This window comes from Papaver somniferum, chromosome 7, assembly GCF_003573695.1.
Source record: "Papaver somniferum cultivar HN1 chromosome 7, ASM357369v1, whole genome shotgun sequence".
NCBI lineage: Eukaryota > Viridiplantae > Streptophyta > Magnoliopsida > Ranunculales > Papaveraceae > Papaver > Papaver somniferum.
Genome location: NC_039364.1, coordinates 231962746 through 232034834, shown reverse-complemented (window position 1 = coordinate 232034834; position 72089 = coordinate 231962746). Strand labels below are relative to the sequence as shown.

The 72089-nt window shown below is 37.3% G+C and overlaps 1 protein-coding gene across 2 annotated transcripts; it reads left to right on the top strand.

The window, feature by feature from the left end:
• The first annotated feature begins 39208 nt into the window (after positions 1-39208).
• On the top strand, positions 39209-50396 carry LOC113299824 (putative wall-associated receptor kinase-like 16). Of its 2 annotated transcripts, XR_003335201.1 has the most exons (5): positions 39209-40126; positions 41170-41190; positions 43850-44005; positions 44103-45523; positions 50283-50396. XR_003335201.1 is itself a non-coding variant. In XM_026548915.1 (4 exons), the coding sequence occupies exons 1-4, from the start codon at positions 39220-39222 to the stop codon at positions 45386-45388; spliced, it is 2370 nt and encodes a 789-aa protein (XP_026404700.1). In that variant the 5' UTR covers positions 39209-39219; the 3' UTR covers positions 45389-45626. The 2 variants fall into 2 exon arrangements, 1 of the variants encoding a protein (XP_026404700.1); XM_026548915.1 differs by lacking the exon at positions 50283-50396 and having other exon boundaries at positions 44103-45626.
• The last annotated feature ends 21693 nt before the right edge of the window (positions 50397-72089 follow it).

Below are 72089 nucleotides of genomic sequence, written 5' to 3'. Positions count from 1 at the left end.
TATAACTGTTACAAAGGCCCTGTTTTATACCTTTTCTCCTTGTAAAAACCATTTTTTAGCAATAATAATGAATTTCGAGCGTGTTTCCAACAACATGATGAGCTAAACCCCAACACTGGGTAGACGGAGGAAGCCGTACTTCATACTTCGGTGAATTTGTTTTATTTTCTATTTGAATTTTGTACTTAATTAAAATAGAATTATGATTTGAAAAAATTAGTTATTATTTTATTAGATGGGTCATGCTTGCTTCGATGTTTGATGTCCCATGCTTACGATTTATAATTAATGTTTGGAGAAACTACCTTGGTAAGAATAAGAGTCGATGTTGTTTTATTTGTCGAGCGATAATTGTTTGAGAATGAATAATTGAACCTACTGATATGAGTTTGGCCGAATCCTAGACCCAGTAACTCTCTATTTTATTCCTTTAAAATTAATCTTAACAAGTCTTAGAGTTCGAATCCTATTTACTAAAAAACGAAAAACGACAATCAAAAAACATAATCAATTGGTCTGGCGGTTTACAGCGTGCGGCGTGCAATACACCCGTTACAGGTAAGTGTCATAAAGAGGGGTGGTTAGTAATGGCAAGAATTAATGGTGTAAACGTATCCTTCATTATGGAAACATAAATTCCAGGCGTTACCCTTTACTCCTTTATTCCACCACTCAATCGTTTCCACTTTCTACGAGACCAAAGTACATTTTTTTGCGACTTGTATAAATAGGTCTCACCTATTTTCCACCAAAGAACAAGTTTTGGTCAGGAGAACAATAACACATCTAAAAATCATCTGACAGCTTTCTTTCAGCTAGCCAGTTCAACTTTCTGATACAAGTCACAAAATACCCACACTTCCAGAATCAACTATTCTGGTCTCAACACTTTCTTCGCTTCCCTCCCTAAGACAAACCCTTGTCCTTCACTTTGTGACCGAAGCAAGCTTGGAACGGCCATTTCTTGGTTCAGGCCAGGATTGTACAGATTGATCTCTCGAATCAAAAGTACTCCCGTGCAGTACATAGTTTAGGGTTTAGACTCGTTTCTCACCCACACACACGAAATTATCGAAAACAACAGAAACCGTTTTCACCCATAAATACAAGTATAATAAACTTGGATGGTTCCAAAGACCAATATCCAAGGATCAATCAATTTCCAATCAACAACCAAAGGTTGGATTTCACAATTGATCGATACAAACGCACAACCCGTGATATTTCAATTATATAACAAAATATAATGCGGAATAGAAATAACACAGACACCAGAAATTTTGTTAACGAGGAAACCGCAAATGCAGAAAAACCCCGGGACCTAGTCCAGATTGAACACCATACTGTATTAAGACGCTACAGACACTAGCCTACTACAAACTAACTTCGGTCTGGACTGTAGTTGAACCCTAATCAATCTCACACTGATTCAAGGTACAGTTGCGCTCCTTACGTCTCTGATCCCAGTAGGATACTACGCACTTGATTCCCTTAACTGATCTCACCCACAACCAAGAGTTGCTACGACCCAAAGTCGAAGAGTTTAGTAAACAAATCTGTATCACACAGAAAAGTCTACAAGGATAGATAAATATGTCTCCCACAGATAAACCTAAAAGTTTTGTTCTGTCTTTTGATAAAAATCAAGGTGAACAAAAACCAATTGATAAACCGGACTTATATTCCCGAAGAACAGCCTAGTATAATCAATCACCTCAGAATAATCTAAATCGTATGGTAGCGAAACTAGATATTGCGGAATCACAAATGATGAGACGAAGATGTTTGTGATTTCTTTTTATCTTGCCCTATCAGAGATATAATCTCAAGTCAATTATTCAATTGAACTCGTACGATAGAAAATGGCAAGATCAGATCGCTCAACTACAAGAGAAGTAGTTTTGTCTGGCTTCACAATCACAATGAAGTCTTTCAGTCGTTAATCGACAGGTTCTCGAGAAGAAACCTATGACTAAAGGAGAATCGACTCTAGCATACCAACTAGTATCACACAGGAGGTGTGGGGATTAGTTTTGCACAGTTGTTAGACGTCTCCTTATATAGTTTTCAAATAATGGTTTGCAGTCTAGGTTACCTTGGTAACAAAGCATTCAATAATCACCATTAGATGAAAAACATGATTTATTCAAGCTAATATCTTTCAACCGTTAGATCGAAACTTAGCTTGTCACACACAAATGAAATGTATTCATTTAGGTTTGAGTAACCGTACCTAAACGTGTACATTGGTTGGTTCACAAACGGTTGACCAATGGTTAGACATATGAGTGCTTTCATATTAATTGTATTCATCTTTCTCATAACTAGTTCAAATGACTCATAAGAACTAGTTCAAGAGTTGTTCAATTGCTTAGGTCTTTATACATAGGCACAATTGAAACAAAATCGGTTTGATTCATTTGAATCAAGTCATGAACAATATACCCACGGTTTGCAGAGATTGCATTCCTTATAATTTATTGTTTTAAGTCCATAAACTATCCATTTGAGAAATAACTATCTTGGGTACGCGTACGGGTATGCGTATCTTAGCTACCGGATTTTGAGTTGGTTTTAGTTTCCAAACTCAGCAGACTTTTTCCGGTGAAAAAGTTCTGCCAGTACGTGTACCTAAGGTGACTGGTTTATGAGTTCGTAAACTTCAAACTCAGCAGAATTTCACGGACGTGAATTTCCGCCAGTACGCGTACCCAACCTGTCTCCTTCACTAATACCGCATGCACACATATGCACACACTTGGTTTCCGGCATATGGATTTATACACTAATGTGCGAACACACTATATGCTTACATCCATTGGTTGTTACATATTCTCAACTCTACATTTTAATCATTGAAACGTTCTTCTATAATGTTATAACAGTCGTTAGACATAAAGAATCGACTATCGTCATCAAAGCTATTTTTCAAGATTGAAACGTCATCATGAATTTCTACACGGGTAAAGATGAAGATGGTTAAAGCAAAAGCTTACCAAAACGTATTTCGAGAAAAAGATAGGAGAGTAAACTCGGCTCGAAATAGCAAATGTGTATGTATGAAAACTATCATACTTATACGACTTTTGTCTCAAGAGTAAGAGATAGAGTAGATATACTTTTGAGTGACAAGACGAGTTCAAGTCTCCACATACCTTTTGGTCGGATGAAGTTCCACTGGTTCCATGAGTAGTTCTTCGTCTTTGCAAGATAATCGCCATGGAGTCTGGTGCTCAACTATTCCTAACTATCCTATACCGAGACTTAGTCATAACTCATAAGTATACTCGAAATTAAGACATATAATTTTGATCACTAATATTGACAAACATGCTTGAGATAGCAATGCATGCGAGTTCGACTGAGCAATGCTCTAACAACTTCCATCATCCTTCTTCTTCTGGCCTTTCTTATCCTTTCCCTTGCTATTAACATCAGTTGAGGTATTGACTGACCTAAAATCAGCAAGGTTGTCTATGATTTCAATGGCCTAAGGTAGGTCTTTGGCACCCTTCCTTCTCACTTCGGCCTGAGCTCATTGTTGCAAACCAGTTGTAAAATTAAACAACTTATCTTCCTCAGACATGTTTCTAATATCTAGCATCAGAGAAGAAAACTCTTTCACGTATTCCCGCGGTATACCGGTATGCCAAAGCTTACGCAAGTTCTTTCTGGCTAGCCAAGCCGCATTGCTTGGTAAGAATTGACCCTTCAATTCTTCTTTCATGACATCCCATGTCATGATGCATGCATGACCAGCAGTAAGGTCATCATCAGTTCTAGTTCTCCACCATAATTTCGCATCACCCTAAAGTTACATGCTAACGGGAGTAACATTTTGTTCTTCCGGGGTTCTGGAGGCATTGAAGTATTGGTCTATGTCCCACTTGAAATTCTCCAATGCCTTCGCATCTCTTGCGCCAGAAAAAGCCTTAGGTTATGGGACTTTAATATTTGTAAAGTTACTGCCACTACCACCCGCAGTAGCTTGATCCGAACTAATCATACTTACCATTCTCCTTAATACACTTAACCCATCAATTAGCTATTTCAAGGCACCTGTGTACATGGTATTATCAGCATCCATTTGGCCTTCCAAATCAGCATGCTTCTTAGTTGCATTCTGGCTTTCCACACGCATATCAGCAGCATGTGTGTCTAATGCTTGAATGCGAGACATTATCGTAGCATCATAATTAGCATCATTAGGATGGCGCACCTCATCACCAATCCTGTATTCCTAGTCCGTTACCCTATCAGTTAAGGCATCCGTCGAACTCTTCTTACCAGCCATTACGATCTAACAATTTCAACAACTAAACTCGAGCAAAAAAAATAAAATCTTCAAAAACAAAGCCAAAACAGAGCAATTTGTGCTCTGATACCCGTACTGTGACACCTTCAAAATCTCCAAGAATTTTTTCGTGAACGTATAACCCGGCAATACAATGGTTTAGTGATCTCTTATCACCCACTCGTGTTTCAGCCTTATAAGTTTGCACCTATGCAAATAGCCAACTTCACTGAGTTATGCAACGGAAGACTTAACTTAGATTTTCTCTACAAGAAATGTAGCCCATACTACAAAGAGGTTTCTTCCATGTTTATGCTTCACAGAATTTAGGGAGTATTATGGAATCAACAGTATACCAAGACCAAACGTATTAGCCAACAAACTCACTTTTATTAGCTTAAGTGGAAGAAACAAAACTCGTCCAACCAATGGACTTACAAGCTTATTTTCTAAGCCTAACATAGAATTTACTCTCTACTGCAAAGTGGTTCCTCAACACTTGAACTATTGAACAACTCTCATCTGCAAGGGTTCTCTGTTGTGGATGGGGAAAAACGGTTTGCTGGGTTTTTAGGAAAGTGAAGAATCGAGCGTGTGGACAAGACTCCTCAACCGAGCAAACTGCTGAACCTCACACAGATGAACTGCAAAGGGAATGCTTAGATTTGAGAGATCATTCTGTAGGACTCCGGCCTAAACCAAGTCAATGGTCGTTCCAGAGTCAATTCGGTCATAAAGAGGGATGGGTTGATCTGTAGGAGGGAAGATGACAATTGTGTGGGATCAATGATGATCAAAGATTGTGGATGTGTTGAAGGTTTCTGGAAATTGATGAACTGCTGAAGTTGAGTTCTGTGAATAAGTTCTAATCGAGTTGTTGACGAATGATGATAATCATCGGTTGTCCTCGATTTGGACTTATTTATATTGCAAAAATGATCAAAACCCTGATCCATGTAAGTGTGACGGTTTCTTGAGTGAAAGAGTGGGAAAGTGGAAGATCGTGGTGAAACCAGTTCCAGGTCGTGCGGAACTTGGTTAACCGTCCACCCACTACTTTGCTAATTCCTTAAACCGTTGCACGACTTACTCACATTTTTATCGTGGATGAATCCACGTTCCGTAGACCGCCATACCAAAACCCTAATTAATATCCCCCATGTGACGTGATTGATGTCTCACGAATCATGGAGTCTGCATGACAAACATGTATTTGATTAGTCACGTTGACTGATTAGACAATGAGTCTAGGTTTTGTTGAATTGAGCATGAATGACGAATTGCTCAGTAGAACATTCGAGTAATTTGCTCGACGAATTACTGGATATCGTTGGTTGGATCAATATTCGAGTAATTGAGCAAGTATTGCGAATTAATTAATATTGATAGGGCGATTGAGAAAGTATTGCTCAATTCGACGAATTACTGAATATTGATAGTTGGATCAATATTCGAGCAATTGACCAAGTATTGCTCGATTCGACGAATTACTGAATATTGATAGTTGGGAGATTGAGCAAGTATTGCTCAATTTGACGAATTACTGAATATTGATAGTTGGATCAATATTCGAGCAATTGAGCAAGTATTGCTCGATTCGACGAATTACTGATAAATTACTGAATATTGATAGTGAATCAATATTCAAGTAACTGAGCAAGTATTGCTCAATTCGACGAATTATTTATTTATTGGTGATGTGACCCAATAAAATATTAATATTATATAATTAATCGGCGTGTTGCTTAACGGATCAACATAAATTTATTTAGTGTTTGAACTTGCTCAGAATAATGATTTATTGAGCGTTTGTTCGAAAACCCTAATTTTTGATCAATTGCTCATTAGTCGACGAATTGCTGAAAATAGGTCATGAGCGAATGAGGGACCGACCACATGAGACTATGGACGTCCATGTGATGCCCAATTGCTCGAGTGAGCGTACACCAGGGTCCTGAGTTGGCCAGTTGGTGAAGGAATGACGATTAAATGTCGGTTTCATCATTTATTGAAATAGTGCTGGATTGAGCATTAGGTGATAAAACCTAATTATAGAAAAGTGAGGGATCGACCAAGGTGGCATGAGACCGGCCCTTGGTGGTCATGGGACCGCTGATGGGAATTTGCACAAACTCTGACTTAGTTGTGAAGAGTTTGGACCCAATATGAGTGATTGCACAAATTAGGTCAAAAGTGTGAAAACGTGTGGGACCGGCTTTGTGCAATCCCTAGGGATGACCTTGGTCGGTCAAGAATCCATGCACGTGTTACCATGATGTCCTTGTTTCCGTACTGAGAGTTTCAGTATTTTCTGATGTGCGTTCGAGTAATATTTTGGGTTTTCAGAAGAGTTCGATCTTTGACTGAAATCCTCGATTTTGCTCGAATGAGCAAGTATGCTCGTTTGATCAATATTTTGTGAATATTAAAATAATAATATATTTTCGTGAGTGACCTAGTCGGTCATGTGACCATGTTGACTTTTGGCTTTTTCATGGTTTGAGCAATATTTGAGAAAACATGGAGAAACCATGATTTTTGCTGAAACCGGGAAGTTTCGCAAGATGAGAGAAATAACAATTTATGAAAGATTAAGGATTTCAAGGTGTGGGACCGGCCACGGCTAGGGCATGGCCGGCCGGCTAAGTTGCCCGGTCCCACAACACCTTTCCCTATTTTATATTATTATTTTTGATGAAACCACGAAAATATGGAGAAACCATGAGTTTTGCTCAAACAAGGAAAGTTGTTAGAATGGAGGAGTCTTCATTAGTTCATGAAAATAAAAAAAATAAGAAAAAATAATGGAGGAAACATGGGACCGGCCACGGCTAAGGCACGGCCGGCCGGCCGGTGGGCCCGGCCCATGGGCGCTTCTCCATTATTTTAATGTTATTATTTTCTCTCTCCTATTTTATGCAGGATTCCTCATTTGTCCATATTTTCGCATGCTCGTTCGTGCATTTGGGTGCTCGTTCGTGCATCATTGTCGAGTACACTTGCACCATTTTATGGGGCTTACTCAGTGGTAGTTCAGATGCCCGATTGTTGAGTATTTATTACTATTTTATCAAATTCAGTGGAGAATGATTCATGAAACTGAGTAATAAAAGTGAGTAGTTGTTTATTATCAATCCACAGGATCAGCCGTGGATTCGACCATGCATTCAGAATAACAAAACAAGCATTACCATTCCATAGGATCGTGGATTCGACCACATAGTCAGAGTAATAAAAGTAGTTATTACCATTTCATGAGATCAGCCGTGGATTCGATCATGAAATCGGAGTAATGAGATTATCTATTACCATTCCATGAGATCAGCTGTGGATTCAATCAGGAAATCGGAGTAATGAGATAAAATAGATTATCTTCTAAGAATTCAGTGGTGAATGTCACTGTAGAATTAATCTATTACAGAACGGATATTAGCTAGTTAAAGTGTCATACCCATTCTGAAGGGTGCATAGTCAGGAGACATCGAGTGTTGCCGAAGTCCTGAAGGCGTTATTGCTCTCAATCTTACGGAGAACCGCCTGGATCTATACACGGTCTCTCTACATAGTCAGGGAACAGTGAGTTTCACCGATGTCCTGAAGGCGTTATTGCTCTCAATCTTACGGAGAACCGCCCAATCGTTCTTCTATGTAGAGGCAGGTCTCTCTATGTAGTCAGGGAACAGTGGGTATCACCGAAGTCCTGAAGGCGTTAAGTTCTCAATCATACGGAAGACCGCCCAATTATGTTATTCTACATAGAGGCTCATGATGAAATGCGCAGCATCGAACGCTCAGCTAGTGGGAGACCTTTCGAGAATCATATTCATCATGGCTCTGAGAGGAACTCGATCAGAGCTCGTGAAACGGTTCACGGATCGTAAAACATGAATCGTCACATGCATTCCTGAAGCGGGTCAGAAACATGCAGTATCATGATTTTACGATTTCGACCTTTGTCGAAAATCCACCATCAACATTAAGTCCCCTGCTTAGTGAGGGACAGTCATGTTCCGCAGTAAGCATTAGATGGTGATTTTCAGTTGACGAGATCAGTGGTTGAACTCGATCGTACAAAGGTATTTTCAGAATCCTCGATTTACTCCAATGATGTCATGTACGAGCAAATGTTCGGGTGAGGACCCTGATAGTATGATAGAGTGTCATCTCGTGAGCACGGATAGATGAAGCACCGCTGATTTGGTTGGTCGAACGTTCAGTTTTGGTCGGTTTTAGCGTTTGCAGGCCAGGCCCAAAAGATAAATCCTTGTGTTTATGAACAGACGTTCATTTATTAGTTTAAGAAATAAACAAAATAGACATGAGTCTAATGATAAATTTTGTCTATGAGATTTCACGAAAACTAATTTTTTTTTTAAATATGTGAGATTTCACAAAATAGAATAAACTCTCGTTTCAAAGGTGGATGCTCGTATGAGAGAAAAAAGTTTTTTTTTTAATAGATGTGCGTCTGTTAGTAGTTCATGAGCTTTCATGAAATTTTTTATTTTCGATATGTGAGCTTTCATAAATTTTCGAAAATATGCTCTCGTTTCAAAGACGGATGCTCGCACGAGGGAGCAAAATATATATTTTCAAATTTACGTGAGTTTCACGTTAAAAATATTTTTTGTAAAATCAATGTTTTGATTTTGAACAAACGTTGAAAGTAGACAATCATACATGGCGAAATAATGTTTGTATGTGAGTTTTCATAATTGTAGAATGGACGTCAGTCCAATTTTTGAAAAACCAGTGAATGTTCACACAGTGAACATTCATGTGAAATCAAATTTTGATTTTCAACAATTGCTAGAAGTAAACAATTTTTGATGAAATATTGTTTGTATGGATTTTCCGACCTGATAGGGAATGCACAAAAACCAATGAGTGTTCACTCGATGGGAGTCGCTCACACGGTGAAAATTATGTGAATTGTTCACATGATGGAATTTTCGTGAATTGTTCACAGTTTTATGAAAATTACGTTATGGTTTTGAATAACGAATTTTGTTTGTCTCTGCAGGTTTGAAGGAACGAGCAAGTTTTCGAAATTCTGACGTTATAATCACTACAGCTAGTGAAATTGTAAATAGGTAAGAGTTGAATGGTTAACATTTTTGTTGCGTGTTTGTTATTGGTATATCCATGACTCCATGTCTTTCTCCTCAGATAATGGTGACTTTCAGTTACAACCACCCTTCTAGTTCTTCCGGGGAACGCTCCAGAAATATCAAGTCAAAGATGAAGACTTCTGCATGTTCATGCCGAGGTGAATCAACCTTTCAGAGACGCTAGAAATTTGATACATTGTATGTTCTTGATTATCTGGGGTTCTTTCGTGCTAAGAAAGCAGAGACGTGATGGAATGTCACATAAGAAAAGAGCTAAAGATGAAAAGCTCATATCTCATCAGCAGAAACACCATCGACTCCATCAAATGAGTATCATCTGAAGATGAAGTACGGCCTTCCATTGACGGTGTAGTTCCTGACGTTGATGAATGAAGAATTTCGTCATAATTTGTAATCAAAAATTCAGAACTCAGCCCTTTAGCAAAAACACCATAAAATCTTCATCCGGTGTCGGATTTTCGAGATCTACCCATGTATCCTCATTTCCAGGAAATTTCCAAGCTTTATCAAAGAAGATATTTGAGTTTTGAGCACATTTAGGAGGTGAAATCAGCGAAACAGTAAACTTTCAGGAGATCTTCATAACTTTTTCAGCTGTCATGTAGTCCAAAGTTTTAGCCACATCTTTTTGCTTGTTTCTCCAATTGATGTGAATTTTGGATATGTTGTAGAGGACATCCATACGAAGAGAATGGTATATGACCCATCCCTATATTCTTCACCAATTATTTCCAGCTTGCTTCTTTGTGCGGGAAAGTGTAAAATCATCTCATACGAGCGTGTTGTAAAACACTCCCATTGTGTGTTTAGACCATTCGCTTGTATCTTGAACAGTTGGTGAAGGATTTTAATGTCATCGATTCATTTGAGATAAGGACCCTTTGATTGATACATGAGCATGGTGCTTGCAGTGCCATCTTGTTTCCGTTAGTCGTAGAAACATCACTTCTGAAACCCTGGTCATGGGACCATGACTGAGGTTACTCTCAAGAAGGGGCGATGTAATGACCATGGTTGCATGTCCCGGTGATATAATTTATTTTACGATGAATGATTAGCACTGGAGAGCCTGGCGCCACGAGTCTTGGACTTGTGAAATTGATCGTCATGATCAGCGGACCATCAGTCCCCAGTATTTTGTCAAATCTCTCCCTTTCGTTTTCCCTTTTTCTGGCAAGACCTAGATAGATGACCGGGTAGAAAAATTGATGTAAAGACCTAGGTGGTCGAAGTTGGAGATACCTTGATGAAGGACTCAGTGGAAAGACCTGGTGGACACCGACCGACTGTGGAAGTTATGAATCCCGTCTGAGAATTGCTGCTTGCATGTTGTATGCTCTGGAAGTTGTAGGAACCTCATACGACGTCGGAATTCGATGCTTGATCCCAACTTTTGAAGCTAAGAGACTGAGTTATCACATGAGTAAAGAATCACTCAATTTGGAGTTGCATAGGTCAGCCGACGAAGCATGCACATTTGTAATTTGTAATCCCGTACAAAATTTCAGATTTCGTAGACCTGACGGTAAAGGCCATATCTTTCAGCTCGTATGTCCGATTGATGCGCCCTTTTGGTATGTTGTAGGAGAGACATAGATGAACATCTTTTTTTGAGGAAGAATTGTCCCATTCCTCACCCATTGGTACGTTTTTGTAAACCGATGACCAGAAATGTGTTGTATCTCCTTTGTAGAGGCGATGAGAACATCTTGTAGAAGACTTTGGCTTGTCTCCGTCCGTCATGCAATCTTTGGGAAGACTTTCAAAGTTAACATGGTTTCATGTCTACACATTTTTATATGAATCAATAGTGCTTGGAGAAGTATGATCCATCGAGTAACACTTACAGACTTAGGATATAGAGAACGAACAATTGACGAAGCGGGATGATACTCATAACACCGTTGTAGATGTTGATATCACGACTGATTGCGCTCCAGGAATCCTTGTTGATGCTGAGGTCATGGATGGTGTTCCTCTATAGATTATTTTTGATGTTGATACCGTGGTTGAAGTTGCTCCAAAGGTTATAACCATGATTATCGACATAATCTTTGCCCCTTCATCCAGTGAACCTTTGCATGCACGAACTAGTTGGTGAATTTAGCATTCCTAAGATGAAGGTGTACTAAGTATTCAACCCAAATTCTCCTGAATATGACTTTACTTTGAATGGCTTCAGGAATTGATGTTGTTGCGGAAGATAGCAGCAGCAGTATCCATTCGGGGTGTGATCAGTGTGGAGAAAAAGTTCCTTAATCGTGCAGGGGCTTGTGATATAGAAAAGTTCCGTTGATGAAGTTTCACGGAATCACCTCAGGTTGCCCAGTGTATGTTGAAGGAGTGCCATCCATTGATGAATGATGTTGCATCTGCTTCAGAAGTCTTATCATGGGATAGTGAAGACTTATCGATTGTAGTTCAGTTACACTTTGATCGTCTTGATGTTGAATCATCTTCGAGATATTTTTGTTGAAGCCAGATGCGCCATTACCGAAGGTGTACTCTTTGATTGGGAGTATAATTTGAAGGCTTCTTAGATGCTTGAGCGTTGAAGCGTCATGTCCCTTGAGTGTTGAATGTATTAGGCTTGATCTTCTCGACTCCGAGTATCTTCTTTTAATCCAGCATTCCTTTTGCGGTGGGATTCCACACTTGTGCAAACATTAAAGCTTTCTGATTTTGTGGCACACATGGACACTCCTACAAGGCTATGGTAAATGCCCAAAGTGTTCCTTGCCATGATTGGATATCATCTCAGTAATGAATGTCTCAGTGAGATGATCGATTCGGAGAGGTGGTGGAGCTATCCATTCATAACGTCTTGTAATAGCAGAGTTGCCAGTAGAATTGAGTCCCCATGCTAGGATAACATGTGAGGAAATAAATGACATAGACACGTGAGGAGTGATACTTGCCTGAGTGTAGAACCTCTTGATGAATGTCAATGCATGCAGGTTCTTTATTTCAACCTCGTCTAAGTTCAAAGTTCTTCCAAGTGCTCTGACGATGGAACGTCCACCAAATCTTCTGGATCAGAAATTTCTTCGTGGAGAGATGTGCAACCAAAAGTGCTCTGTCAGTACTATATTTTCAATGTGGATCCATGCTCGTCTAAAGAAAAAGTCATATCCTGGATCTTCCTGATTATGTGAAACTTGGTTTCTGTCGAGGTTGAACTTATGTTCACTTTGAGAGTGATGTAGCCATAAGTATTTCCGAGCGTTCCTTCAAGGTCCTTGATTGAGATGGGATCACGTGTAGCTTTTTGTCGAGTGATGCCTGCGGCTTTGAGGGTTTTCAGTAGAATGATGTTGATAGAGGTGTCAGCATCGATCAACATTCTTCCAAATTCATTTCCTCTAAGATGGGACTGTGGTAAGCAGTCCCCAGTCGTGCATCTCCTTGTTTGTGGATGAAGGTTCGAGGAGTATATCCGGGATGAACAGACTCTGACACAATGTAATTTGGTCTTGTGAACGTATGTTTCCTTTGTGCCTTAGACAGATAGAGCAATTTCACAGATATGCTCGATCAACGATTGAACTTCTTCTTTGACTGGTTGTTCAGAGAGTGTAAAGGTTCTGATTGGGAGATGATTCTTGTGTACTCCTTCAGTCCCCAGTTGAAGTTATTGTGGATCAACCTTATTTTGAAGATGTGCTTCAAAATATTACAGTTACTTGTTGGATGATCGGTGAACCTATGAAGGCGACAGTACCCGGGATTCTCCATTTTTTCTTCAGTTGGCTCTCTCTGATGAACATCAATTTGATTGCATCATCTTGAACCCAGACTTCCAGTAACTCGATGAAAGTTTCAATGATTGAAATAAAGAGCTTAGAATCATGTAACCATGTTTGGATACAAACATAGTGTGTTACCACATTTGTGTATAAGTCCAAAACCGGGAACCTGAAGTATGCATACCCGTACGCGTACTGGCGGTTGTTGGATGTATGGAAAAGTATGCGTACCCGTACGCATACTGGCGGAAGTCTCACGTCCGTGAATTTCTGCTGGAATTTGGAAGTGTGAATTAGTATGCGCACCCGTACGCGTACTAGCCTAACCAAACTCGGTCCGGCTACTTAAGTATGCGTACCCATTTGCATACTTGAGTTGGTTACTTTGTAAAATCGGTTGTGTACATGAACTTAAACATTTATAAAATAATGAATGCAATCTTTGAAAACCGTGGCTATAATGTTCATGTATTGATTCAAGTGAATCAAATCGATTTTGTTTCAATTGTGTTCGTGTAAACTTTTATGAGAATATAACAATTGAACGGCTCTTTAACTAGTTTTATTTGAGTCATTTGAACTAGTTATGGTTAATATGAATAAGGTTGATATGAGAGTAATCATATGGCTAACTTCGGTTAACTATTTGTGAGCCGACATGGTGTACACGTTTGGTATGGTTACATAAACCTAAATGAGGGTACATTTCATTTGTGTGCAACAAGCTAAGTTCGATCTAACGGTTGAAAGATATTAGCTTGGTTGAATCAGGTTTCTCATCTAACGGTGAATATTGAATGCTTTTTACCAAGGTAACTTGGATTGCAAACCCTGTTTTGAAAACTTTACAAAGGAGAACTCTAGCAACTGGGAAACCTAACCCCGCACCTCATGTGTGTTACTAGTTGCATAACTAGAGTCGATTCTCCTTTAACCTTAGGTTTCTTAGAGACCCTGTAGGTTAACGACTTCAAAGACTTCATTGGAATTGTGAAGCCAGACCCAACTATTTTCTTTGTAGTTGCGTGTTCTGATCTTGCCAGATTCTATCGTATTGAGTACAATTGAAATAATTGACTCGAGATTAATGTCTCTGATAGGCAAGATAAAAGTAATCAAAAACATCTTCGTCTCATCGTTTGTGATTCCACAATATCTATTTTCGCTAGTCGATTAAGATTATTGTGAGGTGATTGGTAATACTAGGTTGTTCTTCGGGAATATAAGTCCGGGTCATCAATTGGTTCCTGTTCACCTTGATTATCAAAAGACGGAACAAAAACTCTTGGGTATTTCTGTGGAAGACAGATTTATTCAATCTATAGACTTTTCTGTGTGAGACAGATTTGTTTATCAAGTCTTCGACTTTGGGTCGTAGAAACTCTTGGTTGTGGGTGAGATCAACTAAGAGAATCAATTGCGTAGTATCCTGCTGGGATCAAAGACGTAAGGAACACAACTGTACCTTGAATCATTGTAAGATTGCTTAGGGTTCAACTACAGTCCAGTCCAAAGTTAATTGGTAGTAGGCTAGAGTGTGTGGCGGCTTAATACAATGTGGTGTTCAAACTGGACTAGGTCCCGGGGTTTTTCTGCATTTGCGGTTTTCCTCGTTAACAAAATTCGGGTGTCTGTGTTATTTATTTTTCGCATTATATTTTGTTATATAATTGAAATATCACATGTTATGCGTTAAGATCAATCAATTAGAATATCCAACATTTAATTGTTGATTTAAATTGATTGACACTTGAACATTGGTCTTTGGTACCGTTCAAGTTACTCCTCTTATATTCAATCAGGCTCGCAGATTTCTATTTGCTGATTGCAAATTGAATTAAGAGTTATAGATATTAAACTCTTTGATATACTTCACTCTAGATTGAGTCTGACTGTCTAGTTGATTCTCTAGAAAGTATATTGGAGTAAGTCCTCTCAGATTGCCAAACGAATTTTTGGGTGTGGTTGTTAGACCCCCACATTTTCAAGTGGTATCAGAGCAGGAAAACACATTAAAGACCTCATAAGTATGTGTTTGTAGTGATCTGATGATGGACAATATTGTTTCTGAAAACGCTTTACCATAAATGGATAAACTCAACATCGAGAGTGTTCTAGAAACCATAGACAAGGTTGAGAATCCTGATTTAAAAAAACTCATCAATTTTTTGTGTCTCGAAAAACATCGATTGATAAGGAAAATTGATGGTTCTCATTGCGAAGTTTATATCAAAAAATCTGAACTTCGAGAACGTTCTGAAGAGGTAGTTGACCTCCTGAAGAAGTTAGATGAACAAATCCAGATCAATTCTGATCTTGCTGCAGAAATTGCAAAAATTCAGGATTTGAAGTCTGTAAAGTCTTTTTCAAAGGTTTTAAATAACGCCTCTAATTCTTCTTTGAAGAATTATCGTAAGTCAGGTGATAAGCGAGGTCTAGGCTTTGTGAAACCTGACAGTGCTTAGAACTCTTCGAAAAAGGTTTATGATGTTGGTACATGTTTGTTTTGTGGTTCTCTTAATCACTTTCAGCATGGTTGTTTGTCTTTCAAGAAAAGACTAAAGGTTGTTGGTGATCTTCATAAGAAAGTCGTACAACTTTTGTCGTCTCTTAAAAGACATTCAATACTAACAAGAAAGCCTAATGTGGTTAGTAGTGCTAGTATGGGAACTTTTTCTCTAAATTCAACATCACATTTTCAATGGTTCCTTGATAATGGGTGTAGCAGGCACATGAATGGAGATCTCTCATGGTTTATCAACTTAAGCGATTTTGATGGTGGACCAGTAACTTTTGGAGATGGAAGCTGCTGCTACATAAGCAAGAAGGGGACGATCAAATCACCTGGCGTTCCTGAAATTCATGATATCGTATATGTTAAAGGTATGACTACTAATCTTCTTTCTATTAGTTAAATATGTGACAAAGGCCGTAAAGTTGCCTTCAATGATAAAGGATGTGACATTGTCGACAAATCTAGAAAAGTGATTTTTCAAGGATCACGTGGCAAAAATAATTGTTATCTTCTAGATACTCAGTTCAGTAATTGTTGCAATTTGACTAAGGTAGAATCTACACACCTTTGGCATGAGCGTTTTGGTCACATCATTATCGTCTTCTAACTAAGATTATTAACAAAGAACTTGTTAGAGGCGTTCCCAAAATCAATGCCAAGGTTGAAGGCGTATGTGGTTCCTGTCAAAAGGGTAAACAAACGAAAGTTCCACACAAATCATCTCGATATATTCTCACCAAAGCTCCACTTGATTTAATTCATATGGATCTTTTTGTCCCAATTCAACAATTTACAGTGGCTGGGAAGAAGTACGTTTTGGTTATGGTAGATGATTACACCAGATTCACCTGGGTGGCGTTTTTGGCTCACAAGAATGAAACGCTCAGTGAGTTCAAGATTATTGTTAATACGTTCTGAAGAGATTGTTTATCTCCAAAAGAAGTTGGATGAAAAAATCCGGATCAACTCTGATCTTGTTGCAGAAATCGCAAAACTTAAGGATTTGAAATCCGTAAAGCCATCTTCAATGGATTTGAGTAACTCCTCTAATTCTTCATTACAGAATTGTCATATGTCAGGTGATAAGCGAGGTTTCGGCTTTGTGAAAACTGAAGGTGCTCAGAATTCTTCGAATAAGAATAAAGATGTTGGTACATGCTTATTTTTTGGTTCTCATGATCATTTTCAACATGTATGTTTGTCTTTTAGAAAAAGATTAAATGTTGCACGTAATTTTTACAAGAATGTTGTACAACTTTTGTCTGCTCTTAAAAGACATTCAATACTAACAAGAAATCCTAATATGGTTAGTAGTGCTAATATGGGAGCTTTTGCTCTGAAATCAACATCACCCTTTCAATGGTTTCTTGATAGGGGATGTAGCAGGCATATGACTGGAGATCTCTCGTGGTTTGTCAACACAAGCGACTTTGATGGTGGTCCAGTAAAATTCGGTGATGGGAACTGATGCTACATAAGCAAGAAGGACACGATCAAATTACCTGGCATTCCTGAAATTCATGATGTAGTATACGTTAAAGTTATGACCGCTAATCTTCTTTATGTTAGTCAAATATGTGACAAAGGCCATAAAGTTATCTTCAATGCTAATGCATGTAACATTGTAGAAAAATCTGGAAAAATGATTTTTCAAGGATCACGTGGTAAAAATAATTGTTATCTGTTGGATACTCAGTTCAGTAATTGTCTAATGTGGAATCTATACATCTTTGGCATGAGCGTTTTGGTCACATCAATTATCGTCTTCTAACTAAGATCATTAACAAAGAACTTGTTAGGGGTGTTCCCAAAATCAATGCTAAGATTGAAGGTATATGTGGTGCCTGTCAAAAGGGTAAACAAACGAAAGTTCCACATAAATCATCTCGAGATATTCTCACTAAATCTCCACTTGATTTAATTCATATGGATTTCTTCGTCCCAATTCAACAACCTACTGTGGATGGAAAGAAGTATGCTTTGGTTATGGTAGATGATTACACCAGATTCACTTGGGAGACTTTTTTGGTTCACAAGAATGAAACCTTTAGTGAATTCAAGATTATTGTTAATAGGATCCAGAATGAACAAGGTCGCAAACTAAAGAAAATTAGAAGCGATTGTGGCACGGAATTCAATGACACCAAAGTGTTTGAATACTGTGATTCTCTGGGGATTATTCAACAATAATCTCCACCCATTACTCCACAAGCTAATGGAGTTGCAGAAAGGAAGAATAGGAACATTCAGGAAATGGCAGGGGTAATGCTCCATAACAAAAACTTACCGTTAAGGTTTTGGGGTGAGGCTGTTTTTACGGCTTGCTATTTGATCAATCGTGTTTATTTACGGTCAAAGACCTTAAACACTCCCTATGAGTTGTGGTACGGTAAGAAACCCAATTTACACTATCTCAGAGTGTTCGGCAGTAAGTGCTACATTCTAAAGGATCGTGAACAGAAAGGGAAATTTGATTCCAAAATCTATGAAGGCATTTTTCTTGGATATGCATCTGACGGTCGTGGTTTCCGAGTCTTTAATCTAACCTAAGTTATGATGGAATCAACAAATGTTATTGATGATATAAGTAATTTTTATCATGATGACTCTCCTGCTGAATTGCCTCCAACCGAGACAATTGAGAAAATCAAAGAAACTTCAGAATCAGAAGAAGTTGTTCCAACGGTTGCTGATCCTGATGTTTCTAGTGATGAGGAGAAAAGATCTAGTCAGGCTATTCCTGTTGAACAAGAACGTGTCCTTCCACGACATCTTTGGGTTCATAGAAATCATGATACTAACAATATCATTTGAGGTAGGGAATCTACTGCTAAGACTAGAAGTCAACTTCAAAATATTTGCAATTTTGGGTGTTATCTATCGCAAGTAGAACCAAGGAATATTGATGAATCTCTTAGTGATCCCTTTTGGGTGAATGCAATGCATGAAGAGTTAAATCAATTCCAAACACAAGATGTATGGAAACTCGTACCCTGTCCCCCTAATATCAATATTGTTGGTACCAAATGGATATTTAAGAACAAGTCTGATGAATTTGGCACCATTGTCAGAAAAAAGCTAGACTTGTCGTTCAAGGATGTTCACAAATTGAAGGATTCGATTTTGATGAACCTTTTCTCTTGTGGCACGCCTTGAGTCCATTCGATTACTATTAGCTCATGCTTGTTTTCTTAGGGTTAAGCTGTTTCAAATGGACATTAAATCCTCTTTCCTAAATGGAAACTTAAAGGAAGAAGTCTATGTCGCTCAACCTAAGGTATTTGGAAACCCTGATTTCCCTGATCATGTCCTTAAGCTCAACAAGACATCGTACGGGTTAAAGCAAACACCTCGTGCCTGGTTTGAAAAACTAATTACTTACTTTATTAGGAAAGGTTTTTTAAGAGGTGGAGCTGATAAAACATTGCTTAACAAATGGAGTGGGAAAGATGTTGTAATTTCTCAAGTTCATGTATATGATATCATCTATGGATCAACATCAGAGAAACTTGCAAAAGATTTTCAAGTCTCTCTTGGTAAGGAGTTCGAAATGAGCAATTTTGGTGAATTAAAATTCTTTTGGGGTTTACAAATTCAACAACACAAGGATGGAATTTACTTATCTAAATAAAAATATGCAAAAGATCTTGTTTCAAGATACGGTCTTGATAAGTCAACTCCAAAGCTTACTCCTATGCCCACCACGGGTAAACTACATAGAGATGAGAAAGGTGTAAATGTGGATCAAAAACTTTATCGATCTATCATTGGAAGTCTTTTGTATCTCACTGCCACGAGACCTGATATTGCTTTTAGTATTGGTTCTTGTGCTAGGTTTCAGGCAAATCCAAAGGAATCTCATCTTTCAGCCGCAAAGAGGATCATACGCTACATCAATCACACTGTCGGGTATGGTATTTCTTGCATTTTTGATACTAACACTGACCTTACTGCCTATTCAGATGTTGATTGGGCAGGGTGTGTGGAAGACAGAAAGAGTACATCAGGGGGATTCTACTATGTAGGGATGAATCTTGTAGCTTGGTATAGCAAGAAACAAAATTCACAATATCTCTCAACATGTGAAGCAGAATATATTGTTGCAGGGTCATGTTGTACTCAACTTCTATGAATGAAACAAATGCTTGCTGATTATGAAATTGATTCTGGAATAAGGAAGATCTTTTGTGATAAGTCAAGTGTGATTCGCATCACTGAGAATCATGTTGAGAACTCAAGAACTAAGCACATATACATAAGGTACCATTTTATTTGAGATATTTATGACAATGATATCATTACTATGGAATTTGTTCCTTCCGAACAACAATTGGCTGATATTCTCACCGAACAACTAGACACTGCCACATTTCAACACTTACGACAGTTTATTGGTGTTGTTCTGGTTCATTAGTTCTCTATAACTCTTTCCCCTGCTTTTATCTCGATCTGTTGGGCAATTGAGTTTGGAATTCCCAGAGTGGTGTTGCTTCATGTTTGCATTTGTTTTTAGTAGATGTATTTCTGTTAAGTATCCTAGTGTTCTTAATAAATCCTTTTTTTCTTGTAAAAGCAAGGTCGCATTTGTTGTTCTTTCGGGAATGACATTTTGTGGGGGAGAGTTCTTTTTGAACTTGTGCTTTATTGCCAAATCTTTGTGGGAAGTGCGGCTGTGGAATATTATAGGGGTTATCTTGTATCTTTTATAAACTCCTTGATGAATGCATTTAGCTTCGGCTTTATGATCGCATCTAAATAAGTTGGTATGTTGTTCTCTTTAGGTCATGAAGTATATCTATGAAAATTTAATGAGGATCCCACTAGTTTTCGTACCTTTGGAATTTATATCGACAAAAAGTGGTAGAATTAATGTGTAGTTTCATACCACAAATACATATGGTTTACGGATCATTATGTAAGGGGGAGTGGTTTTCATGTCGATATGAAGTATTGACTAAGGGGGAGTGATACATATCACCATATTATTATTGTCAAAGTTGTGATACAATTGAACTTTGTACTGTGTAATAAGACTATGACATTGTATAACAATGATCGAGAGCATTTGCTTTCTCATTGTTATCGCGACGGATCTTCAACAACTATGATGCTGAGTTGAACACGTTTAGAATCATGAGGTACTTGGAAGTGAAGAATATTTCGAGTCGAATTGAAGATGCCATGGAGATCAAGCATTTGGATGAGAAGCTACAAATTTTTATTTATTTTGTAATCCATACGTATTGATAGTTTTGTCAGTAAAATTGACAAAGGGGGAGATTATTAGAGCACTGCTCGGTCGAACTCGCATGCGTTTCTATCTCAAGCATGTTTGTCAATGCTAGTGATCAAAACTATAAGTCTTGATTTCTATCCTATTTATAGATGTCTCGTACTAGGACATAGATTGTGTAGTTGAGCCTAGACTTCACGGCTTTCATCATTTGAAGACGAAGAACTACTAAGGGGAGCTTGTGGAACTTCATCCATAAAAGGTATGTGGAGACTGAAACTCATCTATCACTTGGAAAGTCTATTTCTACTCTATCTCCTATATTGAGACATAAGTCGTATTACGATATAGTTTTCTATATACACATTTGAGATTTCGAGCTGAGTTTATCTCGCTTACACATTTCTCGAAATACGTGTTTGCAAGCTTTCGCTTCGACCAAGTTCATCATATATCATGTGAAAAATGCCGAGTAACATCTTATATGGTTTGTGTGATATAATCATTTGGTGTAGTCTTGGAATGTTTCGTTATGATTATTTTAATATCTTGAAAATTGCTTTGATGCTAATAGTGTGTGAAAACGGCTATTGTCATACTCTAATAAAGTTTCAATGATTGAAACATAGTGTGTTATCACATTTGTGTATAAGTCCAAAACCGGGAACCTGGAGTATGCATACCCGTACGCGTACTAGCGGTTGTTGGATGTCTGGGCAAGTATGCATACCCGTACGCATACTGGCGGAAGTCTCACGTCTGTGAATTTCTGGTGGAGTTTGGAAGTGTGAATTGGTATGTGCACCCGTATGCGTACTGGAGTAACCAAACTCAGTCTGGCTACTTAGGTATGCGTACTCGTTTGCATACTTGAGTTGGTTACTTTCTAAAATCGGTTGTGTACATGAAATTAAACATTTATAAAATAAGGAATGCAATCTTTGCAAACCGTGACTATAATGTTCATGTATTGATTCAAGTGAATCAATTCGATTTTGCTTCAATTGTGTTCTTGTATACTTCTATGAGAATATAGCAATTGAACGGCTCTTTAACTAGTTTCATTTGAGTCATTTGAACTAGTTATGGTTAAGATGAATAAGGTTGATATGAGAGTAATCATATGGCTAACTTCGGTTAACTATTTGTGAGCCAACATGGTACACACGTTTGGGTACAGTTAGATAAACCTAAATGAGGGTACATTTCATTTGTGTGTAACAAGATAAGTTCGATCTAACGGTTGAAAGATATTAGCTTGGTTGAATCAGGTTTTTCATCTAACGGTGAATATTGAATGCTTTGTTACCAAGGTAACTTGGATTGCAAACCCTGATTTGAAAACTATATAAAGGAGAACTCTAGCAACTGGGAAACCTAATCCCCAAACCTCATGTGTGTTACTAGTTGCATAACTAGATTCGATTCTCCTTTAACCTTAGGTTTCTTTGAGACCATGTAGGTTAACGACCTCAAAGACTTCAGTGGGGTTGTGAAGCCAGACCCAACTATTTTCTTTGTAGTTGCGTGTTCTGATCTTGGCTGATTCTATCGTATGAAGTACAATTGAAATAATAGACTCGAGATTAATATCTCTGATAGGCAAGATAAATGTAATCACAAACATCTTTGTCTCATCATTTGTGATTCCATAATATCTTGTTTCACTAGTCGATTAAGATTATTGTGAGGTGATTGGTAATACTAGGTTGTTCTTCGGGAATATAAGCCCGGGTTATCAATTGGTTCATGTTCACCTTGTATTATCAAAAGACGGAACAAAAAATCTTGGGTATTTCTGTGAGAGACAAATTTATTCTATATATAGACTTTTTTGTGTGAGACAGATTTGTTTATCAAGTCTTCGACTTTGGGTCGTAGCAACTCTTGGTTGTGGGTGAGATCAACTAAGGGAATCAAGTACGTAGTATCCTACTGGGATCAGAGACGTAAAGAACGCAAATGTACCTTGAATCAGTGTGAGATTGATTAGGGTTCAACTACAGTCCAGTCCGAAGTTAATTGGTAGTAGTCTAGAGTCTGTAGTGTATTAATACAGTGTGGTGTTCAAACTGGACCAGGTCCCGGGGTTTTTCTGCATTTTCGGTTTTCCTCGTTAACAAAATTCTGGTGTCTGTGTTATTTCTTTTCCGCATTATATTTTGTTATATAATTGAAATATCACAGGTTGTGCGTTGTTCAATCAATTAGAATATCCGACCTTTTGGTTGTTGATTTAAATTGATTGACACTTAGATATTGGTCTTTGGTACCATCCAAATTATCTCTCTAGTATTTGAGATCTTTGTTACTATAAAGAAAATTGGAGAAACGATCCAATCTCCTGCTGAGTGTTGGTATATAGGTAGGCACGTTTTTAATAAAAAATGTTTTCTCTCTCATCCATTCTCCAAACTATAGAATTCTTTAACCCTGTTAGTGATTAGATACTTAGTTCCCTTAGTTTTCTAGCCTTAGGTCCATTAGATCCTTTAGAAATAGCATCACAATCATGATTATTGAGCAGCAATTCATCACTATTGATCGGAAGTTTTTTAGGGTACATGTAGTAAAACTATTCCTTCCACTCCCATTACTTTTAAAGAGTCCCATTATAGTGGAAAATGTTTGGTCTTTCACCTACAACCCAACCATTAATTTACAGAAGTTATTTTACGAAGCTGCAAAAAATGGTGATCTAGGAAGAGAAGTCTGGAAGCATGAAGATAATCAAAAAGGGTCTGGCACAATTAAACTCTGCAATGCAAATGGATATTGTCTTCAAATTTTTCAGAAGCAGCAAAGTGAAAAAGTGGGGGTACAAAAACCACACCCAATACTTCGCTTAGCAATCTGTATGGACAAACTCCAATATACTTTCTAGAGAATCAACTAGACAGTCAGACTCAATCTAGATAAAAAGTATATCAAAGAGTTTATATCTCAATCTCTCGATTTGATATATACTCAAGAAAATAGAAATCTGCGAGTCTTTATCAAATACTAGAGAGATAATTGGGATGGTACCAAAGATCAATATCCAAGTGTCAATCAATTTAAATCAACAACCAAAAGGTCGGATATTCTAATTGATTGAACAAAGCACAACCTGTGATATTTCAATTATATAACAAAATATAATGTGAAAAATAAATAACACAGACACCAGAATTTTGTTAACGAGGAAACCGTAAATGCAGAAAAAACCCGAAACCTAGTCCAGATTGAACACACACTGTATTAAGCCGCTACAGAAACTAGCCTACTCCAAATTAACTTCGGTCTGGACTGTAGTTGAACCCCAATCAATATCACACTGATCCAAGGTACAGTTATGCTCCTACGTCTCTGATCCCAGCAGGATACTACGTACTTGATTCCCTTAGTTTATCTCACCCACAACTAAGAGTTTCTACGACCCAAAGTCGAACACTTTAATAAACAAATCTGTATCACACAGAAAAGTCTACGGTAATAGATAAATCCGTCTCCCACGAATATACCTACGAGTTTTGTTCCGTCTTTTGGTAAATCAAGGTGAACAAGAACTAATTGATAAACCAGACTTATATTCCCGAAGAACATCCTAGTATTATCAATCACCTCACAATAATCCTAATCGACGCAGCGAAAAAAATTATTGTGGAATCACAAACGATGAGATGAAGTGTTTGTGATTTATTTTATATTTTTCCTATCGGAGATATCAATCTCAAGCCAATTATTACAGTTGTACTCATACGATAGAAACAACAAGATCAGATCACACAACTACGAGAAAGTAGTATCGGTCTAGCTTCACAATCCCAATGAAGTCTTTAAATCGTTAACCTGGTTTAGAATAAGAAACCAAAGGTTAAAGGAGAATCGACTCTAGCGTAGCACAACTAGTATCATACAGAAGGTGTGGGGATTAGGTTTCCCAGTTGCTAGAGCTCTCCCTTATATAGTCTTTCAAATCAGGGTTTGCAATCAATGTTATCTTGGTAACAAAGCATTCAATATTCACCGTTAGATGAAAACCTGATTTAGATTCAAGTTAATATCTTTCAACCGTTAGATCGAAAACTAGCTTGTTACACACAAATGAAATGCACGTTTCTAGGCTTGTATAACCGTACCCAAACTTGTACATTTGTTGGTTCCACAATAGTCAACCAAATGGTTATCCATATGATCACTTTCATATCAACCATATTCTTCTTCACCATAACTAGTTCAAGTGACTCAAATGAACTAGTTAGAGAGTTGTTCAATTGCAAGGAAATCTGATGTAACTACACAAGACACAATCGAAGCAAAAACGATTTGATTCACTAAAATCGGTTCATGAACTATATAGCCACGGTTTGCATTTGCATTCCTTAGTTTATATAAGAATAAGTTCACAAACATCGTTTTTAGATATAACCTACTCAAGTTCGCGGACTGGATTCGCGGACTTAAGTTCCCGGACGGAGTTCACAAACTCCAACAGAAATTCTCGGGACAAGAACTTCTGCCAGTTCGCGGACTTGGCTCACGCCACCATGCCGGTTCTCTTGATCAACAAAGTTAGCAAACTTCGGTTCAAGGAATAAGGACTTATACATGTATGTGTTTCCACAACAATGCTTATATCCTCCAATGGTTATATAATCTAAACTCTCATTTCAATCATTGGAACATTCTTAGAGGACGTTGATATTCTATAGTTGTTATTCACAAACTATTTTTCGTCAAAGTAAGCAATTTCCAAAGTGATTGAAACTTGTCATAACTTTCGTCACTAGGTAAAGATGAACTTGGTTAAAGCAAAAGCTTACCAACACATATTTCGAGAAATAGATAAGCGAGATAAACTCGGCTTGAAATAGCAAATGTGTATAATCTAAGTCTATATAGAAAAACGACTTTTGTCTCAAGATAAGAGATAAATATACTTTTGAGTGATAGATAAGTTCAAGTCTCCACATACCTTTTAGTCGATGAAGATCCACCGGTTCCTTGAGTAGTTCTTCGTCTTGTATGATGATTGTCATGGAGTTCTTGAGCTCAACTACACTTTCTATCCTAGTCCGAGACCTTAGCTATAGTAGACTAGAAATCAAGACTTATAGTTTTGATCACTAACATTGACAAACATGCTTTAGATAGCAACGCATGCGAGTTCGACCGAGCATTGCTCTAACACAAAGCATGGGTAAAACTATGTTTTGGAAGAAGCTCACGCCCTTCAGTATGGGTAAACTTAGGGGAGAATGGAAGAGCCGCTAGGATGTCATGAAGGAGTACACCGTTATGACCAACTTCCATATCAGGCTCAACAACGACATACAAAGGCCTTTCTTGAGGACGATCTGAATACAGAGACACAGCAGCGGGAGAGTCATGGATCTTCTTAGAATGAGATTCAGACGGATTTCGATCTGCGGGTTTTACAATTACAGACTTGATGCGATCAGAAGAAGAGACTTTTACCATTGTCTCACGATCTTCAACTATGTTTCTTCCACTTGGAGGTTTAGAGATGTGATAGGTGTAACCTTTAGGCCATTTTAAGTTCTTTTCAGAAGACTGAACAAGAGGATCATGTGGATTCTTATCGGAGCGACCACCATTTCTGGTCGAACTTGCCATGATTGTGGGAAAAATCTAATCATGACGAAACAAATTCAGCGTAAGATAGTCAGGATCAAAATCTCAGGGTTTTTCTCCTCAAAGAAACTTAAGTTCTCAAGAAAGAGAAAAATGACTTACAATCGAAGTAGGGGGAAATGAAGAACAAGGCTTCAGCAGAGTCATAACACCACCTTCAAAAGCTCTTGGTCATATGAGGTTTGGAGAAGTTGAGAAGTTGGAAGAATGTAGCAGAGCAGTAAAGGGGAAGGGACAAAGGAATGAGAATGTGAAATTGAAAAGGCGAGGGTACCCAAATATACCTCAAGCTAAACTTTTCCTACCTATAAGTCCTTTCTCCGGAAGTGATTGTCTATGGACTGATTCGAGACAATACAACTAATCGGTTTACACTTCGTGTGATCGTCTATGGATACGAGATCGAGACAATACAACAACGAAGTATGTTTACTTGATACAAAGGTTCGTACTTAACCAAACACAATAGGATTACTTATCAAGTAAATAGGAATTAACGTTTGTGTAATTTACTTTAATTATAATAAAACAATTATAATGCGGAAATATAAAGTAAATGACACAACAAGATTTTGTTAACAAGAAAACCGCAAATGTAGAAAAACCCCGGAACCTTGTCCAGAATTGAATACTCTCGGGATTAAGACGCTACACAAAATTACGCCAACTTCGTATAGTTGAGACCAAGCAACTAAACCTATAGTTCACCTAGTTCCGTCTGTATTCCCACGCCTCTAACTTATAAATAAGTCACGTACTTGGAACAATTTCTTTGGTTCGTATTCCAAACAGTAAAGGAACAACAAATCTGTTTGGTATCAACTCTGTTCAACTAAGTGATATGAGTCGGACAAAGGCTCTTCTGTTTATCTTAACATAAACTCCTTCGTCAGGTTCTTAGATCTATCTTATGTTCAATTACCAAAGGTAATCATTAAGATTTTGCAATCAATACTTTTAATCACAAAGAATTATATTGATACCGATCTACACAACTAATCAATCCAATCTACCACAAGGATAAACCGATTATAGTTGGATCCTCTTATACCGAAACAAGTATTGTGCACACCAAAGATTATAAACCCAAGTCAGAAATCTTCAATCTCTTCTTTATCTTCAAATCTTCTTAGATCTTAAATAAACACCTGCACACAAAAACTTCAATCTCTTGCGATCAATCACGCACAGAACGGAGTCTGTTAACAATGGATTATCACAAGATCACCTTTAGCACTAACAACAGTCTAAAGATACCTGTCGAAACTTCGATCTAGTTTAAGTGAATCTTATATCAGAAGAGAAGATTCTCAAGGATAAACAAACTAGGTGCAATCAAAGTTCAACCACCGTTAGTCAATCAAATCAATCGAAAAACGAGATAAACCGCAATTATCTAGTTTCCCACCAACGGTACTCGTAGAGATTCTCAATCTCATAGAAGACCTTAAACTGAGCGGTCGTAAGAGATTTTGCCTAATTAGGTTACTCTCCTCTCCGAATAGGCGGCTACACCAGTAACAACACAACCAAGGAAGTTTGCTGTAATGAAGGATTAGTTTACTAGAAATGCAAACTTCAAGTATTTATAGAAAAGGAAGTTTGGACACCAAGGAATTTCCAAAACCGTAAATATTATCAAAGATATTCCATACATTCCAAATTCGGTTTATATAATTCATGGAAATGCTATGTCCAAAATATTGACCGAAAATCTCCTTGGAAAATCTTTAACTAGTAAATGCACATTACTAATTCTTATTTTCCATATATAAAATTAACAACCTTAATTAAAAGATTCTTAACTTATTTAATTTCGATCCTGGGATTTTCTTCCTGTAGCTATTAAGGAATAAATTTGAACAATAAAAGATAAACAATGCTGCCTCTGTTCAAAGTGTGTCGACATCCTTACTTTGTAAGTCCTCTTTCATACTTACACCCTTGAAACCGATTTTCCACACTTCCAAACAAGTTTAGAATTAGTTCATCTGACTTTCAAGAACTATGTAATTGATTAAGAAACACTCAATCGCAAATCATGGGTTTAACGGTTCTACCAAAACAAGATTCAGTTCTACCTCCATGTGAGTATTGTGCATAGTCACACTAGCTTTTCAAAGTTCGGTTGAATAGGTACTAGGATCGATTCCCCACATATATATGGCATCTAACTTATATGTGTTGCACATGTCCATAGGATCGTTCCCTTTTACCTAAAAACGTGTTTCACATGTTCATAAGATCGGTTCCCCTTTCTGCTATAAACCTTGCTGCACCTCATACAAGGATCGATTCCCCTTTGTGATGTACTGCACCTCTTCATATGATCGGTTCCAGATCCGGTCCAGTCAATCACAAACTCGATCATACCTCACAAGTGATTACTTAAGATCAGTTTCACTAATAAAAGTCATACCAATACATAATCCAGGCCTTTGTGAATAGTTCTACCAAGAACACAAACAAGTCGTGAGCGGTTATACTAAATCACACATATTGGATGTTCACAATATATGCAATGAATAACAATCCCAATAACGCCTGACGATTTCCTTTTTGATTCATAAACAAGTTTATGAACTTACTTCCTTAAAACACATGTAAAACATTGTTTCCTAGGATGAAATCCTCACCTCATACCCATACATAATCACAATATCATTTAAACGATTATGTCGACGTCTTATCTACAAAGTTTAATGGTTAAGAAATAAACTTCATATTGTATTCCTTAATACTATGTCTATCTAGAGTTCAAACATACTTCGCAATTTTGTTTTCAATATGCACGACTTGAAAGATACATTAGGGAATGAAAAAGTTCAAGTCAAATATCACTAACCTCAAGTTGAAGGATGATTTTGTCTTTGTAGCTTCTTACTTCTTCACCACTTCAAGTCTTCGCAATACTTGTAATGTCTCATATCCTAATAAGTTCAAGCTAACCTATACGAAGTTGACTCTAGTACATAATCAAGCGACTCTTAAATGAGTTTTGATTCACTAAACTATGACCAAACTTGACATACCAACGCTTGGTGGGTTCAACCGAGCTATGCTCTAACAGAAATAAATTCAGGGGAAAACCTCCTTTAAGAACCTTCTCTTATAAATGAGTTGTTTAGGGGCTTATTAACAATAGGGCCTGTGAATGCCCTTTAAACCGGGCTGAGATACGAGATTTCCCTTAAATCTACCAAGTCCCGCAATAGCCGGAAAAGTTGATGGAGCACGATTTAAGGACATAAATGCCATGAAGGGACCATGCATTAATGGCGGCGAACGTGGGAAAATCCAGAATTCCCTCAGCAATCAGGGGAAATCAAGGGGCATACTATAACTGAAAAATATTCATCATACACGTGGCATGATCTCAATGCATGAGAATGATAACTGCAATACAACGGAAGTATGAGATCTTCACTAAATATTAATTTCACAGATCACGAGGTGATTTTGAAAGTGTTAAAGCAATGCTCGGTCGAACTCGCAAGCGTTGTTATCTCAATCTTTTTTGTCAAGTTTAGGTGATTAAAACTATAAGTCTTGATTTCTAGTCTACTTATATCTATGTCTCGGACTAGGATAGAATGTGTAGTTGAGCTTCACGACGTTCATCGATTGAAGACGAAGATATACTGAGGAGAGCTTGGAGGAACTTCATCAACAAAAGGTATGTGGAAACTAAAATTTATCCACCACTCAAAAGTCTATTATATTATATCTCCTATTGAGATTAAGTCGTGTAACTATATAGACTTTTACATTATACACATTTGATATTTAGAGCTGAGTTTAACTTGCTTATATCTTTCTCGAAATATGTGTTGGAAGCTTTTTTCTTTAGCTACGTTCATCATTATTTTTGACGAGTTTAGTTGGAAACAATTTATTTGTTGGAAACTAAATAATGAGTCAAAATATGATCATGTGAAAATTTCCTTGAAACATCTTACATGATTTGTGTGAGACACTCATTTGATGTTGACTCGGAATACTTCGTATTGATTCTTCGATCATTTTAAAATTACTTATAAGCTAATAGTTTGTGTGAGACATCTATTGTCGTCTTCTAAGGATGTTTCAATAATTGAAATGGGACTTTAGAACAATTAACCATTGTCTGGATATAGCACAATATCCATACCAGTATGCAAACTGTTGTGGTATGATTCAGGTCCGGAAACCAAGTTTGCATACCAGTATGCGAAATATTTTAACTATTAATGTCCGGGAACCAAGTTTGCATACCAGTATGTGAACGATTCTACCTGAGTTAGGTCCGGGACGATAGTATGCATACCGGTTTGCGAACTGTCGGACATGACCAAAGTCTGAAACATAAGTTTCCGTACCCATTTGCAAACTAAGTTGGTTTAAGTTCTAAAATTGGTTAAATATGATTTCATACTCATGAAAAAATACATATATAAATTAAGGAGTGCAATCTTTGCAAACCGTGGCTTAATGTTCATGAATTGATTTTCTTGAATTAATCAGATTTTGTTACAATTTTGTCTTGTATACTTCTATGAGAATATAAATAATTGAACAACTCTATGAGTAACACAATTAGATTCATTTGATTATCATTTGATATAGAAGTGTTAGATGAATGTGGTTAATAGAAAAGTGTTCATATGGCTAACTTCGGTTGACTATTGTTGATCCAACTCAATATACACGTTTAGGTATGATTATCCATATCTAAATGAAGGTATATTTCATTTGTTTGTAACAAGCTAAGACCATATAACGGTGGAGAGATATTGCTTTGGTTTTAAGAAAAATTAGCTTGAATCTTAAATCAGGATTTCATCTAATGGTGAATATTGATTGCATTGTTTCAAAGCTATCAAACCCTGATTTGAAGACTATATAAGGGAGAACTATAGCAACTGGGAAACCTAATACCCACACCTCCTGTGTGATACTAGTTGCGTACTAGAATCGATTCTCCTTTAACCTAGGTTTTTCCTAAAACCATTATAGGTTAACAACTCATAGACTTCATTGGGATTCTGAAGCCAGACCCAACTATTTTCTATGTAGTTGCGTGTTCTGATCTTACTTGTTCTATCGTATTGAGTACTATCTTCTCTAAGATTGGCTCGAAATTTATCTTCGATAGGTAAGATATAAAAAGTAATCACAAAGCTATTCGTCTCATTCTTTCTGATTCAACAATAACTTCTTCTACTACCATATAGTTAAGTTATTGTGAGGTGATTGATATTTCTAGGTTGTTCTTCGGGAGTATAAGACTGAATTATCAATTGGTTAATGTTCACCTTGATTTATCAAAAGACGGAACAAAAACTTCGTAGGTATTTACGTGGAAGACAGATTTATCTATCAGAATAGACTTTTTTATGGGAGACAGATTTGTTTATAAAGTCTTCGACTTTGTGTCGTACTCTTAGTTGTGGGTGAGATCATCTAAGGGAATCAAGTGCGTAGAGTCCTGCTGGGATTCAGAGGCGTAAGTAACGCGACTGTACCTTAATCGGTGTGAGACTTGGTTAGGGCTCAACTACATTCCATTCTGAAGCTAACTTATAGTAGGATAGTGTCTGTAGCGGCTTAATACAGTGTGGTGTTCAAATCTGGAAAAGGTCCCGGGGTTTTTCTGTGTTATTTCTTTTCCGCATTATATTCAGTTTAATTGAAATATCACAGGTTCTGCATAGTTCAACCAATTAGTAAATTCGACCTTTGGTTGTTGATTGAAATTGATTGACACTTGAACATTGGTCTTTGGTACCGTTCAAGTTATTTCTCATATCAATCAGGCTTACAGATTCCTATATGTTCGATTGCAGATTGTTTTGAAAAATTGAAATATAGCTCTTGGATATATTCCCTTGATTGATCTGACTGTCTAGTTGATTCTCTTGGAATTATATTAGCGTTAGTCCATACAGATTGACGAACCTAATATCGGTTGTGGTTGTTAGACCCCCTCTTTTTCAGAAAGGACAATAGAGGAGCTTCCACGTATCAATGAAGTGATGGGCCAGCTAAAAAGAGCCATTACACGCATGCATGAGTAGTCTAATCAGCGTTAAATGTGTTCAACCACCCCACCTAACCTTATCCAAAACATGGCAGATCGAGGTTGAAGGACAATGATCTCAGGAGATCACAAAACGCAAACACAAAAAGTCATGCGACGATAACGATTAACGGACTGAGCGATCGAAGAAAGATACAATCAGACCCAGTCATAATCCTATAAAAATAATCCTCAGCTACTTGAGAGAGGAGGATGCTTGGGTGCGGAGAGGAGAGTTAGGAATATGGAGAGATGGCCTGTTATACTCTGTATTTTCTTTATTTTCACTGGGAAAAAGAACCTTTTAACACATAAACATTCATAATAAGATCTCAAACTCAGTTACCCTCGTGGATGTAGGCTACGGCTGAACTACGTAAATCTCTTGTGTCATTTACTTATCTTATTTTTACCTTCATGTTTTTAATTTGATGATCGTGATCATACAGTTCATTGCATATGATCAATCACACACTTTTATTTTAATATTACGTATTGCGAACCTAGCTAGATCTACTAGTTTGGTTTTTAGCGGTTACAATCAATGAAGATGTAATAATTATATGAAAAGTGGTTACACAAGGAAAAATATGGGTTTACTTATGTCCTATTCTCCTTTACAGTGTGTAACTTGAAGTTACACTTGAATTATAAACAAAAAAGAAAGGAAAAAAATTCAGAATAAGTTACACAAGGAAGAGTGGTAACCACTGGAGCTAGGTTCTGGATTTTCCATCTCTGCAGGTTCATGTTCAGAAATTCCTTCACCTTGGTTAATGTCGTTGAGAACCTCATCTATCATTTATGTTACTTCAACATCCGTCATATCACCTTGGTTAGGTCCTATTCACACCAACCTGTAGGTCTCGGGATTGTCACCCCGAGTTTGCTGAGTTGTAGCAGTTATCACCAACGAGTCATCCAACTGTTTTTTGCTGAGTTGAAGCAGTCATCATCAAATTGTCATCAAAAGTTGCAGGTGTCTCTTCATCCGTGGGTTTCTCTGGCAACGAGTCATCAACAGCTGCAGTTACATCTTCACCTGCGTGTTTATTCTCTTCACCCGCGACTTTTTTCTGCGGCTCATCCACAACACCAACTTCTGCGGCTTTCTTCTGCGACTCATCAACAACATCTGCAGGAGTGGGATTATTCTTTGCAACATGCTTTTTCTTGGGAGTAAGATTTTTCTTGGTATGTGTCACGCTCTTCATACTAGAACTGTATGTCTTGGAGGTGTTTTGCCCGCTGTTTGACCTTGCAGAATTGTGGGAGTATTTACAAATGCAAGACTGATATATGAAACTGCACAAATATCGAAATGATAAACAAAAACAAAGTTAAAGGATAGACAATTTTTAACCTAAAGTTACACATGCAATAAAACAAAAGTTACACATGCGGTAATGAGTTTGTAACCAAAAGTTACAAATTTATTCTTGGGTTTATACTTATAACCTGAGGTTTACAAATATGGATGTGTAACCATAAGTTACACATATACATGCATATATAACCTCAGGTTACACCTTCCACTATCATATGTAACTTTAGGTTACATACTCTTTTACATACAGTAAGATATAAAGTTACATACAAGAACATTTTATATTTAAGATATTTATGTTAAATTTTAAAATAAAAATAAACTAAGAACAACAACTTACACTCTTCTTCGAAGGAAGTTTCAACTTCGTCTTGCTCACTCTCTTCCTCGGACACTCTGTCATGATGAGAACCAGTTGCTTGATGCTCAGTCCCTCCATGTCCTTCTCCATCATTTTTTTGTTGCATATACTGTTACTGGGTCACTGCGTAAGGTTCAATACCCATTGCTTTCATAATCTCGCAACACAAATGTGAATCTCAAATTTTGGTGTGTTGGTAAGGTCCCCTTCTGTTATCCTTCTTATGGCAAGTTTTTGTACTACATCAAACATTTTTTGGTTTGATAATAATTGCTCTTTGAGTTTTCCATTCTCAATTGTTTTCTCTCGGAGCCACCCTTTCAGCTGGTCCTTGCTTGGTTCCATGGTTGATATACCAATCTCCTTTTCAAGTTGTGAAAACTCATCTACAAAGCTAGAAGTTGGCTGCAATTAATAGATGGAGAGGTTAAAAATATTTAGCAAAAATGCATGAGTAACTTTAAGTTGCACAATCCAAATCTGAATTCAGTAGTATCCAGTGGTGAGATGAGCATGTAACTTAAAGTTACACAAGCTCATCTATATGTGTAAGTTAAAGTTACACATGCCATATACACAATATAACTGAATTCACTGGTGATATTTTGCATGTGTAAATATCAGTTACACAATATTTTTGCATGTAATAGTAAATCTAAACCAAGTAATAGCAAACACTTACTGAAAATTCTTTCATGTTTGCACCAGCTATGAAATTAAGGTTGTGAAACGAAATATTGGGTGTGGTTATTAGACCCCCGCTATGAAAGTATATGGTAAATTTATATTTTGCATGTGTAAAACAGATTGTCGAACGAAATATTGGATGTGGTTGTTAGACCCCCGCTTTTTCAGAAAGTGACGGTCGATGAGCTTCCACGTATCAATGAAGTGATGGGCCAGCTAAAAAGAGTTGTTACACGCGTGCAAGAGTAATCTACTCAGCATTAAATGTGTTCAACCACCCCACCTAACCTTATCTGCAACATGGCATATCGAGGTTGAAGGACAATGATCTCAGTTGATCGCAAAACACAAACCCAAAAAGTCATGCGACGACAACGATTAACGGACTGAGCGATCGGAAAATAATGCAGTGGGACCCAGTCATAATCCTATAAAAAAAAACCTCAGCTACATGAGAGAGGAGGATGCTTGGGTGCAGAGAGGAGAGTTAGGAATAGAGAGATGGTCTGTTATACTCTGTATTTCCTTTATTTTCACCGAGAAAACGAACCTTTTAACATATAAACATTCATAATAAGATCTCAAACTCATTTACCCCGTGGATGTTGGCTACGGTTGAACCACGTAAATATTTTGTGTCATTTACTTATATTATTTTTACATTCATGATTTTAATTTGATGATCGTGATCATACAGTTCATTGCGTATGATCGATCTCATACTTTTATTTTTACTTACAGCGAACCTACCGTGTTTAGCCTTTCACGTAATGCTGAGGATACGTAGGTGACGTGTGCAGCCACACACGCCGCAGCGACCAAACCAAGGATTTTCCTATTGCCTATTGGACTTATATCGAGATTATTAGTCCCACATTGTCTGGGCATCTAAGATCCTGCGATTTATAATTTTTAGGATCTCTCCACTCATTGGAAACTGGTTTTGAGTTGGATGCCCGTACTCTAACAATCTTCGTAATTTTCTGTCCATCAAATTGTTATTGGACTTGTCTGGTACTTTCAGACTTGAAAAGCATTATTCTTTTTGTTTTGAAGCATCTGAAAATTGAAAAAGATGTTAACCATTTAGGCATATCCCCCGTAGAGACTCGCAGGGGATGAACGATGCACGTAGAATTATCGTGAAGAGATCCATACATTTTAGTTTTTCGGATCCAAAACAATTCTTAAGTTTTTTTAGAAGACTTGGAAGTCTTGAGGTATAATCCAATGATGGCAAAATTGACAAAGACAAGAGCAGTGCGTGTGGACTCCTCCACGTCCGGAGTTGCTGACTATTCACATGGAGAGGACTAGCTAATGGAGAAGACTAGCTAAAGGATAGTCAAAGACTTGGAAATCTTGAGGTAGAATCCAATGGAGAAGACTGGCTAATTAGCTAATTAACAAAGGGAAAATTGGGAATATGTCCCATTTTCACTAATTTGTTTGGGGATCTATCCCATAACGGAAAAAATTAAGGAATCTATCCTAGAGAGAGAAAAAAATTGTTAAGTGGCTAACATCCCACATGTGTGGGCTTACACATGCGACAGATTCACTTTTTTACCCTCAACCTTTAGATGAGCGACACATCACCCAACATATAAATCAGCGCCACATCACCTATTATGTCGATGAGCGCCACGCATTATGAAATCCGACGGTTAATTATTTACCTTAATACCTGAAATGACATTTTTACCCTCATTTAATAGAAAAAATACGGAACAAACCGTCTTCATCATCCTTCTTCCACTGCTACCGCTACTTGTATGAGTAGAAAAAAATAATGATTTTTATTTATTGAAAATTAAGGAAAAAATTAAGATAATAAATATTTTTCTTCATTATAAAAAATGATAAACATAATAAAATTATCAATGCAAATGAAAGAAATTATTAAATCAAGTTTTTCTTTATCTTTATATAATAATTAGTAGTATGTCTTGAGATGTTAACATAGAAAGAACAAACAGACTAGTTAGGCTAGTTCTAGTACTACTGTCTAACATTTAACCAAAGATAATTAAACATTGGTCTAGCAACACCTATCTCCACATTTGCTTCTCACACAGAGCTCACATACCAAAATGAACATTGATCAATCTTACACATCAAACTGGATTTTACGCTTCCTCTTCCTCGTTGAACCTGCATCATAGTTGAAATTGTTAATGGTCTGCTTCACAGGGCCCTTGTTGATTTTTCTGATGGACACATTCAAACTAGCTGATGTAGCAGCAGTCTTAGGGTCTTTTTGTTTCCCTTTTGGCTTAGTAGCTGCAGTTGATGTAGTTTTTCTAACAGTTTCAGAAGATGAAGCAGTCCTTGAAGTTGTCTTTTTTGCTAGAATCACTTGCTCTGCTCCTTCTGATCTTGGTTCCTGTGGGCATGTTTTTGGTTTTTTGATGTAGTGGTTGTAAATGAACTTCCACTCACCTCACATTCAACTATAGCTTTCTTTCCGTTGGGGTTGGATCCAACCTCACCACCTTTACATGTTCTGTTATTGTAATTCAGACCACCAAACTTATGACAGTGCCTTGGGGTTCATCTATCGCTATCATTTTCCAAGACATTCAACACATACAATGGTTTATCAGCTTCAATACCAGCAATCTGATTTAGAACCGTCAACCTAAAATTCCTTTGTATCACTTTCCCGAAACAATAGTTAAAATAATTTAGTTAAACAACAAAAACAGTAAGTTAACATATGAGTCCAATTATACATATGAACCCACCACTGACTGTCGGCACAACGTTGTTCACTTAGCAATCAATCCTAGAATATTAGGTTGGCATAGAGCCACAAAATATACACAGTTTTCATGCACAATTAATCCTACATTATTACTTTTTTTTAGGACCGCCCACTTACATTTTTACTACTGCACTGGAAAACAAGGTACGACAGAAAATGCATGCTAGTTATAACCACTAAAAGAGTAAAAGTATGACTGCATCAAGATTGGACTCTATACAGTCAAGAAATAAACATGGTTTATTTGAGAATAGCAGTTGATGTACCTACTAGCAAAATAAATGAAACAAGTTCCTTGTTGGATTTTTTTTAGAATAGCAGAAGTATTACAGTTGATGTATCTAATAAAACTAACGGCCATAGCACAGGATAAGAAAAAAGTAAATATAAGAGACGGATCCTTGATGAGTATGTTGGGGGTTCCATCATCATCACACATTATATATAAGACTAATTATACAAACCCTAAATCGATTTTATACAATATATTCATGTTTAAAAAAAATAGCCTCAATTTAACAAACCCTAAAATCGATTTTATACAAACCCTGAATTCAAAGTTGCAATTAAAGAACAATTAACCTACTTAGATGTGATATACAACGGAAATTGCAACTGGGTTTGAAGAACTTAGATGTTTGAAACAAAATCCCTAATTTCAGAAATCCTAAAATCAATTTTACATAAACCCTAATTAAAAAGTTGCAATTAAAGGAAAAATGAACTACTAGATGTGAGATACAACGAAAATCACAGCTGGGTTTGAAGAACTTACATGATTTGAGAAGATTTCGCAACTTTGAAATCAACGAATCTGATATTGGATTTTTTCCTTCAATAACACATAATCCTCTCTAACAACACATCAACGAACTAGATCTATCACTATTTCACACCATCTACCTTTTTGTTTCTCTTGGTTCTCGATTTCTCTCTGCTAAAATTGTTTACTCTCAAAACCTATTGTTGCTCTCGATTTTTCTTCTGTACAAAGAAGAAAACCAAAGTTACTACTCGTGATCGACTGTCGGATCCCAAACACGTGTTATGTAAAGTGACGTGTCGTTCATCTAAAGGTTGAGGGTAAAAAAGTGAATCTGTCGCATGTGTAAGCCCACACATGTGGGATGTTAGTCACTTAACAGCTTTTTTTCTCTCTCTAGGATAGATTTCTTAATTTTTTCCGTTATGGGATAGATCCCCAAACGAATTAGTGAAAATGGGACATATTCCCAATTTTCCCATTAACAAATGACAGAGTCAGAAATGACGGCCTGAATTAAGTATCTTTCCGACTTGTCAAAGGATACTTCACAGAAAAAGGAAGAAAAGGTTAAAGATAAGTGATTGGGTAGTGTGTGACTGCAACAACTAGTGGTCGCACATATGCGGGATATAAATAAATAACATTAAGATATGAGATATTTTATCATATGCAGAGAAACCACGAAACTCATATACCATGGCTTTACATGTTTTCCTAAAGTTTCATTGTTTCCTCTTGTTACTGTGGCTGCCATTATCATCTACTACAGAAACACCAAATGTTGCTTCTGGAGTAATAAAGCCTGGCTGCCAAGATAAGTGCGGGAACGTCAGCATACCCTATCCATTCGGTATCGGTGACGGTTGTTTCTTAGACAAATGGTTCGAAATAACATGTAATGAAACTCTCTTCAATACACCCAAACCAATGTACGACAACATTACTGTCTCAAATCTATCAATACCCGATGGCCAGATGACTGCAGAAGTCTCCATAGCCAGACGTTTTTCTGATAAGAAGATACCAGGCAAATTAAGCAATACTTCCTCTGCTTCTTTAGGAAAATTCACCTTCTCTAGTACAAAAAACAAGTTCATAGCTATCGGCTGCGACATCATGGGATTGTTAGGACTAAATGAAGTGGATGATCATACTGCAACAGGCTGTTTGTCAACCTGTAGTAGTACAACAAATGGTATTACTAATGGGTCTTGCACTGGCACCGGTTGTTGTGTGGCCTCAATCCCACCTGGGTTAAGGGCATATTTAGCATCAGTTAGTTACTTAGACAAAAATCGTACAGATGATTTGAGTTTCAATCCTATTAGTTATGCTTTTTTAGCTGAAGAAAGTTCGTTTAACTTCTCTACGGCATACCTCAAAAATTTCAAGAATAAGGGAACTGAAACTGTTCCCGTGGTAATCGATTGGACTATTGGTAATAAGAGTTGTGATGACGCTAAAAGAAATTTGGCAAGTTATGCTTGTGGACCTAATACTGATTGCATATCGGGTAGTAATAGTGTCCCAGGGTATCGTTGTACCTGTAAAGAGGGCTATGAAGGCAATCCTTTTCTCGACATTACTACTGGTGGTTGCCAAGGTATATAATGTTTACCCTTTTTTACGATTATTCAATCAGTTTTTATAAGAATGATTGATCACCAGTACTGGTTTACGAATTTGTTATTGTTGGAGTCTTGCAACAATAGAAGAAACATCAGATGTATCAAACAATAAATATAAAGAACCGTATCAAACAACTCTATCACGAACAAATTGATGAGGGCAGAATCACAGGTTCAACAAGTTGTCCTTAACACATTAGTTCGTGGGTATACTCTAAAGTAATGCTAAACCCCAACGTGCGAAGATGTGTCCAGGATAAGACTGCCCGATATAACTTGTATTAGCACAATACAAGTTACCCACTCTTAAACTCAGCAACGGGGATGGAAGTAAAACGCTGCACGAAAATAAAAGCAAGAAGACTAAGAAAAGTAGACCTAGAGATGGTCGCTGCTTGTGTGTTTTGAAAAGAGATTTTCGAGTTGTATTTATAGGAAAATTAACTTGCAAATCAAGTTAGGTTTAGGTTTTTTCTTATAAAACGAGTTTTGTTTCTTGTAAAACAATTAAACACAAAAAAGGAATTTTTTTCATAAATAAAACTCTTAAATAAAGTATTTATCAAGTTAAAAACTTGCAAAAAATAATTTCAAATAGACACGGATTTGGTGCTTGGTACACGCGCATGGGCATGGGTCGAAACATGTATTTTTCGCCCCACCCTCTCCAACATATCCATAAATAAAACTCTTAAATAAATTATTTATCAAGTTAAAAACTTGCAAAAAATAATTTTAAATAGACACGGACTTGGTGCACGCACATGGGCATGGGTCGAAACATGTATTTTTAGCCCCACCCTCTCCAACATATCCATGAGAACATGGTAATATAGTGGAGCACCTCTTTAGTTTTCCACAATGTGGGACTAAAGGTTCCATTTCATTCACTCAAAAATGAGTGAGTATCCTTAGATCCTTAGGTCATGAGATCAAACCACACCAAGACCAAAAATGGTAACCCTTACTTCAATACATTGACCCTTTTTCCTTTATTTTTTTTGTTGTTGCGAGACAGATATTGATGAATGCAGCAAGGATATTAACTAGAGCTGGCAAACAAGCCCAAAACCCGCGGGTTCACCCGGCCCGGCCCGTAAAAACCCTAACCCGGCTCGGCTGGTTTCTAAACAAGCCGGGTTAGGGTTGGTAAATTGCAGGCCCGTGCACAAACGGGTTAACCCGGCCCGTCCCGCCAAAACCGCGGGTTCAGCCCGTCAACCCGCCCTGGGTAACTTGTGAAGACACGTGCCGTCGCCTGACTCGCCCCTCCCATGAGTCATATACGTGTCTGTCTTATAGAGTCTATACGTGTTCTAACTTCTCTAATCTCTAGTCTCTACGCGTGGTATAAGAAAAAGAAAAACCTAGATGATTCCCTTTCGTTCGTTTCTCTAATTCTCAGAGTCTGATATGAAGAACTGTGAATCTCTAATTCTCAGAGTCTGAAGAACTCTGTCACTTCTCAATGTTCTCATCTTCTTCTTCTTAGCAACCTAAATCAATCGTGATTCGTCCCTTAAAAAGTCTCAAGTAAGAAAACAAAAATTCTTGGACATTGTTGATGCTTTAGGAATGTCTGGAACAAGAAGGGGTATTCGTCAAGACGTGAGCACAAGGTGGGTTTCTACTGTTATTTTGTTATACTTATACAGTTAGAGATTGTATTAATGTTTATAGTATACTCACTTGGTGTTGTTTTATACAGGTGGAATTCAACTTATCTCATGTTGGACAGCTGTCTTGTTTATAGAGTTGTTTTTGCTCATTTAAAGGAGGTGGATCCAGACTATGAAGATTGTCCAACTGATGAAGAATGGGAGAAAATTGAAGTTGTCACAAAGTTTCTCAAGACATTTTATGATCTCACGACTTTATTTTCTGGTAGTAAGTATCCTACTTCCAATCTTTATTTTGAAGGAGTTTGTCGAGTTCAGGTGTTACTCAAAAAAGAAAGTACAAATGATATTGATTACATTAGGGAGATGGTAAAAGAGATGCAAGAAAAATTTAACAGTTATTGGACGAACTTGAGTCCTATATTGGCTATTGCACTTGTGTTAGATCCTAGATATAAACTTCATTATCTGAACTTTGCTTACTCCAAGTTGTATCCTGATGTAAGAGTACTAGAAAGAAAAGTTAATGATGTGCGTGATGAAATGAAAAAACTTTATAATGAGTATTGCATCTTTTCAAGAGCTTCTGGAATTGGAACTCAGAATTTGTGTACTCAAACCGATGGGAATTCTGCCCATCAAGGAAGTGAGTGGTACGAGGTAATTTTGAAGCTTATTTATTACGTACATGTGGTCTTGTATTATTTTGTGTTTTATCTGTGTGTGTTTGTGAAGTTATTGTACTTTATGTTCTTATAGAAGATAACTAGTACTTTGCTCTCATTTCTAACTTCTTTCTTGTTTTATGCAGGAATACGCTGCAACACAGGAAAATGGTGGTGGTGATCTGCAATCTGACTTGTCAGAATTAGATCTATATCTTAGTGAGAAACATCCTTGTCAACGGAATCCATCATTCGACATCCTAATGTATTGGAAAGGCCAGGAGCAACGATTTCCAGTTCTTTCAAGAATGGCTGGGGACATCTTGTCAATTCCTATTTCAACCGTCGCTTCAGAATCTGCATTTAGTATTGGCGGAAGGGTAATTGATCGATTTCGGAGTTCCTTATTACCTGAAAATGCTGAGGCGGTGATAACAACTCGTGATTGGGACCTTGGAGTGCCTGTATTGCATTTAGTTGAATATCTAAATTTCATATTTAACTTCGATGGTTTTTAACTTTTTATCCATGTAGGAAAAGAAGATTTGGATGAGGAAAATGGGCTTATTGGAGAAGATGTATTAGGATTTGAACTTGGTGTATTGGAGGATGAGGCATTGGAGGATGGCGAAGTAAGTTCTTATGTGTCTAATTAGTATGCGTAGTTGCATACTTCTTCAATATAAAGCGGGGTAAATATGCAAATTCTGACTTGTTTCTTTTTTTTTGTTTGATTTATTTTTGCTTGGAATTACAGATTCATAATAATGATTAGTTGGAGCAACTCAAAGATAGACATGGAAAATGAGAATGTTTTTTGGACAAATTGTTTTTTGGACAGACAATTATCACAGTGTCTCCAAATTTTGTATAGAAAAGAGATTGGAGATGTTTTTTTGGACAGTTATCAGTTTTTGGTTTAACCACAATATATATTTTGTGCAGGATCTATGGTATGGTATAATGGTATTACTAGTTACTACGGTATCGATTCTCAAAGGGTATTTTTCTTTGTTGAACTGTGTAATTGTAACTGTGACTGACTGACTGTGTAACTGGTATAATGGTATATTGGTATTAGTATTACTATTAAACAGTTGTTACTTGTTAAGATTTCCAATTTTATCATTTTGTTTCACTAGATTTTTAAATTTTGATAGTGTCACTAGTGAATCTGTTGTTGATTGAAAATTTGAAATGAATCTAAATATGAAATGAGTTATGTGAAATGAGTTATTCAGATCTGATATACGGGCGGGCTAACCCGTGAGCCCGCAAGTTCAGCCCGTTACGGGTACGGGTTGAAGAAATGCTAACCCGCGAAGAATTTCCACCCGCGGGTTTCGACCCGTATTAACCCGAACCCGTAGAACCCGTAACGGGCCAGCCCCGGCCCGCCCGGTTGCCAGCTCTAATATTAACCCATGTAAAGGATCTGCAAGCTTATGCAGGAACACGGTCGGGAATTACACGTGTGATTGCCCACCTAAACATCGATCTAGATACAATAATGACATCCAGCATTGCTTCGAGCAAAGCAACGAGGCCAAATTTTACAAGATTATTATCAGTAAGTGTATCAGAACCTGGGTGCATTATATACGTGTATAAGAAAGCATTCTAAAAAGGGGTGGAAACTGTATTAACCTTAATTTTACTATATGCAGGTGCCTGCCTAAGCTTCACTCTTCTGCTTGTGACTAGCTTTTGGTTGTATTGGGGATATAGGAAAAGAAAACACATGAAACTCAAGGAGGAGCTCTATAAACGAAATGGCGGTTTATTCCTAAACAGACTCCTTAAAGAACGTGAAGAGGATATTGCAAATAGTATCGATGGCAGCAGTAGAGAGCGAAAGGGGCGATCAATTGTCACAATTTACTCCGAGGAGGAGTTACGCAAGGCGACTGACAACTATCACGAAAGTCAAATCCTTGGGCGAGGAGGCTTTGGCACAGTGTACAAAGGAACCTTACTGAACGGAGAAGTGGTTGCAATCAAGAAGACCAAAGTAGTCGATAGGAAACAAAATGAGCAATTCATAAACGAAATTGTCGTTCTATCCCAAATCAATCACAAAAATGTGGTTCAGCTCTTGGGTTGCTGTCTAGAGAGCGAAGTTCCTCTACTGGTTTACGAATTTGTTACCAATGGGACGCTTCACCAACATTTACACGAGAGTCGGGAGAGCCAAGCTGGGTCCGATATTCTTTCATGGGAGAATCGTTTAAGGATAGCCGCAGAAGTTTCGGGGTCGTTAGCATACTTGCATGCTGAAGCTTCCATACCCATAATTCACAGAGATGTCAAGTCCAGCAACGTACTCCTAGACAAGTATTACAGAGCAAAAGTTTCGGACTTTGGTGCCTCCAGGTTGATTCCTACCGACCAAGATCAATTGAGCACAGTAGTCCAAGGCACTTTTGGATACTTAGATCCAGAATACATGCAGACAGAGCAACTAACAGAAAAAAGCGATGTGTACAGCTTCGGGGTTCTGCTTGCAGAATTACTGACAGGTGAAGCAGTAATCTGTTTCAAAAGACCCGTCGAGGATAAAAATCTGTCGAGTTATTTCCTATCTTCGATCAGGAAAGGCAGGCTGTTTGCGATTATTGACAGTAGTTTGGTAAGGAATGAGAGCGAGCTGATCAGTAGTAGTGTGCATGGGCACCAACAGATCCAACAGATGGGTGAACTAGCACAAAAATGCTTAAGAGTCCAGGGAGAAAAGAGGCCTACAATGAAAGAAGTAGCAATGGTGCTGCATGGATTAATGGGGTTGTCTTCCGATAAACCTGATGTCTTGGATGATGAGGATATAGGTGATGACGATAGCAAAATACGTCTGCACTTGTTAGAGTCCACAGAGTTATTATCTTACACAGATAGCATGAGTACGATGGGCGATACCAGCAAAGGCATATTGCCCTTGGAAACTGAGGGGCGTTAAATTACATACATATATCTAGAAATAATCAGAAGAAGTATTTCCATATTTTTAGGATAAATTCTGCTACTGCTCATTGTCAAGGATTGTATTTTAATGTGGAAATAGCCTTCTATATGTCGGACACTCTATAGGAAGGTTAACTAGTTTCCTTGGCTGGACAATTTTCTTACCTTTTATCTTTGTTTTGGTTTCCAAATTTGACGTAGTAATTTTAACTAAGAAATCTATAAACTTCTCATTATGAAGTTCTCTAATTTTGTTCACTTAGAATTTTTGGTTCATTATATGTACCTATCGTATTAGTTATATTCTTACGGTAAAGAAAAAAAAACTCGTCATAAGAGATGATCAGTTCACGAAAAGCAGCTCTCTTTTTCTTTCTCGTCCTCTTCGTATCCCTTGTATTTATCACACAGGTTACAGCGAGGAGAAATCGCGGGCGCAACTACTATGGTGGTGGTGGTGGTCGCAGTCGCAGCTACCATGATGACTATGATGACGGCGGAGACTATGACTTCAAGGGTATGGCCTTTTTTGCGATTATACTGATCATTGCATTAGTGTTTGTACTAGAGAAAGGGAACTCTCTTGGTGGTCCAAGCGTGTGCCTGACTTAATATACCTGGCCAGCCTCGGAACCCCCATCCTCATGACAAAGATAACTAATTAGATTTAGAAAATCCTCTTTACAATTCCTAATTGTTGAAAATCATTAAAAAAATTTACTTATATTTTTGTACTAGTCTTCTTGATTTGATTTATATAGTTATGATTTAGCTACCCATCAAACATATAACGTGATGTTTACCCCCATTGTTCCAACATATATAAGGAGGCTTCACCTCTCTTCCGGAAAAAAAAAACTAATCTCAAAAACCTAATTCTCATCTCATCACTCCTAAATCTCTGAAAAAAATGGTGAAAAGAGTTCGAACTGTAGTATTAATGAGAGTCTAAGCACGTCGCATAATCGATATTTAGGTACAAAGAGAATCAGGAATGCAAATCCACTTATTTTTACCTTTTAGGGTTTTTAAATTCCTGATTTGGGTAAACGATCGATACATAATTGGTTATGGATTTGGTCCTATTTCGCAGCAGATTCATTTTCCTATAGGTAGTATATTGGTCAGTTACACAGCTTTTGCTTAGTTGTTGCTACTTATTGCATAAGACAGGGCCCATGATGTTAATATTTGCTTGGATACAAGGTGTGTCAACGGTTGAATCAACTGTCAGGAGTTTTACACTCTAATTTTGTCAAAAGTGGAAGTCTCTTCAGGACTTTGTTTCTGAAGAGAAGCAAGATGAAGGTAAAATCTCGGCTTGGTAACCCTTTAATCCCGTGAATCATTTGCTCTCAAATATCATACTATCATTATCTTACTCCCATTATAATAATTCTCAGGTACATGGTTCTCAACCATGTAGCAGTGTGTTCGACTCCCACATATGACACAGTTATTAGAGTAGGCTAAAGCCTAAAAACCTTAAATTGGTCTTCACATAGAGTTGTTAGTCTCATTTTGCACAACACCTATACTAGAAGGAGTCTAAACTAAAACTCAATGTGTTAACAGAGCAGAAAGTCCTGCTGCGGATGGGGATCCAAATTTTAACTTGAATAACAAGTCAACAACTCAACCTAGGGAAACGATGCAGCTCGATGATGAAACAAAGCCACAAGAATATGGTGAACACAATGGCCAACACGATTGCACAAATACAGGAGAAGCCGGTGGGAAAACTAGAACGACATATATTTTGACTTCAGAAGTAGTTGGGAGCTGGGAATTTAGCACGGCCTCAGTTCACGGGGAGAATGAAAATGAACGGAGGGGAGTTAGAGATACAGTTGGAAGTGGCAATTGAATCTTAAGAAGATGGCCAGGCTGTGGGGAGTCAGATTGGGGGTTCAGCTGCTGCTCTTGGAGCCTCTTGCTATTTGAACAAGTTTGAGTCAGGATTGTTATGCTATATATGATAGTGCCCAAATTGTAGCTCCTGAATTTAACCAAAACATCTCCGATGGTGGTGGTATTGGTTCAGGTCTAACAAGGGAAATGGGTGATGAAGGATCTAATGCAGACCATGAAGACGGAAGTAATCACGACGGTGACACTAATGTGGGAGTTGATCACGCATGAGTGAGCAAAACGACGATCCACTATTTAAATGACGTTGATGTTACTAAAGATGATTCTGTAGGATAAGTTGACAACAATTTTTTTATAAAGAAAAGATGTAGCCATGTAAATATGAGTTAGAGTTCTTTCCTATGTTCTCTTTCTACATCATCTTATCTTCTCTTTATTCATGTGAATAGAAGAAATTAAGCTAGCCAGTTTGTACGTTGTTTTTGATAGGACACACATTTATGAGATGATAAATTGAACGAAACCTTATTATAATAAATTAACCTACTAATAGACGCATTAATTTGGTATTGCGTTTCATTGCTTGAAGAAAGTGTAAGGTTTGTTCGCTGTTTGTTATAAAGAGTATTAATTTATTTGTAAACAATTTATTTTCGGAGCTCCTAAATATGTTAATTTGACCAGTACTAATGATGGCTTCCATCTAAGCACTTTCAGAATGCTTATGAATGTTGGAAATTACCTACCTGGGAAACAATTGTCGCCACAGTTGTTTTAGTTACTGCTACAGTTATCTCAAAATTGCACGAGCTAAGTTAATTCAATTAACTTAATCCCGTGCAACGCATGGGTAAGATACTAGTTTAAATTTAGTGGAGAAAATGACACAAATCATATATGATAACATGAATATAAGGGTGTTCACAAATCCTTCCTCTTTTTTATAAACACTTGTTTCAAAACAAAACTAACTATGCATTGGTATGAAAAAGTGAAGCAAGATTGTTAATAATGGGTGTCAATATAATTTAGGGATACCAAATTTCATATAAAACAAAATATTTTTCCATTTTGAAATGGTACACCCCAAACAAAATCTGAACCCTTATTAGCAGCCATAAAATAGCACTCAAGTTTCAACTCGGCTGATCAAACAAAAATCCCTTAACACAATGTTCTTTTTCCAAAGCTTTTCAGAAAACCTTTCCAATGCTAGGATTAAAAATGTGGGGTTTTGTTAAAGCACTGATTTGTTGGTATTGCTCATGCACGCTACAAAAATCACTTAAGTGATTATTTTTAACTAAATCACCTCGACTCCAACCGCATGGTGTTCGGGGGCGGAACCGGAAATGTTCTATATCCCAAACTTGATCCTTTTCGACCCATGCTTAAGCCTAAAATCCCCAAAGGTTTCAAGGTCCAATAAAAGAACGCGCGATTAGGAGATACTTAAATTAATTGGAGATACAGGAAAAGGACAAAAATCGGATCCAAATATCAAATCAGGATCATTCCTTATTTAAGTATTTTACATAATTCATAATCTACCGTTCACTAATCAGGTTTAGTGTTTAATTATAATTAGAAAAAATCTTAAGTATTTGTTAAATGATTAGTGTGTATTTTTATTTGTATTTGGGTGAGTGAGTGAGTGAGGTGAGAGTAGAAGAAGGGAAAAAATATTTGAGAGGGAACCTTTTTTGGTGAAAATGGAGGATGATTGTGAAGAGATAATTGGTGCTGCTGAATCTTTAGCTCAACTACAACAAGGTGCATATCTTGAATCTTCAGCTAATGAAAACAACTCACAATTGCAAATCTTTGTTGAGTCAACACCCTTGAATGATGATTTTTACGAGCATGGAGAGTTTTTTGAAGAACCTACACAAGAAAGTAAACTAGCATCCCCAATACACAGGTAAAACTGTTAAGAGGTTGAAAATTTGATTTTTTTTTCTTTGAATCCACCATTATTGCAGCTGAAAAGGCTCGGTGCCGGCATGGACGTGGTATGAATACAATGCCGGAAGCCTCTGTACTAGCATGGTATTCATACTACGACCATGCCGGCAGCCCGATATCCCCCATTTTGAAATTCAATCCGGCATAGTATTCAACCAAAAAACTATACTGGTACAAAAGTTACTTTTGACCAACCACGAAATATTCTACGGAATATGCTACCGGCATGGTTTAATTATAACTGCATTAAAAACATACAGAAAGAAGTGTCTTCCAAACCTAAATACCGGCATGGTAAATTAATTAACTACCACGCCGGAACCGTGTACCGGCGTGGAACCATAGATAACAAGCATGCCGGCACTTTCACCGGCATTGTTCAATTTTAACATTACCATGTCGGTACCTACAAAAAAAAACATACAGGAAGGAGTGTTTTCCAAAGCTAAATACAGGCATGGTATATGAATTATGGGTTACGCCGGAAACAGGTATCGGCGTGGAACCTTAGATAACGATCGTGTCGGCACTTATGTTTCCGGCGTTGATTTCAGATGAAATTTGTATGCCGGAAAAAGTTTCAAATTTGGTTTTCAGTTTCGGTTCAGTTCGACCATGCCGGAACATTGGTCGAGCATGCCGGAACATTGGTCCGGCATAGTGTTTTAATTTTTTTTGGAACTAATTTATTTTCTTTTCATTCGATCCTTAGGTTGTGATATATATTGATCCAACAAATGCAAGACCGCTTGGTCGGGATACGTCGAAATAATATAAAATGCCTCCGGTATATTACCAAAGAATACTTTTCACTTAGTATCTTGAACTTTACTAATGGATTGCTTGTAATGAACCTTATAATCTCCCATTGTTATCCTTGTGTATGTAATAAAATCTCCAGAGGAGGCAATTGCTTGGACTAAAGAGACAGCTCTTAAGAACATGTGTGTTGGTGAGGAATACCCAAGGTTCAAAGATCCGTTTTGAGATGATTTGCGAGAGAAGTGGGGTGTACAAGGAGAATACCATGTAAAATACTACTCTATAGGAAGGTTAACTAGTTTCCTTGGCTGGACAATTTTCTTACCTTTTATCTTTGTTTTGGTTTCCAAATTTGACGTAGTAATTTTAACTAAGAAATCTATAAACTTCTCATTATGAAGTTCTCTAATTTGGTAAACTTAGAACTTTTGGTTCATTATATGTACTATCTTATTAGTTATTCTTACGGTAAAGAAAAAAAACTCCTCATAAGAGATGATCAGTTCACGAAAAGCGTCTCTCCTTTTCTTTCTCTTCCTCTTCGTATCCCTTGTATTTACACAGGTTACAGCGAAGAGAAATCGCAGGCGCAGCTACTATGGTGGTGGTGGTGGTCGCTGTCGCTGTCGCAGATACCATGATGACTATGATGACTGCGGGGACTATGACTTCAAGGGTATGGATTTTTTTGCGAATATACTGATCATTGCATTAGTGTTTTTGTACTAGAGAAAGGGAACTCTCTGTTGGGAAAATTGGCATCCCAAGCGCAGCGAAATCACAGGATCACAAAGGGCAATTGGCAATTTAAACCAAATATGGGAGAAATAATAAGAGAGAGACAGAAGATAAAGAAGCACACAACCACAACACAAGATATACGTTGTTCACCTTTAACAGGATACGTCCACGTCCAACACCACTAGAAAAACTTCCATTAATCAAAGACCATTACATGCTCTTTCCGCAACCCAAGACATGACCCAAAGAGTTAACAAGACATATCTGAGAACACCATTGGATAAACCATAGATATCAACTCTCTAACATTCGCCAAACCATCCTTGTGTCTTCTCTTCTACACCATCTTCATGGCTGCTACTAACAGAGTAGAAACATGGAAACTAGAAACTTGGTTTAGGGCAAAGCCCTAAACCCTAAATACTAGAAACCAAAATCCTCTCGTTATAAGTTTTTCTCCCACACCGATATTGACCTTCACGGTAGCACTCGATCCTCCCTAATAAAGAGACCAAAATCCTAAGCACAAGGATTTACCACTCTTCTAGGTTGGATTATCACAAACCTACAATTCTAATCCTATATATAGAGACACAAACTTGGCCCTCAAGAATCCCTAACTTTGGGAATAAGTTTTCCTAACTTAGCTCTTAAGTTACTAAACTTTAGGAACAAGCTTGCTTAGAATATAATTTGACTTGTGGTCAAACTACTCACTGATTAAATCCCACACTCTCTTGGTGGTCCGAAGCGTGTGCCTGGCTAGCCTCGGAGCCCCCATCCTCAGGACAAATATAACTAGTGCGACACATTAGATTTAGAAAATCCTCTTTACAATTCCTAATTGTTAAAGATCATTAAAAAATTTACTTATATTTTTGTACTACTCTTCTTGATTTGATTTATATAGTTATTATTTATCACCTGAATATACTGGTACATGGTCTTGCTTCTTATTGTGATCATATATAATTGCTGACGGATCATACGTGTTGTGCATCTCAATGGCTTCTTGTGTAAATTAATACTCGTATACTAATTACGAAACAGTAATAATCGGTCCCTAAAGAAAAACAACCCCAGTCCCCACGTGGGTTGCACAGACCGACTCGCGTCGGACACAGGACGCGCATTGGACAGTGACATGATGCGTGTCCGAAGCACCAATATGCGTGTTCCGCGCGCATCTGTAGATGGGAAAAAACGATTTGCTGGATTTTACGGAATTACGGAGACGACCGTGCGGAGGAGACTCCTCGAACCGAGCAAAATGTTTAACCTCACACAGATGCACTTCAAGAAAGGAGTGCTTTAATTTCGAGAGATCAATCTGTAGGACTCCGGCCTAAACCAAAACAATGGTCGTTCCAGAGTCAATTCGGTCACAAGAGAGGATGGGTTTATCTGTAGGAGGGAAGCTGAGAAATGTGTGAGATCAATGGTGATCAAGGATTGTTGGTGTGTTTTGTATTTTGCGTGAAAATAGTTTCTGAATGATTGAGTTTACTCAGTTGAGAGTAATTGCTAAGACGATGAATTCGTGTAGACGAAAGACTGTCTATCGAGAATCGTCTGTTGTTTCAATCGTAGGTTCAGAGAAATATTTATATTGCAAGAGCAGTAGACACCTTGATTCCAGTAAGTGTGACAGTTATTGAAGTCAAAGAGTGGGAAAGTGGGAAATCGTGTAAAACCAGTTTCTCATCGTGCGGAGGTTTGGTTGATTGTCCACCCACTACTTCGTTAACTCCTTCAACTGCTTGCACGACTTAGTCACATTCTCATCGTGGGTGAACACACGTGTCGCAGGCCGCCAGACCAAAACCCTAGTTAATATCCCCCATGTGACACGATTGATGTCTCGTGATTGTGGAGTCTTCAAGGAAGACATGTATTTAGTTAGTCAGTTGCTGACTTCATGGGACAATGAGTCCTTGCACTGCTGAGTCGAACAAATGTTCTAGGACTCATGAATTGAACGTGTCTGTTGAGACAGAAGTACAATTGTCGAATAAATGTTGATAGTTAAGGTGAACAAATATTGTTCACTTGATGAATTGTTGAATATTGATAGTTGAACCAATATTTCTTAGTTTGAGCAAATATTGCTCATTTGAGCAAGTATTGCTCGTTTGATGAATTATTGGTAACATGACCAAATAAAATATCAATTCAAAATACTGGTAATTGAATCGGGTATAATTAACTAAAATGTTGATCACGGGATCAGCGTAAAATTATTAGTGTTCGAATCTGCTCAGAATTATGTTTTGCAGAGCTTTGGATTCGAAACCCTAATTTTGGTCAATTGCTGATCAATTGATGATTTATTAGAAATCAACGACAGAGTGAAGGAGGGACCGGCTTCATGGGATGATGAGTCGACCATGTAACGCCCAGATGCTCTAGTGAGCAAAATACCAAAGTCTCTTGAAGACCAGTTGGTGAAAAGATGATCAAATGCTGGTTTAATCATTAATTGAAATAATGTTCGTCTGAACCTTAGGTGATAAAACCTAATAAATTATGAAGAGATGAAGGAACGACCAAGGGGTCATGAAACCGGCCCTGGTTGGTCACGAGATCGACTGACGATCATTTTATGAAATTCCAAGTCGTTTGGAAGAATTCTGGACCTAATGCGTGCAATTGTGCAAATTAGGTCAAATTGTGAAAATGCGTGGGATAGGCTCCTTGCAAGCCAAAGAGTCAACCTTGGTCGGTCAAGGTAACATGCTCACATCGCCAAAGTGTCCTCGTCTCCGTCCTGAGAATTTTGATATTTTCTGATGTGCGTTTGAGCAACATTTTGAGAAAATATGAAGAAATCAAGGATTTTGCTGAAACTGAGGAAACCACATAAGATGAAGGAAATAATAATAATAATAATAAAATGAAGGGATCATGAAGTTCGGGACCGGATATGGCCAAGGTATGGCCGGTCGGCCAATGAGCACGGTCCCATGGCACTTTTCCTAATTTATTATTATTTTCATGAGTTTAGGGAAATATCATGAAATCAAGAAGTTTGTTGAAATCAAGGAGTTTCCTTGAAGTGAAGGAGTTTCCACGAGATGAGGGAAACAAATAATATTAATAGTAATAAAATAAGGGCGTGTGGGACCGTCTTGGGCATGGTCGGCCGGCCACAGCCCGGTCCCGTGAGTCTCCCCTAATTTTATATTATTTTCAAGATTTGAAGAAAATATCATGAAATTAAGGGATTTCCATGAGATGATGGAAATAATTAATAAAATAAGGAATTACAAGGTGTGGGACCGGTCACGGCTAGGGCATGGTCGGCCGGCTAGTGACCACAGTCCCGTGACACATTTCCTAATTTTATGTAATTTTTGTACAATTCCTTAATGTGAAGGAAATACCATGAAACGAAGGAGTTTCATAGAATTAAGGAATTTCCATGAGATGATGGAAATAATTAATAAAATAAGGAATTACAAGGTATGGGACCGGTTACGGCTAGGGCATGGCCGGCTGGCTAGTGACCACGGTCCCGTGACACCTTTCCTAATTTTATGTAATTTTTGTACAATTTCCTTAATGTGAAGGAAATACCATGAAACGAAGGAGTTTCATAGAATTAAGGAATTTCCATGAGATGATGGAAATAATTAATAAAATAAGGAATTACAAGGTGTGGGACCGGTCACGGCTAGGGCATGGCCGGCCGGCTGATGACCATGGTCCCGTGACACCTTTCCTAATTTTATGTAATTTTTGTAAAATTTCCTTAATGTGAAGGAAATACCATGAAATGAAGGAGTTTCATAGAATTAAGGAATTTCCATGAGATGATGGAAATCATTAATAAAATAAGGAATTACAAGGTGTGGGACTGGTCACGATTAGGGCATGGTCGGCCGGCTAGTGACCACGGTCCCGTGACACCTTTCATAATTTTATATAATTTTACATAATTTCCTTGATGTGAAGGAAATATCATGAAACTGAGGAGTTTCATAAAATTAAGGAATTTGCTCAAATGAGAGGATTTTCATGGGATCAAGGGAAAATAATAAAATATGATAAAATAAAGAAAGGGGCGTAGGACCGGCCACTGATGCATGACCGGCCGGCCGGTGGGCTTGGTCCCCTTAGACGCCTCTTTTAAATATTTTATTATTATTATTTTTCTCCATGGTTTCATCGTGCCTTTGCATTTTTTGAATGTTCATTCGCGCATTCAGGTGCTCGTTAGCGCATTATTATTGAATACACTTGCACCATTTTGTTGGGGCTTACTCGATGGCGGTTCAGATGCTCGTACGTTGAATATTTATCAGTAACCCATGAAATTCTGCTGGGAAGAACCATGAATTGAAGTAATGAAATATTATGAAGAACGTAGAATATTTTCTAAGGATTCAGTTAATGAATCTAATGATTTAGAAATAATTAATTGATGGCTCTATACTAGCAGGCACGCCGTCTAGGAGCATTAATTATTAGAGGATTGGGTGATATGAGCTAGTTGAAGCGTCATATTTATTATGTATAGTATAGTCAGGGAAAACACGTTGTTGCATCCTGAAGACGTTATCGCTCTATACTAGCAGGCAAGATGTTTAGGAGCCGTCCAATCATAATGATTCTATACACATGTCTTTTATATAGTCAGGGAAAACATTGTTACATCCTGAAGACGTTATTGCTCTATACTAGCAGGCAAGCTGTCTAGGAGCCGTCCAATCGTTCAATTCTATATAAAAGTAATTACTGAAATTGCTCAGTATTCATGAGATATGCCGTTGCCTCAGTTGAGAGACTGCATATTCACGTATGCTCTGAGAGACAATATACTCAGTCAGAGATTCTTGTGGCATGAGCTTTCATGCTTCAATGAGAGACATGAGCCTCAATACTCATCTGATTTCTGGATCAGGAGCATGTACAATTATGGTTTTATGATTTTAGCCTTTGTCGAAAATCCACCATCTACAGCGTCTTATTTGGACGCACCGATAACTCGTGTTTGAAACATCTTTTTTTTCATTTTCATTTAAACTTCTTCCTTTATTTTTACGATTATTAACTAAATGAGGAAAGACAAACATTTAGATCAATCACTTAAGTCTTTATTAGGGTTTTGTAATTGACATTACATATATCCTTAGTTGGGCATGTGTTGTTCAAAGAAAGCAGGTTGATTGTGCCATGTGTTTATACACATGTAGCATTATTTTCTAAATTCTAGGATCGAAACACTTGACTTTTCTATATAAATACATAATTGTATATATAAATAATATATAAATAAAATATATATATACGTGCCCGCGTCCTAGTTTTTTGAGAATTTTGTGGTGTCCACGTCCGCATCGTGTCGTGTCCGCATCTGCGTCTGTGCAACCCAGATCCCCACCCATGAGCCAAAAGATAGTCAAGGGACCGCAACATACTCGGGTGCTAAACCGATCTCTTGATACTCTAAATATTCTAATTCTAATTTAGGTCAAATATCACTAAGAATTTTGTGGGGTTTGAAACTGATGATTAAAACAAGTACGAGAAAGTAGTAAAGTAAATACTTTTTTTCTTCCTTCTTCCTTACTGTTTCGCTACAAACCTAACGCGTAACGAGCTTTGTTGTAATTTGTATATGAATTTTTTTTATGTCTTTTTCATGATTTATATTGGCTGACACCAAATTACTAGAAATACCAATTTAACATGGGATAAAATCTTTTTGTCCTACATAAAATGGTATCAGCCCGGCTAACTATAAGTAGTTGCTGTCTGCCTAGCTTATTCTCTTTTGGATGTTTTATATATACACAGACAAAAATGTAGAGTTCCACATAAAGATAAATATATACTTATTTATTTATATTTGTGAAACCATGAGATGAGCTTAAAATACTAGCCTAACGGCAAAGAACATTCTTAAATTATACTACCAAAAGTACACACTCTTTGGCAAATGACAATATCAGTTCACTCCAACATCTTAATATTGAGCCCCTAAGCCACATGGAACACTGAAATTTGGGTAGACAAATTTATATCATTGATAAACAATTAAAAGAAGAGGCTCCCCTAAATTAAATAGTAAATTAGCCTTGTATAGAAGGCTTCAAATGGTGACGCTACCCATAGGCATACAAAATAGGTATGATCCGGACAAAACCAATGAACAATGCTCAATAGATGATGAATGCAAAATATATGACTAAAACCTCACATAAATAATTAGATCGTAGAGGTCAAGATTTATTTTGCATGTTGAAAAGTTGTTCAAAAAAAATTCCTAAAATTGTTTGCGACCGACTCTTGTAATCCCTTCAGCATGTTAGATAGACTAGATTTGTTCTCGTGCTACGTACTGGACATCTTTTTATTAATTTGGTATACGCGGGGCTTCTCCCCGCCCCGTGGCGATGCATTTTTGATTTGGCGTGCATGGGGATTCTTCCTGTCCTGTGACGATGTATTTTTGATTTGGTGTGCTTGGGGCTTCGCCATGCCCCATGGCGATGTATTTTTTATTTCTTGTGGCGGGGAAAATACATTAAATAGGTGGAGAAGATGTACATATTTATTTATTTCTCCTTTTATTTTCGCATAAAATATACGTGAAATAGGTGGATTTTTTTCCCTTTATATATTAATTTGGAAAAAAAAGAATCCTAATATCACATGTCATTAAAATCAAGATCACAAGATGGTAGTGATGTCACCTTAAACAATATGTCTTTTTGAGAACGCGCAATATTGGGATATAAAAAGAAATTGGGAGGTATGAATATATGATAATAGGACAAAATAAAGATTTAAATAGTAAATCAAGGTCACCCTCTATCCAGGTAATTTATATAATTCCTAATATACCCATCACTAATCATGTTTATTGGTTAATTATAATTAGTTAAGTTAATAGATTAGTTTAATAATGATTAGTATAAATCATTATCATTGAATTTGTTGATGCAACAACATTAAATCAAGATAGTTATGATCATGAAGGTTTAGGTGAAGAACCAACCTAGGAAAGTAAACAAGCTGAACATACAAGTGCTCCAAATATACTCATGTATAGGTATTAATGTATTGATATTTGATTTTTTTTCATTGAATTCGCCATTGTTACGCCTGAAAAACTCTGTGTTCGGCTTCATAAAAGTATGAATACCATGCCCGCATGGCCCAAATCGGCATGGTATTCATACTTTCACCATTCCAATACACAATATTCCCAATTTTGAAATTGTAAGAACACTGCCGACACAAAAAAAAAGCTATTTTCGAGCATGTCGGTAGTAGTGCCGGCATGGTACATTGCTTAACTTTCTATGCCGACACATGATACAAATTTCCCAGAAATTTGAGTTTTTTCATTTGGCTATCGGCATTTATAGATTTCTATCGAGCATGCCGGCAATTAATAATTTCGGCATGGTATTCATACTAAAAACAGTGTCGGTATAGTAAAACGGCATGGTGTTCATATTAAAACTATGACAATACGTAGTATTAATTGAAACTGAAACTTTGCAGTTACAATTTTGATTCTAACCTAAACGAATTCTTTTAAAACAAATCGATGATTAAGTTTCTTTCAAGGAGACATATTTAAATAATAGATTAGTCGTCGATTTTTTTTTTTTGAAACAATGATGAAATCGTGATGGAGAAAATAAAAATCAAAGAGAGGAGCCGGCAGAGAAGGAGAAGAGAAGAGAATAGAAGGAGAAGAGAAGAAGAACATAAGTTAAAATATTAAAGGGTATTTTAGTATTTTCATACCTATAAATCACCCCTTAGCTGAAACTATTGCATGGTGATATTAATTCATATCCCCAATTATTTTCTATATCCCCACAATTGGGCGTTCCTTTTTAAGACCTTGAGCCTGACATAAAAGATGTTCTGAATTTTCTGAAACAACTTGTAAAACAAACAAAATAATAATTTGTGGTTTGTCAAGGAAAAGAAGGGAAAAAAAGCCTCGCGTTTTTAGGGGCCACCCGAAAGGATTTAGGGGCCATCAATTTATACCCATCCAAAGACTCTAGTTAAGGGGTACCCTATATGATATTAAAGTTACATAAATGCCCTTCTGGTAAAACTGTATAAAAACCAAATCAAAAAAAATTCTACTCATTTCAACTCTTCTTCTTCCAGTTTCATATTATCTTCCGATTGTGAAGAAAAAAAACTTTCCCTCGTTCAACCGAAACATCGCCGCGAATCGTAAAATCAAAACATCGTCGATTCGTTTATAAAACAATGGATAAGGGAAATGAAACCCACAGACCTAGAACCAAAAATGTTGCTCGGGGTATCGATCCAAAGATTGGGATTTTAGCAAGAAATAAAGAAATTTTGCTGCAAATGAAGAAAACGCGAAGAAGAAGTACCCGCAATGTAGTCGGTGGTGGCGATTCCGATAGTCAAACACTTCGTCAACTTCAAATGGCCCCAATTAGGTAAGAATCTATCATTTTTGGGGTTTATTTCGCTTTAATTCGACGAATCGAGAAAAAAAATTCTAGGGTTTTCGGTTATTTATCCAGATTCGGCGATATTCATGCTTATTTACTTCCGAATGTAGTCGTGTTCTTCATTTCTCAAGAACATCGACAGTATTCGGGAGAAATATTTGATGGTTATCTGCCGAATATTGTTGGCCATATCTTCCTGGATACAAACTGGTAATAATCGGTAGTTTAATGAATTTTTGGCTCCCGAATATATTTAAGTAGACACACAGTATTCGGAAGTACACTCACTACCGAAATATATATATTGAAAAAATCTCAAAATTTCTGATATAGGAAAAATCCCATTTTGGGGCCAGTATTTATTCGGAAGACAATATAATGTTTTATACCTCCGATTGTGTAGGATAAAATTTTAGAGTTTCTGAACTCCAGTTGATGAATATTCGGTTGTAAACATGTTTAGTTATATTCCGATTGTTTTTCATTCGGAAAAATATGTGTCTTCTTACTTCCGAATTTGTTCATTCGGGTTATAGTTGTGTACTTTGTCTTCCGATTGTGTAGGATGAAAAATTTAGAGCTTCTGAACTCCAATTGATGCATATTCGGTTGTAAATATGTTTAGTTAGCTTTCGATTGTTTTGTATTCGGGAACAGTATGTGTCTTCTTACGTCCGAATGTGTACATTCGGGTTATATTTCCATACTTTGTCTTCCGATTGTATAGTTTGTAAATATTGTTCCTTTCTTGTTGTTTAGACAAAGTCGAGAAAGGAGGAAGAAAGTGACAGCTAGTGCTAGGAGGGAAAGGAGTGCCAAAGATAATTCAAGTGCTCAACAAAGCTTACAAGAACAAAGCAGTCAACAAGGAGTGCAACCAAGTGCTGAACAAAGTGTAGAACAACAGTGAACAAGGGTGCAACCAAGTGTTGAACAAGCCGCTCAACAAAGTGCAGAACCAACTGCTCCACAAGTTACACCCCCACCATGAAATTGAACCAGTTGATCCAGTGCCAAGAGTAGAAGAAGAAGGACAACCAAGTGGTACCCAAAAAGCCAAAAAAGGAAAAGATGGTGTAAAGAAGGATATTGCTAAGAAAGCATCACATCTTGTCCCTCAGCACTTGAAGAAGAAGGGTATTCCAGCACAGGCAAATCCTTGGGCTACCGGCGGATGGAGGAAAATTGCTATTTGGATACAAAGACTCATGGGCCAGAGAAATATACGAAACCGAGGTAATAAAATTACTATTTTTTATTAATGTATTGTCTATGTGTTATATCGTAATATTTGTATTAAGGATTTTTTTACTTTAATAGGATCATCAAGATGCGGTCCGTCTACTCAAACCTACCGCCGCACCAACAAAAATGCTTGCGTGGCCTTTATCCGGTGAATGTGAAAGGTTCAAGTCAATTGTTGCCAACTCGGGGTTAGCTAATGCCGCCGAGAATTCATTGTTGGAACATGATCGTGTGGCCATATCGGCGTTCGTGGAGAGAATGTATCCTGAGACCGATACTTTCCATATGCCGTTTGGGGAGATGACGATTACTCCGGATGATGTTGTGCAGATTCTTAACCTTCCCGACCAAGGCACAGCTGTGAAGTTTAACTACACAAAGCAGTTAAGTTGGGCACAACTTTATGCTCTAACTAAAAAGTGCTTAGGTTGGGATGAAGAGACAACAACAGCAGAGTTTAGGAGGCATGCAAGTTACAGAACAAGACAGATCAACATTACACTCTTTGATGAATATGTTCGAGGCACCTTGGAGAAGGAAAAGAATGGAACGTTAACTGATGAGCAAGTGAACCACGCTGCCACCGCATATCTCCTTTGTGTATTGGGATGTGTCATATTCCCCAATACTTCTGGCAACCGGATCGACGCCAACCTTATACAACTTTTGGATCCTCTCCATGAAGTCGGTGACTATTCTTGGGGCACGGCATGCCTAGCATTCTTGATGGAAGAGTTGAGAAAGGCTTCGAGGCTAGGAACCTGCCAAGTTGCCGGGAACGTGGCTCTATTGCAGGTTTTTTCTTTAACTCTATAACTCACTCTATAGTTATTCGGTAGACAATACATATGCATATCATAACTCCAAATGACGCATATTCGGTAGGAAATGATCCATCTCTTTTTCCGAATGTTGGTTATTCGGTGGCTAGGTACTTATTTTTTTTTCCGATTATATATAATCGGAAATATTCTTTTGATATTAGAACCGAATATACAGGCCAGAAAAACTATAGGTTACTGAACTCCAAATGACGCATATTCGGTAGGAAATGATCCATCTCTTTTTCCGAATGTTGGTTATTCGGTGGTAGGTACTTATTTTTTTCCGATTATATAATCGGAAATATTCTTTTGATATTAGAACCGAATATACAGGCCAGAAAAACTATAGGTTACTGAACTCCAAATGACGCATATTCGGTAGGAAATGATCCATCTCTTTTCCGAATGTTGGTTATTCGGTGGAAGCTAGGTACTTAGTTTTTTCCGATTATTATAATCGGAAATATTCTTTGATATTACTACCAATATACAGGCCAGAAAAACTATAGGTTACTGAACTCCAAATGACGCATATTCGTAGGAAATGATCCATATCTATTTCCGAATGTTGGTATTCGGTGGATATACTCAGTTTTATTTCCGATTAATATAATCGGAAATAATGTTTGGAAATTACTACCGAATATACACAATCTATTTACTAAAACTTGGTTTCTTATGTATATAGGCATGGATCTATGACCACTTCCCTATCCTGAAGTTGGCCGGAGAGAACCCGGGGTGGTGCAAAGGTACTCCTAGAGGAACAAAGTATATATTTGAAGACAACCGTTCTAGGACAAAAGAGCAGCAGTTGATTCGCATGAGGGAGATTTTGGACCAATTGAAGGCCTCGGACGTATGCTTTGATCCATACAAGGAAGATCGATCCAGTGGGCATATAAATGTTCGGTCGGACTTGTCCCTTTATTTTGGACCATTGTGGCACCCCACAGGATATGTGATGTATAACCCCTCTAGGGTGATGCGACAACACGGGTATATACAACATCAACCTGTGGAGAAAATGGGGGATTACTACAAATTGGAGTTGGAGTTGTGCTCTTCTAGTGGTGATAATCTCACGATTGTTCACACAGGCCCACCTACTGTTCTTGATAACTGGGATAAGAGGAATGACTTCATTATCGACACTGGTAGACGAACCACCCGAGGTGATGAAAATTCTCCAGACTATATGAGTTGGTATAACAACGTATCACATCCTTTGGTTATCCGTGAAATCAAATCCAACACTACTGCGGCGGGTTCAAGTTATAATTGTATCATCAAAGACAAACCAGCTGGTTATGATAGACTGGTGCGTGTTCTTATATTTTTGTTCATTTTATATTATTCCTATAAATCTTAGGTAATTACCGTTTGATGTTATGTCATTACGTATAAAAAATAGGTGAATAGGTTCAAGCGTGTTTTCAAAATGTTAACTGCATGCCTGAAGAGCGGAGATCACATGCCAGCTGAGAAGATCAAAGAGGCTAGAGACCTAGTTGATAATATGGATAATGAAGATTATGCTGCCCAGTTTGGGGAGAAAGTCACGAAGAGGTATCCGCCCAAGGTGGCAGTATCAAAGACGGGTAAAAGAACTCGAGCTTCATCGAGCGCTGAAGGTGCTCCAACTGAAGGTGCTCAAACACGTGGTCGTGCGGGACTGGGAGGTAGTCACGGTCGTAAAGTAAAGAAGAGCAGATAAATGACAATGATTTGTGTTGTACATTCGGAAGTTTGGGTAATTAAGTTTACTTCCGATTATTGCAAGTTCAAAATTTGAAAAGTATCAGTTTTTCCCAAATTCTGATTTTTGGGCCATCCTACATTCAGGACTTTACAAAAAAAAAAATATTCTCCGAATATTACAAGTTCAAAACAAACCATGCCATGGCTCTAGGTGATTCCAAGGGCCAATATAGAAGGTTAGACAACCCATATTCGGAAGTTTGAGTAACTAAGTTTACTTCCGATTATTGCAAGTTCAAAATTTGAAAAGTATCAGTTTTTCCCAAATTCTGATTTTTGGGTCATCGTACATTCGGGATTTTACAAAAAAAATTATCCTCTGAATATTACAAGTTCAAAAAAAAACCATGTCATGGCTCTAGGTGGTTCCAAGGGCCAATATAGAAGGTTAGACAACCCATATTCGGAAGTTTGGGTAACTGATGAGTGCTAAAAAGTGCATATTTCTATATATTTTTATTGGCATTTAACTCATCTTTTGTGCATTAATTCTACATTTTATCCCATATTCTGTATTTTCATTGTTTTCAAGAATAAATATTTTTCTTAATTAATTTTGCATTTTAGGTACTAAATAAAGCCTGGTTATCTCAAGGAGCGAAAAGAGCAAAGAAACGGCAAAGACTCCCGCTAGGAGGAAGCGAAGAATGATGTTTGCAAGAGCCGGATCAACTAGAAGTGGGCTTGAAGAGGAAGAATTGTTCTTAAAGAAGATATGGGCTTGGCATACCCAAGACCCAAAACCCTTACCCAAATCCATTTCCATTATCCATACCCATTTCCATGAGAGCCGTCAGATTGGATCCATCTCATCATCCAACGGTCGCCTCATCATTGTGCATCAAACTCCGAAGCTCCCGCCACACACTATAGTACCTAACTCCATCTGAAGTCGTCAATTTTGTTGTATCTCATAATCCAACGGTCGCTACATACCTCTCCATCGTAGCCGTTCGATTCAATCTATATGGGATCATCCAATGCTCTTTACTCGATGTTCATCAAAGTTCGCTATCCCCGCGTCACACCCTAGCAACCGAACACCTACACCCCAAACAAACAGACCCTAATCTCATTATCCATCGAGCTCTATTCTCCCCAAATTCTCTGCAACAGCCATCCCCCAACAGACCTGCAACTTCTTCCACCTTCATCTCGAACACCACCACTACCACCTTCCTCCGACAAACTCAGTATTCCATCACCACCCTTGTCTCTTCCTTTCTCGTCTGTAACATCGAATCCTGATGCTACAAACTCGACAGTGAGAGAAGCTAGGGTTCACAGAAGTCTAGGGCTAGGCCAACAACGCAACAAGAGAAGGAAGAGGAGCAGAATAACATCAAGAAGCATGGGTCGAAGCCAATTTACACATGTGTATGTCGAATTTGATTTTCCCCAAAAGTTAGGGTTTTGTGAAATTAGGGATTTTGTTGTAAACTATAAATAGGAACTGATGTAGGATGTTAAAAGGGTTCTTGGGTCATCCGAGATACCCCCTAATTGGGTTAATCTCATTTTTAAATCCAATGCATATCTTCTTCTTATCCACTGTTAATGTCTGTTGTGTTAGTGTTCACTGTTTTGTTAATGTTTAAGTTTCAAGTATGTTCTGTCATGTGTAGTTAACTTTCTTGTGCTATTTCATTATGTTCTAAATCACTGGTACTAAGGTTGAGATGAAATTTAATTCCTGTTAGGTGGTAAAATATTAGGAAGGAATTCTTGTAGTGATCAGTTGCCTAGGGAAGTGATGAACTTAGTATGTAATATCACCTGTGATTGAGTGTGCCTTAAACAGACACTCAATGCTAGGGGTGATTGAGTAACTTAGCTCATTAACTTTCCACAAATGCATACCCTGGACTAAGGAAGGCATGAACCTCCCCCTTTTTCCATTAGGGACAAGAATATGAACTAGAATTGCTACTATCTAGATAGGTATAAGATGGATTCAAGACCTTAGTGTTTTACTTCTTTGTCACTATTTTACTTAGAGAACTCACTGCTCATTGCTCACTGTTATTCATTGCCTTTGCTTCTTTGGCTCACTGCCACTGTCACTTACTGTCACTGCTTAGCTTAGGAAACTTCAACTACACACACAAGTCCATGTGGATTCGACCCGTTCTTGCACAAACTACAACCGACACCGTGCACTTGCGGTTTAACAAGTAGGCTTTCTTTTACTCTTATTTTCTACATATTTAAGAGCCTACCAGTAACTAAGTTTACTTCCGATTATTGCAAGTTCAAAATTTGAAAAGTATCAGTTTTTCCCAAATTCTGATTTTTGGTCCATCGTACATTCGGGACTTTACAAGTATCAGATTGCATTGAATGTGCCACGTACATTGCAAGTTTTGGGCTTCCGGAAACACTACCGCTATTGCATGCATTAAGGCTTGATCGTTATCCGTTACAATAACCCTTGGAAAATTATCACCGTTATAAATGGACCTCAACGTCTCCAACATCCAAATGAAACTCACATTGTTCCCATGATCCATTAAACCCCATGCAATCGTAAACGTGTTTTTGTCCGAAGTATGGCAAGCAATGTTCAACAACGACATGTTATACTTGTTTGTCTTATAAGTAGCATCTATCAACAAAATTTGATGAAAGCATTGAGCCAATTGGATCATTTCGGGATGTGCCAAGAAAATACGAACCACTATACCATCCTTTTCTTCCCTTCTCAAGGTGTAGCCGTGTAACTCCGCTAACCACTCTGATTGTTGCATGACCGTTCTACCATCCCATTCAGTCCTTTTGATCGTAGCTAGGGCCGACTTAATTGTAGACAAAGAAGACAATTTGTTGGGGTCGTCCGCCTTTATTTTACTTAAGATCGCACTCGCTTTTTGGATCCGCATAGACCTCACCGTCCGCATTTGATGTGGTTTTAACTTGGCAACCATTACATGTCCAATTAAATCCAATGGATCATCACGGTTGTGACAACCGTTATCAACTTTATACATTTTATACTCTTTACCTTTAATACCATCGGGCTTATAAAAGACAATCTTAAATGGGCATCCTATCTTCTTGGTATTGCTTCGGTATTTCCTGTTCGTCTTCCATACGTACTTACTATTCTTTCCCTCGTGACTCTTTCGCGTCCCACCTCGCTCACAAATCATTTCAAATCGAGTGTCACTAACATGATTATTTTGAACTACCACGCACATGTTATCTTTTGCCTTGTTCATAAGCCATTCCTTTGCCTCCTTCTTACTTCCAAATGTCTAAACGTGCATAAAACAAAACAAATCTAATAAGCATAACCATTTAACATATAAATTTTGAAAAAAAAAAAGAAAAGTAGTAATGAGTATACCAAATCGTTTGCATAGTATAAGGAAGTGTCGGGCCTCAAATAGAAATCATCAACAAACTCTTCAATGGCCTGCATATGAAAGCAACAAATTATTATACAATAATCGGAGGTTATTAAATAAGTCAAACTGCCGAATATACTATATTCGGAATCCTATCGGTTACCCAAAACACCCGATTTATGCAAATGAATGTACACAGTTTACTGAGTGCAAAAAATGATATAATCGGAAGCTAAAATATATAGTAAAACAGCCGAATATAAATAACCGGGAGATAACTTTAATCGATAAACATCCGATTTTCAAGTTTTAGGAAATTTTATGTTGAGGCCACTGTTATATTCGGCAGTCAAATAATGTTAAACTATTACCGATTGTAAAGGATAAGAATACTGAGTTTCGAAATTTTTTGAGGAATTCGTTTTTGGGGCCATTCAGAGGTAAATAACTCTACATAACTACCGAATGTAGATTTTTTTGGAAAACCAGTTTGGGGTTTTTTCTCATATTCGGCAGTAAACTACTATCTTGGAACTACCGAATATACATATTTGGTACTCAGTGTGTTATATTCGTAATTTTATTCGAGAAATTATCTACCGAATCTGGGTAGTTCATGGCATTCAATGCATGCAATAATCGGTTTTTCTTGTTTACAAAAGCACACAAACGCATGCAAATCGAGTATTTGAGTTTCTTAACACAATACCTGTGTTTTACATGCATCGTTAGCTTCAATATCAGGCGATTCTCCATTTTCTTCCATGAAAGGGTCGTCTAGGTTTTCCTCTCCACAAAAGTTTGGATCATTCAACATATACCCCAAATCGTCTTCGCCATGATTCTCACCTTCTTCTTCATATCCATCCATTTTTGTAGTGATAAAATTGGTTTTTCCTTTTTTCCTTCACCTTCTTCTCTATAACTCTAACAACTCAAAAATGAAAAAGAAATGGAAAAACTGAAACAGAAATCATTCTAATACTGCACCGACTACAATCGGAAGTCTGGGTAAATTTTTTTCTTCCGATTGAAATCGAAGGATAAAAATGTTATCATATCCTCCGAATATATAAGGGTAATTTTTCCATTACGAATTACGCGAGATAAGGGCTGGCTACATTTTCCCTTTGGGTGACCTTTTCTGTTTTATTGTTGGCACCTAAATTCTTTTAAGTGGCCCCTAAAAACGCGAGGAAAAAAGTTCATTGTTCAATGAGGCTCCTTCTGAGTCATAGGTGAAACTCTGGGTTTCCACTTTTTTTTGTTAATTATAGTTTTGGTTATTTATTTATTTTCAACTAGATGCGTTTCTAGAAACCACCTTTTGTTTTAAGTACGTGTTTTTGAGTCTAAATTTCTTAACACATCACTTGCGGGTTACTAGTGAGGAACGTCCTTCTCACGGTTGATTCTCCAAAGAAACCGCCGAGAAATCTAATGAACTAAATTAGCGGAGCAACTCATGTTTTGATGTATGTTTTATAGTAACTGAAGTATTTTTTCTTTTTTGTTATTGATAATTAACGATTTTATTAACTAGAAGCGGAGGTTACAGATTATAAGATAGGAAATGAATTCCTTCTTACTTTGTTAAAAAAACATCTTCAGTTCACTAACCAAAGACTCTGTATAGAAATTTCGGATACTTAAAACTCTAGCTTCATTTGCTAATTTGTCTAAAGAAAGTAATAAAGTCCTATTTATATAATGAAACAGAGGATTAATTTTAAGGAATTATTTATGTTTTAGAATTATGACCCAAAGATGATTTAGTTCAAGAAAGACGCTCCCAATAGAATCTATACTAAATCTTGGGTTAGTTATTACACTAGCCTTGATTCCGGGGGTTTAGGAATTAGAAATACCCACAAGCAAAACCTTTCTATATTAACTAGATTAGTCTGGAGACTCTTAAGTAACCCAAATCATCTTTGGGTCATAATTCTAAAACATAAATAATTCCCTAAAACTAATCCTCTGTTTCATTATATAAATAGGACTTTACTACCTTCTTTAGACAAATTAGCAAATGAAGCTAGAGATTTAAGTATCCGAAATTTCTATACAGAGGCTTTGGTTAGTGAACTGAAGATGTTGTTTTTTAACAAAGTAAGAAGGAATTCATTTCCTATCTTATAATCTGTAACCTCCGCTTCTAGTTAATAAAATCGTTAATCATCAATAACAAAAAAAAAAAAAAAAACACAACCTTAGGAAAAAGCAATTTATTGCATCTGATAGCTAGGGTAAGCACCTAAGGATAATGACAATTCTGCCAGCTTAGAGAGAAATTCAACCTTCCATCCCTAAAGAGTGGCATAACACTTGCTAAGCAAAGGTTCAAAGCAGTTAGTTTTATTTCTATCAAAAAAATAATGTTGTTTCCCGGTATTTATCATTTTTAGATATCTGTTTAACCGTAAGGATTCCACTTATTATTTTACAATGCATATTATGAAGTTTGGGAGTTAAATAAATCCCGAACTTTTGGAGGCTTATCACTTTGACCAGAGGTATCCTCAAATAATTAAAGGATATCCAATAAAATTCTGGCTTCAGGGTTACATCATTTGAAAACAAGTAGCAATCGTTCGCGAAAAAAAAGATGGGACGCGGGGGAACATATTTAGAAAACTTAATCCCATAAATTTTCTTAGGTAATTCATCATTAAAAAGAAGTTTAGACAAAAATTCCATGCAAATATGAAGAGATATGGAGAAAAAGGGTCTCACTGTCTTAGACCTCTTTCAACTTCAAAAACTTGGACCTGAATTCCATTAAGAAGAATAGAGAAAGAGGTAGTAGAGACACATTGCATAATAATTCAACACCAGTCATCATTGAAACCATAAGAAAAAAATATTTTTTCAAGAAATGGCCATTCTATTCTATCAAACGCTTTCGAAAGATCAATTTTCAAAGAAAAATGCGCATTTTTGTTTTTACAGGTTTTTATAGTATGTAAGATCTCATGCGCTATTATTATATTATCAGTAATCTAACGACCAGGAATGAAAGCCGGTTGATTTTGAGAAATCATTTTTCCTAAAAGAAGCTTAAGTTTGTTCGCTAGAATTTTAGATATAAGTTTATAGATGGTATTACTCAAGCTAATGGGTTCTGAACTTTTGGGTTCAAACTGATATAAGAAAAAATTAATTGTTTATGCATATAATCCAAAATAGAAAGTTTTCAATCCAAGAGCTTGGATCAGACTATATATGCCGAAAAGACACGGAAGTTTTTAAAATTTATCTAATTTTAATTTAGCTTTGTTAACCAAGATGGCATGGAGAACGGTTACTAAACCATACATATTGGCAGTTAGAGTCTTAAATCCAAACATCATGTATGTAAAAAGAAAGGTACTTGGATTTGGGAAGGTTTAGTTAAAGGTCTGGACATAGTTAGGAAATACCATATTTGGGAGGTAGCAAGAGGTGAAGATATCAGTATACGGATAGATAATTGGGTAGATGAAGAAATTCGAGTTTTTCCTTGACCAACGGAGTTTCGCCTTCAAGATTGTACCCAAGTGTCGAAACTTATTAACCCATATATTGTTGAATGGGAGGATGATACTCTTTATGAGTTATTTGATCAAGAACAGATTGATAAAATCCATCTCATACGTCTCCCAATCTTAGGTACTGACACTCTACGTTGGTCTCTCACAAATTCAGGTAACTTCTCGACTAAAGCTACATATCAGTCTCTTCTCAAACATTAGTGTATTGCCACACCAAAAGAACAGAAACAATGGCTTAGGGTTTGGCACATGCATAAGTTTAAACTTTTCATTCGGAAGTGTTTGCATAATATTCTTCCTCTAAAAAATTGGTTCTTTAGGATTCGTATTACCTCTGATGATTTGTATCCTTTATGTGGTACGTCTGAGGAAAATTTTGATCATTGTGATTTTACAAGAGTTGTTTGTGTTTGTTTCTCGTCTTCAAGTTTTTGTTGTTTTGTGTAACTTCTCTTCTCCTCAGGATTGGATTTTTACTTGATTGCAGACAAAACTATCTCAGTATCAGGCTGAGCAGTATAGATTATATGTTTTGATTATGTGGAAGGTTTTGAAAGCTAGATGCGAGGCTAATATGGAAAACTTAGCTCAAATATCCAGCATCAGTAGTTAATGCAATTAAAGTTCACCTTACCAACCTCAATCAGACACATTTTTTTTGTAAATCTTTACATTAATCTGGTTTTTCCCCTGCTGCTAGAAATACAATGCAATTTGAGCTTCAACAATCTTTCTTACCTTGGCATAATGTATGCATGATAATGTTTTCTGATGCATCGATCTTTGGGTAAAATTTAACTGTTGCAGGTTGTAAAATCGTCCTCTTTAGATCCAATGGAGACTTCGCAGCAGCTAAATGCTGGACCGCCTCTGTAGATTCTATAATAGAAGCAGAAGCCAAAGCTTTAGTGGCTGCAACAGAATAGGCTTTTTAGTTACAATTGGAAAAATTTGTTTTTAGTGCAGATAATCTCTCGTCACTTCAAGCAGTAAATGGTGACCCTCTCTCCATCAACTAGAAAAAGAATTCATATGTAAATGATTGTTCCAAACAGATAAAGAAAAAAAAAGATTTATCAGCTTATTAGTGAAGTTATTAGCATTATTCTAAAAGGTCTAAATTTTTGAAACTTTTTTAACGGAGCTGTTTCTAAGAGGATCGGGATATGATCAGATCCAACCCTTACTAAATGTTTAAATATTGCATTAGGGAATAAGTTGATCCAATCCGTGGAGGCTAAGATCCTATCAATTCTCTCTTTGATGTTTTCCTAACCTTGTATTAGAGAATTGTTCAGTTGAACCCGCCAACTCCACCACCACCTCCAACTGCACCACCAGCGGCATTGCACCACCACCGTTCCACCGCCACTGTCGTTACCCTTTAATTTCATTGTCGTCACTACCTCTACCACTGTCAGTGGTAGTGTTAGTGAAAGAACGTCTTGAAGAAGAATAAGATAAAGAGAGGTAAGTTAGGTTATGGAGGATTTATAATTGTCCAGTGATGAAGTATTTGGTTAAAAGTATTAATTTTTAATTATATTAATATTTAAAATTATAATCTTCTTTGAAAAATAAAATAACACATTTAAGATGATCTAATGGTAACTAGCCTGCTAACACGTCGTGAAGAAGAATAAGATAAAGAGAGGTAAGTAAGTGCTTTTGTATCTAAGTTGCTTAACACGTAAGGACGGAGCCACGACTTATGTGCCACGGGGTCGAGCAAATTTCATATCGGCAAGAGCCGACCGGTAACACCAACACGGCATGTCAGAATGTCTTAAAATTTTTATATATTTACCTCAAATGGTTTGAAGAATTCGTGTTTTACCCCAACAACCGGCATCATAGTTCCCACGTCATCGTCTTCTGGTCCATCATCATTCGTTTTCTCTAATTTTCTTTATAGAGAATTTTCCGGGCAGAAGTGAAATTTTCTCTAATTTTCTTTATAGAGAGTTTGCCGGGCAGAAGTGAAAAAAATATTTTTTTTAACCCATAACTAATACAAATTTGAATTTTTCCATTAACACCCACAAGACATTGAAATCACCCAAAACCCAACACCTTTCTTATGGAAATTCAAAACTTAGTTCATATTTTGATGCAGGTTTTTAATTTCTGGTCAGTCCTATAATTATTCCGATACTAATTCGGGATTGTTATCATTTAACCGGA

What these genes read in the sequence shown, in the direction of transcription:
- LOC113299824 (XM_026548915.1), top strand. Translation starts at nt 39,220, where the DNA reads ATGGCTTTACATGTTTTCCTAAAGTTTCATTGTTTCCTCTTGTTACTG. An exon ending in TATTGATGAATGCAGCAAGG is followed by an intron (nt 41,191 to 43,849) that starts ATATTAACTAGA and finishes TTGCCAGCTCTA; the next exon opens with ATATTAACCCATGTAAAGGA. An exon ending in ATTTTACAAGATTATTATCA is followed by an intron (nt 44,006 to 44,102) that starts GTAAGTGTATCA and finishes TACTATATGCAG; the next exon opens with GTGCCTGCCTAAGCTTCACT.